The sequence below is a fragment of the Loxodonta africana genome, chromosome 7 (genome assembly GCF_030014295.1).
Source record: "Loxodonta africana isolate mLoxAfr1 chromosome 7, mLoxAfr1.hap2, whole genome shotgun sequence".
Taxonomy (NCBI): domain Eukaryota; kingdom Metazoa; phylum Chordata; class Mammalia; order Proboscidea; family Elephantidae; genus Loxodonta; species Loxodonta africana.
In genome coordinates this window covers 84,474,166-84,546,254 of record NC_087348.1, presented here as the reverse complement: position 1 = coordinate 84,546,254, position 72,089 = coordinate 84,474,166, and the positions used below count along the sequence as shown (strand labels likewise).

The 72,089-nt window shown below is 37.1% G+C and overlaps 3 protein-coding genes and 2 pseudogenes across 3 annotated transcripts; all 5 read left to right on the top strand.

Annotated features, from left to right (window-relative positions):
- The first annotated feature begins 22,042 nt into the window (after positions 1-22,042).
- Positions 22,043-23,001, top strand: LOC100672095 (olfactory receptor 51A4). Its single transcript, XM_003421538.3, has one exon. The coding sequence runs from the start codon at positions 22,051-22,053 to the stop codon at positions 22,990-22,992; it is 942 nt and encodes a 313-aa protein (XP_003421586.2). The 5' UTR covers positions 22,043-22,050; the 3' UTR covers positions 22,993-23,001.
- Positions 23,002-40,623: 17,622 nt separating this feature from the next.
- On the top strand, positions 40,624-41,830 carry LOC100672383 (olfactory receptor 51A7-like). Its single transcript, XM_003421539.3, has one exon. The coding sequence runs from the start codon at positions 40,624-40,626 to the stop codon at positions 41,563-41,565; it is 942 nt and encodes a 313-aa protein (XP_003421587.2). The 3' UTR covers positions 41,566-41,830.
- A 4,402-nt stretch (positions 41,831-46,232) lies between these two features.
- Positions 46,233-47,616, top strand: LOC100654834 (olfactory receptor 51A4-like; annotated as a pseudogene).
- Positions 47,617-54,869: 7,253 nt separating this feature from the next.
- LOC100672956 (olfactory receptor 52J3) lies at positions 54,870-56,395 on the top strand. Its single transcript, XM_003421541.3, has one exon. It carries the CDS (start codon positions 55,460-55,462, stop codon positions 56,393-56,395), a length of 936 nt encoding a protein of 311 aa, XP_003421589.2. The 5' UTR covers positions 54,870-55,459.
- An 8,091-nt stretch (positions 56,396-64,486) lies between these two features.
- On the top strand, positions 64,487-65,423 carry LOC100655119 (olfactory receptor 52J3-like; annotated as a pseudogene).
- Positions 65,424-72,089: the final 6,666 nt, after the last annotated feature.

Here is a 72,089-nt window from a genome sequence, read left to right as displayed (position 1 = left end):
TTGTTATGTGACCCTAGTTGCTCTCCCTATAATGTGACAGCACAGTCCTCCTCTTCACTCTGTATTTCCCAAGTCCATTTAACCAGGTCCTAGCCCCCTCTGCCTACTCATCTCACCTCCGGATAGGAGCTGCTCCCTTAGTCTCATGTGTCTACTCAAGCTAAGAAACACATTCCTCACCAGTATCATTTAAAAAAAATTTTTTTTTGTACTTTAAGTGAAAATTTACAAGTCAGTCTCTCATACAAAAATTTAAATACATCTTGCTATATACTCCTAGTTGCCCTCCCCTTAATGAGACAGCCCACTCCTTCCCTCCACTCTCTCTTTTTGTGTCCATTCCACCAGCTTTTAACCTCCTCTACCCTCTCATCTCCCCTCCAGATAGGAGATGCCAACATAGTCTCAAGAGTGTACATGATCCAAGAAGCTCATTCTTCACCAGCATCTTTTTCTATCCCATTGTCCAGTCCAATCCCTGTCTGAAGAGTTGGCTTCGGGAATGGTTCCTGTCCTGGGTTGACAGAAATTCTGGGGGCCCTGACCACCGAGGTCCTTCTAGTCTCAGTCAGACCATTAAGTCTGGTCTTCATATGAGAATTTGGGGTCTGCATCCCACTGCTCTTCTGCTCCCTCAGGGGTTCTCTGTTGTGTTGCCTGTCAGGGCAGTTATCGATTGTAGCCAGGCACCATCTAGTTCTTCTGGTCTCAGGCTGATGTAGTCTCTGGTTTATGTGGCCCTTTTTGTCTCTTGGGCTCATAATTACCTTGAGTCCTTGGTGTTCTTCATTCTTCTTTGGTCCAGGTGAGTTGAGACCAATTGATGTATCTTAGATGGCTGCTTGCTAGCGTTTAAAACCCCAGATGCTCCTCTCCAAAGTGAGATGCAGGATGTTTTCTTAATAGATTTTATTATGCCAATTGACTTGGATGTTCCCTGAAACCATGGTCCCCAAACTCCTGCCCTTGCTACTCTGGCCTTCGAAGCATTCAGTTTCTTCGGGAAACTTCTTTGCTTTTGGTTTAGTCCAGTTGTGCTGACCTTGCCTATATGTATGTTGTCTTTCCCTTCACCTGAAGTAGTTCTTATCTACTATCTAATTAGAGAATACCCCTGTCCCTCCCTCCCTCCCTCCCCCCCATAACCATCGAAGAATATTTTCTTCTCTGTTTAAACTATTTCTTGAGTTCTTATAATAGTGGTCTTATACAATATTTGTCCTTTTGCAACTGACTAATTTCACTCAGCATAGTGCCTTCCAGATTCCTCCATGTTATGAAGTGTTTCACAGATTCATCACTGTTCTTTATCGATGCATAGTATTCCATTGTGTGAATATAAATGAATATACCATAATTTATTTATCCATTCATCCACTGAGGGATACGTTGGTTGCTTCCATCTTTTTGCTATTATAAACAGTGCTTCAATGAAAATGGGTGTACATATATCTGCTTGTCTAAAGGCTCTTATTTCTCTAGGATATATTCCAAGGAGTGGGATTGCTGGATCGTATGGTAGCCTATTTCTAGCTTTTTAAGGAAGCACCAAATCGATTTCCAAAGTGGTTGTACCATTTTACATTCCCACCAATAGTGTGTAAGTGTCCCAGTCTCTCCACAACCTCTCTAACATTTATTATTTTGTGTTTTTGGATTAATGCCAGCATTGTTGGAGTGAGATGGAATCTGATCGTAGTTTTGATTTGCATTTCTCTAAGGGCTAATGATTGTGCACATTTCCTCATATATCTGTTAGCTACCCGAATGTCTTTAGTGAAGTGCCTGTTCTTATCTTTTGTCCATTTTTTAATTGGGTTGTCTTTTTGTAGCTGAGTTTTGGCAGTATCATGTAGATTTTAGAGGTCAGGTGCTGATTGCAAATGTCATAGATAAAAACTTTTTCCCAGTCTGTAAGTAATCTTTTTACTCTTTTGGTGAAGTCTTTGGATGAGCATAAGTGTTTGATTTTTAGGAGCTCATCGCTATCTACTTTTTCTTCTGCATTGCTAGTAATGTTTTGTATACTGTTTATTCCATGTATTAGGGCTCCTAACGTTGTCCCTATTTTTTCTTCCATGATCTTTATCGTTTAAGATTTTATATTTAGGTCTTCAATCCATTTTGAGTTCTATTTTGTGCATGGTGTGAGGTGTGGGTCTTGTTTCATTTTTTTGCAGAAGGTTATCCAGTTATGCCAGCACCATTTTTTAAAAAGACTGTCTTTTCCCCATTTAACAGACTTTGGGCCTTTGTCAAATATTAGCTGTTCATATGTGGATGGATTTATGACTGGATTCTCAATTCTGTTCCATTGGTCTACGTATCTGTTGTGCCAGTACCAGGCTGTTTCAACTACTGCAGAGGTATAAAAGGTTCTAAAATCAGGTAAAGCAAGGCCTCCCACTTTGTTCTTCCTTTATACTAATGCTTTACTTATTCGGACCCTCTTTCACTTCCATATGAAGTTGGTACTTTGTTTCTCCATCTCATTAAAAAAAGAATTGCATTAAATCTATAGATAGCTTTTGGTAGAACAGACATTTTTACAATGTTAAATCTTCCTATCCATGAGCAAGATATGTTTTTCCACTTATATAGGTCTCTTTTGGTTTCTTGCAGAAGTGTTTTGCAGTTTTCTTTGTATAAGTCTTTTACACCTCTGGTAAGATTTATTCCTAAGTATTTTGTCTTCTTGGGGGCTACCGTGAATGGTATTGATTTGGTGATTTCTTCTTCAATGTTCTTTTTGTTGCTGTAGAGGAATCCAACTGATTTTTGTATGTTTATCTTTTATCCTGATACTCTGCTGAACCCTTCTATTAGTTCAAATAGTTTTCTTCTGGATTTTTTGGGGGGGGGGTTTCTGTGTATAAGCTCAAGTTATCTGCAGATAGAGGTTTGTATTGTAGCTTCTTGCTTTGCTTCATTTTGATATATCCAAATGGGTTGCTTGAGTGAGCTAGCTTGATTATTTTCACATTTGGAGCTCTGATGTCCTGTCCCTAGATGGCTAGAGCTGTCACCAGGTATATCAATTTAGGAGTCCATTCACTTTTCTTGTATGAATTCAGCTCAGGTGTCCAGGTCATTGATCATCAAGGGTGTGGTACAGGCTCTGTCCTACATTTTTAGAGTGGCAGGGGCGATTGGTGTAGGTACCGGTATCTAATTACAGCGGGACTTGTGCTCTGCACAAGCAGGGTGCTGAGAATTGACCCCCAAGTGTCTCTGAGAAAAGTGTGTTCCTGTTCCCTAGAGCATACAGATGGGTGGATTCTGCCCACAGACCATGGACACCCAATGTTTTAAGTTGTAAGGACTGGGAGGTACCAGTTATCCTTGGACCCCTATCATGAGTGGCTGAGTGACCTGAGTGGAACCACTAGTCCTTAGGCCCCTGATGTCAGTAGGTGAGGATCCTGTTTAATAGGCAAAGCGGTGCCAAACTTTAAACATCACCTCTCTACTGCACAGCTGAAACAGTTGTTGTCTGCTATCAGGGGCCTATTCTCCTGGAACAGGCCCACACAGGGCCATGCACAGTGGAAAAGTACTCAAAGTCCACAGACCATTTATGCCTGGGCAGAAGCCACTTCTGTCCTGAGCTCCCCCGTTAGTGTAGCTGGCAAATTATCTTTTCCCCCAATTTCAAATTTTATTCCTTCTTCAGGGCCTGGAGGATATCTTTAACACCTCAGCAGGGCCTATCTCAGCCCAGGGAAATCAACAGCTCCTGAAGCCAGCTTGGGGGCCGGGGGCACGGTAAAATATACACCAAGTACTTAGCTTTTGCAGAGAGCGCTTTTCTTCTCTGGTTCCGGAGGTGTGAATAGGCTGTGTGGCTGGGCGCTTCTCCTTGAGGAAACTGCGTCAAAACACTAGTACCAGCCCAGTGCAGCCACTCCTGGGAGTGGTGCCTAAGGGCTCCTTGTGATTTAGGTCTGGTAACTTCTCTCCTCTTCTGAACCGTCTCTTTCTCCCCCTGTTCCTCAGTTCATTTTCTAACCTTGCCTTTGATGTTCAGATCTCCTAGCTCATAATAAATAAATTCATTTCACTTGTTTTTTTTTGGCCTTTGTTGTAAGGGAGCTTGCCAGAGGCATCTGTATGTTCTTCCATTTTGGCTTTGCCTCCCTCACCAGTATCATTTTATATGTTATAGTCCAGTCTAATTTTTTTCTGAAGAGTTGGTGTTCTGGAATGGTTTTAGTTTTGGGCTAACAGAGAGTCTGGGGGCCATTGAGACAATTAAGTCTGATCTATTTACTAAAATTTGAGGTCTGCATTCAACTTTTCTCCTGCCCCATCAGGGATTCTTTGCTGTGTTCCCTGTCAGGGCTGTCATTTGTTGTAGCTGGGTACCATCTAGTTCTTCTGGTCTCAGGCTGATGGAGTCTTTGACTTATGTGGCCCTTTCTGTCTCTGGGGCTCAATTTCCTGATGTCTTTGGTGTTCTTCATTCTCCTTTGCTCCAGGTGGGTTGAGATCAATTGATGCATATTAGATGGCTGATTGCTAGCATTTAAGACCCCAGATGCCGCTCACCAATGTGGGATGTAGAATGTTCTGTTAATACCCTTTGTTATGCCAATTGACCTAGATGTCCCCTGAAACCATGGTCCCAGATCCCTGCTCCAGCTACTCTATCCCTCAAAGTGTTTGGATGTGTGCAAGAAACTTCTTAGCTTTTGTATTAGCCAATTGTGCTGACTTCCCTCAATTTTGTGTTGTCCTTCTCTTCACCTAAAATCATTCTAATCAGTAAGTACCCCTCTCCCTCCCTCCCCACCCTTGTAACCCTCAAAGAAATGTTTTCTTCTGTGTTTGAACCTTTCTTCAGTTCTTACAATAGTGGTCTTATACAATATTTGTCCTTTTGGAACTGACTAATTTCATTCAGCACAACGCCTTCTAGATTCCTCCATGTTCTGCGATGTTTCACGGATTCATCATTGTTCTTTATTGTTGCATAGTATTCCATTGTGTGAGTGTACCATAATTTGTTTATCCATTCATCTGTTCATGGGTACCTTGGTTATATCCATCTTTTTTGCTATTGTAAACAGTGCTGCAATGAACACAGGTGTACATATATCTATTTGTGTAAGGGCTCCTATTTCATTAGGATATACACCAAGGAGTGGATTTCTGGATCCTATGGTAGTTTTATTTTTAGCTTTTTAAGGAAGAGCCAAATTTATTTCCAAAGTGATTACACTGTTTTACATTCTCACCAGCAGTGTATAAGTGTTCCAGTCTCCCCACAATCTCTCTAACATGCATTATTTTGTGTTTTTTGGATTAATGCCAGCCTTGTTGGCATTGCAGTTTTGATTTGCATCTCTCTAATAGCTAAAGATAGTAAACATTTCCTCATGTATCTGTTAGCCACATGAATATCTTCTTTGGTGAAATGCCTGTTCATATCCTTTGCTTGTTTTTTAATTGGGTTATTTGTCTTTTTGCTGTTGAAATTTTGCAGTATTTGGTAGATTTTAGAAATTAGACACTGATCTGATTTGTCATAGCCCAAATTTTTTTTTTCCCAGTCTGTAAACCTACTCTTTTGGTGAAGTCTTTGGTCAAGCATAAGTGTTTGATTTTTAGTTTCTCTTCTTGTGTTTGTGCATTATTAGATTTTATATTTAGGTCTTCGATCCATTTTGAGTTAGTTTTTGTGCATGATGTGAGGTATGGTCTTGTTTCATTTTTTTGCAGCTGGATATACAGTTATGCCGGCACCATTTGTTAAAAAGGCCGTCTTTTCCCCATTTAACTGACTTTGGGCCTTTCTCAAATATCAACTGCTCATAGGTGGATGGATTTATGCCTGAATTCTCAAGTCTGTTCCATTGGTCTATGTATCTATTTTTGTACCAGTACCAGGCTGTTTTGACCACTGTGGCGGTATAACAGTTTCTAAAATCAGGTAGCGCAAGGCCTCCCACTTTGTTCTTCTTTTTCACTAATGCTTTTTTTTTTTTTTTTTACTTATCTGGGGCATCTTCCCTTTCCATATGAAGTTGACAGTTTGTTTCTTCATCTCCTAAAAAATGCCATTGGAATTTGGATTTGGATTACATTGTATCTGTAGACAGCTTTTGGTGGAATAGACATTTTCAGAATGTTGAGTCATCCTATCCATAAGCAAAGTATGTTTTTCCACTTATGTAGGTCTCCTTTGTTTTCTTGCAGTAGTGTCTTATAGTTTTCTTTGAATAGGTCTTTTACATCTCTGGTTAGATTTATTCCTATGTATTTTATCTTTCTGGGGGCTACTATAAATGGTATTGATTTGGTGATTTCCTCTTCATCGTTCCCTTTGTTGGTGTAGAGGAATCCAACTGATTTTTTTATGTTTATCTTGTATCATGACAAACTCTTCTATTAGTTCCAGTAGTTTTCTTGAGGATTCCTTAGGGTTTTCTGTGTATAAGGTTATATCATCTGCAAACAGAGATATTTTGACTTCTTCTTTACCAATCTGGTTGCCCTTTCTTTTTTTATGTAGCCTAATTGCTCTGGCTAGGACCTCCAGCACAATGTTGAATAAGAATGGTGATAAAGGGCATCCTTTTCTGGTTCCTGATCTCAAGGGGAATGCTTTAAGACTCTCTCCATTTAGAATGATATTGGCTATCAGCTTTGTATAAATGCTTTTTATGTTGAGGAATTTTCCTTCTATCCCTATTTTGCTGAGAGTTTTTATCATGAATCGTTGTTGAACTTTGTCAAATGCCTTTTCTGCATCAATTGATAAAATCATGTGATTCTTGTCTTTTATTTATATGATGGATTACATTAATTGTTTTTCTAATGTTGAACCATCCCTGCATACCTGGTATGAATCCCACTTGGTCATGGTGAATTATTTTTTTGATCTGTTGTTGAATTCTATTGGCTAGAATTTTGTTGAGGGTTTTTGAGTCTATATTCATTAGGGATATTGTTCTGTTGTTTTCTTTCTTTGTGGTGTCTACCTGGTTTTGATATCAGGGATTTGCTGGCTTCATAGAATGAGTCTGGGAGTATTCTATCCTTTTCTATACTCTGAAATACCTTTAGTAGTAGTGGTGTTTTCTCTGAAAGTTTGGTAGAGTTCTCCAGTGAAGCCATCTGGGCCAGGGCTTTTGTTGTTGGGAATTTTTAAAATTATCTTTTCAATCTCTTCTTTTGTTATAGGTTTATTTAGTTGTTCTATCTTTGTGTTAGTTTAGGTAGGTAGTGTGTTTCTAGAAATTTGTTCATTTCCTCTTCATTTTCAAATTTATTAGAGTACAATTTTTCATGGTATTCTGTTATGATTCTGTCAGTTTCAGCTCAGTGTCTTGTGATATCGCCCATGTCATTTCTTATTCAGGTTTTTTCCTTCCTCTCCTGTTTTTCTTTAGTCAGTTTGGCCAGTGGTTTATCGATTTTGTTGATCTTTTCAAAGAACCAGTTTTTGGTCTTATTAACACTTTCAATTGTTTTTCTGTTCTCTATTTCATTTTGCTCTAATTTTTATTATTTGCTTTCTTCTGGTGCCCAAGAGCTTCTTTTGCTGCTCTCTTTCTATTTATTCGAGTTGTAGGGATAATTCTTTGCTTTTGACCTTTTCTTCATTTTGGATATGTGTGTTTTTATTGATACAAATTGATCTCTGAGCACTACTTTTACTGTGACCCAAAGGTTCTGGTAGGAAGTGTTTTCATTTTCATTTGATTCTATAAAAATTTTTTTTTCTGTCCTTAATTTGTTCTAAATCCAGTAGTTTTTGAACAAGGTGCTGTTCAGCTTCCATGTGTTTGATTTTTTTTTCCTCACTTTTTCTGTTATTGATTTCTACTTTTATGGCTTTATTATCAGAAAAGATGCTTTGTAATAGTTCAATGTTTTGAATTCTGTTAGGCTTGCTTTGTGACCTAATATGTGGTTTATTCTGGAGAATGGTCCACGTATGTTGGATGAGAAAATATATTTCGCTGCTGTTGAGTGCAATGTTCTGTATATGTCTGTGAGGTCAAGTTGGCTGATTGTGGCATTTAAATCATCTGTGTCTTTGTTGAGTTTCTTTCTGGATGTTCTGTTTTTCACCGAAAGTGGTGTGTTGAAGTGTCCTACTATTATTGTGGGGCTGTCTACGTCTTTTTTCAATGCTTTTAGAGTTTGTTTTATGTATCTTGAAGCCCTGTCTTTGGGTGTGTAAATATTTATTATTGTTATATCTTCCTGGTATATTGACCCTTTAATCATTATATAGTGTCCTTCCTTACCCTTTGTGGTGGATTTAACTGTAAAACCCATTCTGTGAGAAATTAATATTGCCACTCCAGCTCTTTTTTGATTGTTGTTTGCTTAATATATTTATTTCCATCCTTTGAGTTTTAGTTTTTATGTGTCTTTGAGTCTAAAGTGTGTCTCTTGTAGGCAGCATACAGATGGATCATGTTTTTTGATCCGCTCTGCAGCTCTCTGTCTCTCTATTGGTGCATTTAGTCCATTTACATTCAGTTTAATTGATAGGTATGACTTTAGTTTTGTCATTTAGATGTCTTTTTTTTGTGTGCATTGTTAACAGTTTCTTTTTTCCACTCAATTTTCTGTACCAAGTAGTTTTTCTTTTCTTCTTTTTCATTGTTGTAGCATTTCTTTTCTTGAGTCCTTATGTTTTTCTTGTTTTTATTTTGATGTGTAGGATTGTTAGTTTCCTTTGTGGTTACCTTAATATTTATCCCTATTTTTCTAAGTTTAAACCAAAATTTTATTTCCTTATATCACCTTAACTTACTCTCCATATGAAAGATGTATGACATTTTTGTTCCTTCTTTTTTTTTTTTTATTTCATAATATCACCTTTTACATAGTGGCATCTCTTTTTCCCTGTTTTGAGTGTTTTAGCTTTGATTTCCCTATTTGAGTTGATATTTTGTTGCTCTGTCCTGTGTTCTAGTCTTGGATTGTTACTGATTTTCTAATTAGAGGACTCCCTTTAGTATGTCTTGTAATTTTGGCTTTTTTTTTTGCAAATTTTCTAAACTTCTCTTCATCTAGAAATGTCCTAATTTTGCCTTCATATTTGAGAGACAGTTTTGCTGGGTATATGATTCTTGGCTGGCAATTTTTTCCTTCAACATTTTATGTATGTCATTCCATTGCCTTTTTGCCTGCATGGTTTCTTCTGAGTAGTCCGAGCTTATTCTTATTGACTATCCTTTGTAGGTGACTTTTTGTTTATCCCTAGCAGCTGTTAAAATTCTCTTTTTATCTTTGATTTTAGCAAGTTTGATTATAATGTGCCTTGGTGACTTTCTTTTGAGATCTACCTTGTGTGGGGTTCAATGAGCATCTCGGATGGATGTCTTTTCATCTTTCATTATATCAGGAAAGTTTTCTGCCAACATGCCTTCAACAATTCTTTCTGTATTTTCTGTTAACCCCCCTGTTCTGGTACTTCAAACACTCATAGGTTATTTCTGTAGATACAGTCCCACATAATTCTTAGGATTTCTTCATTTTTTAAAATTCTTTTATCTGATTTCACCTCAAATATATTGATGTCAAGTGCTTTATCTTCAGTCTCACTAATTCTGACTCCATTTCCTTAATTTTTCTCCTATGACTTTCTACTGAGCTAATTCTGAAATTTTGCTGTTAATCTTCTGAATTTCTGATTGCTGTCTCTCTGTGGATTCTTGTTGCCTATTAAATTTGTCATTAAGCTTTTCTTTAATCTTTCTAAGTTCCTGTAATGTTATGTCTGCCTGTTCCTTGGCTTGTTCTGCATTTTGCCTGATCTCTTGAAGAGTTCTGTATATCAATCTTTTGTGTTCTACCTCTGGTAGGTCCATGAAGTTATCTTCATCTGGAAGATTTCTTGATTCTTTTGGGAGCTTGCTGAAGACATCATATTCTTTCTCTATGTGATTTGATTTTGACTATTGTCTCCAAGCCATCAATAAGTTATTGTATTTATTTATTTTATATTTGCTTACTGTGTCCTAGCTTGTTGATTTGTTTTGTTTGAGTATGCCAGAATAGGGTGCTTCAGTGAGCTAGTCTGATTACTGGTGCCTTTGAATCTCTAACCTCCTGTTGCCAGGTGGTTAGAACTGTTACTAGGTATATGAGCCCAGGAATCCATTTACTTTTCTTGTACGGATTCAGCTGAGCTGTCCAGGTAGTTGGTCACCAAGTGTGTGGTGCAGGTTCTCACCTACAGTCTTACACGAGCAGGGGTGATTGGTGTAGGCACAGGTGTTTGGCTGCAGTAGGTGGTCATGAGCTGAGCAAGGCAGGGGACTGAGTGTCTGTGAGGAAAATCCCTGTTCTCTAGAGTGCCTAGGTGGTTGGGTTTTGCATCCTGAATGTGAGCACCTAGTGCTGTTGAGTGTAAGAACTGGGAGGCGTCACTTATCTTTGGACTCCTGTCAAGGGTGGCTAGGTGGCCTGGGTGAAACCAACAGTCCTCAGGCCCCTGATGTTGGTAGGTGAGTACCCTGCTTTATAGACAGGGTGCTGTCAAACATCACAAACCTGGCTCTCCACTATATAGCTGAAACAGTTGAAGTTATACTTCAGCTACATACTCTGTTGTTCTATGCTAATGAAGGCCTACACTGTTGAAATGGGCCACTCATGCCTGTGCAAGGGTGAAAGGTATTCAAAGTCCATGGACCACTTATGCCCATGCCTAGGCAAAAGAGCTGTTTCTGCCCTGAGTTCCCAGTTTAGGGGAACCCACAGATTATTTTTTTTTTCCACATTTGTTAATTCGTTCCTTCTGCATGGCTGGGAGAATTACTCGGGATGCATGAGAGGTCTTACTTCTAGCCCAGGGAAAGTGACTATCATTGAAGCTGGTTTGGGACCTGGTGCAGAACAGGCAGGGGTTAGTTAAACAGGGAGAGATTTTGTTTCCAAAGTGGTGTTTTTTGGCTCACGCAGTAGATTAGACTCAAGTACTTATGCTGAATGCACCACTCTTCACTGATCCTGGAGGAATGAGTGAACTCTCCACTGCTCAGTCTCTCCCAATGTGAGAAACATGGCCCAGATGCTACTACTTGTCTCACTGCACTTGTGCCATGCCAGTGGATCCAGCCTGTGTTGTGCTGGTTCCTGTCAAGTCAGGTCTGGCAACTCTTCACTGCTTCTGAACCATCTCTACCTCCCTCTGCCATTCAGTCTGATTCCTCAAATTTGCTTTGGTGTTCAGGGCTCCTAGATTGTCGTGTGTAATTGATTCACTTGTTTTTTCAGGGCTTTGTTGTAAGAGGGACCACCAGAAGCATCTGACTACTCTGCTGTCTTGGCCCCAACTCCTGGATTTTTTTCCTTTATGTTGAGGTGTAATCCATACTGAAGGTTGTAGTTTTGATCTTCATCAGTAAGTGCTTCAAGTCTCTTAGTTTTCACCAAGCAAGCTTGTGTCATCTGCATATCACAGGTTGTTAACTAGCCTTCCACCAAGCCTGATGCTGCATTCTTTTTCATATAGTCCTGATTCTTGGATTATTTGCTCAGCATACAGATTGAATAAGTATAGTGAAAAGATGAAACCATGACACACACCTCTACTGATTTTAAATCATGCAGTATCCCCCTGCTCTATTTGAAAGACTGCCCTTTGGTCTATGTATGGTTTCCATAAGCACAATTAAATGCTCTGAAATTCCCCTTCTTTGCAATATTATTCATAATTTGTTAAGATCTACACAGTTGAATGCCTTTGCCTAGTCAATAAAACACAGGTAAACATCTTTCTGGCATTCTCTGCTTTCAGCCAAGATCCATCTGACATCAGCAATGATATCTCTAGTTCCACGGCCTCTTCTGAATCCGGCTTGAATTTCTGGCAGTTCCCTGTCTATGTACTGCTACAACCACTTTTGAAAGATCTTCAGTAAAATTTTACTTCTGTGTGATATTAATCATATTGTTCAATAACTTCCACACTCTGTTGGGTCACTCTTGGAATGGGCACAAATATGGACCTCTTCCAGTCAGTTGGCCAGGTGGCTGTCTTCCAAATATTTCTAGTGACCTACTTTTTATGAAATTTCACATTCACTTCTCGCTTTAACCCTGTACATCGTTTAACATTATGAACCACTTCTTTTGAAAATACACTTAATTTCTGCACAAATTTTCTTAAGCCTAAAAACCACTCTAAAATATAAAGTCTCTTAAAATAATTGTAAGACAATATTTAAAAATACACTGTACTTAATAATGCTAGTGACAGATGGAGGTGGCTGTGGCCAGAAACTCCAGCAAGATGTGTGTGAGCAAGCACTGCTAGAGTGCACATATTATTTTTTAATGTTCAGATAATTAACATCAAAAGCAAGCTCATTTTTTTAAAAAGTGCTTTAATGTACACTGATGTATTTTATTTGAATTATTTTAGAAATAAATTTCATTATTTAAAAATACACTTTATATTTAATTGTTTTAGATTTACAGAAAAAAAAATTATAGTACAAATATAAATATAGCACATATAAAAAAAGACCGATAAATTTCTTCTCCATCTCAGTAAAATGTTGCAGTCAAATTCTATGGGTTGTTGTTTTCTAGATAAAACATTACTGGAACCAGTTTAAATATCAAAGTTCACACATATTAACCAGGTATAAGAAGCTCCATATTTACTCTTACATCTCATTACTCACCTTTTTTCATAGATTTATGTTACTGAAGCCTCATTTCAAATATTGGATTTCTACCTATGTCACTTTAAGTGGTTTACTAATCACCTCTATGCCTAAATCTCCTCAACTAGAAAGCTAGGTATAACGATAGTACAACCAGAATAGGGTTGTTGTGAGGCACCCATTACCTATCAAATACAAGGCATTTAGTACAACACCTGGCACATTTTAAATGGCCAATTATAATTAGTATTTATTACTTTTTATTATCATAGACTTCATCTCACAACACCATCTTCATGTACCTTGGACCTATAAAACCAGATTGAAAAATGTCTCATATTACCAATTCAATAACATTTGGCCCAGACCTTCATTTATCTTAAACATTATGTCCTCATGCTTGAGTCATAGTCACACATATTTCTGACTCTTCCTAGAATAAAATCATTTTGAGTGAAATAATGAAATCTTTTTACTACACACTTGAGCAGACATCTTAGACAACACTGAAGTAAAGTCATCATCAGGCTTAATATATAAAGCATGAAATATAAATCATGAAGTTAAATCCTTGTTCTGATTCCTCTGTCTTTCCAGTTATATCACACAAATCTTAAACTGGGATGTAGAAAAAAAAATCATACTTTCATACACATCTCTATCTGTAGATGCCATTTTCTTAGAGATTTTGGACATATAAATGAGAAGTTCAGTCAGTTAATTTTAGGATATGGGCTAAGAAATATTATGAGTGTGAAGAAATATTAGGCAAACTTTATCCCTTTTTCAGCTGGTTGGGAATTATGAACAATCTATACCAGAGAGCTGCTGCGATAAATCTTGGAATCATGATAGGAGCCAGCCTTAGGATCAAGACGAGTCACAGAATGTCAACTCTGAAATACTGAACTTCCTTGGTGACGAAGAATCAGACCAACTTCTTGAAGACAAGAAACTCAGACCAATGATTATCTTATTTTAATTTGAAACATAATTTCCTTTAATGTTTAAATCAGTTAAATCAAGTTTTATTTCATTTATAATCTAAAATGTCCTAGAGATACATATTTAACTTTTTTTTCCCCCTGTGAGACCATAACGCCCTCCAGGTTGATCCACGTTGCAAGATAATTTGAGAACTCATTTTTCTTTATGGTTGCATGCTATTCCATTTTACGTATATAGCAAAATTTGTTTATCCATTCATCCATTGATGGGCACTCCTGCCTAGTTTTGATGGCACATAGACAAATTAAAAAATCTGTCTGAGAAGTTAATACTGATCAAGGATAAGTGTTAGCCCAGGGTGACAGAAATATAAAATAAGTTGGTGTATAATCATTTCAGGTGACAGCATATGATCAAGAACTGATGCTTATGAAGGAAGAAGACCAAGCTGGAATGAAAGCATTGGCAAAAAACAAGACTCCAGGAATTGACTGAATAACAATTGAGATGTTTCAAAAAAAGGATGCAGCATTGGAGGTGCTCACTTGCCTATGTCAAGAAATTTGGAGAACAGCTGTCTGGTCAAGCAACAGGAAGAGATCCATATTTGTGCTCATTCCAAAGAAAGATGATCCAATGGAAGTGGACATTATTGAACAATATCATTAATATCACACACACGTAAAATTTTGTAGAAGATCATTCAAAAGTGATTACAGCAGTACACTGTTAAGGAACTGTCGGAAATTTAAACTGGTTTCAGGAGAGGATGTAGAATGAGGGATATCATTGCTGATATCAGACAGATCTTAGCTGAAAGCAAAGGATACCAGAAAGATGTGTTTTATTCACTATGCAAAGGCACTTGACTGTGTGGATCATAAGAAATTGTGGACAACATTGAGAAGAATGGGAATTCTGGAACAGTTAATTGTACTCATGAGGAAGCTGTACGTAGACCAAGAGGCACTTGTTCAAACATAACAAGGTGATTCTGCAAAATAATCTGAGAAGCTGGACCACATGAAAACGAATGCAGCATCAGGATTGGAGGAAGACTCATTAACAACCTGTGATATTCAAATGACACAATCTTCCTTGTTGAAAGCTAAGAGGACTTGAAGCACTTACAGATGATCAAAGACTACAGCCTTCAGTGTGGATTACACCTCAACATAACGAAAGCAAAAATCCTCACAACTGGACCAATAAGCAACATCATGATAAATGGAGAAAATACTGAGGTTGTCAAGGATTTCATTTTAGTTAGATCCACAGTCAAAGTCCATGAAAGCAGCAGTCAAAAAATCAAATGACATATTGCACTGGGCAAATCTTGTGCAAAAGACCTCTTTAAAGTGTTAAAAAAAAACACACAAATATGTCACTTCGAGGACTAAGGTGTGCCTTACCCAAGTCATGCTATTTTCAATCACCTCATAGGATTGTGAAAGTTGGATGATGAATAAGAAAGACCAAAGAAGAATTGAAACCTTTGAATTATGGCTTTGGCAAAGAATACTGAATACATCATGGACTGACAGAAGAAAGAATAAATCTGTCTTGGAAGAAATACAGCCAGAATGATCCTTGGAAGCAAGGATGGTGAAACTTTGTCTCACTTACTGTGGACTTTTTATCAGGAGGGACCAGTCCCTGGAGGAGAACATCATGCTTGGTAAAATAGAGGGTCAGTGAAAAAGAGGAAAACCCTGAATGAGATGGATCGGCACAGTAGCTGAAACAATGGGCTCAAGCATAGCAAGGGTTGCAAAGACGGTACAAGACTGGCCAGTGTTTTGTTTTGTAGTACATGGAGTCCCTATGAGTCGGAACTGACTCAATGACACCTAACAACATAGCAGTTGCATCCTTGAGACCAGTTCCAGTGTAAGGGGCTGTGGATCATTTCACTAACTTTTCTCTTGTATTTACTAATGAAAAGAGGATCACCTATTCCTTGAGAAAACATCTTCAGTGTTTATTACTGTGCAAGGGGTGAACTGTTGTGGATATTATGGTGTGTCCCCAGATACCTGCTTCTGCCATGCTTGGAGTACCCATTCAGAATTTCAGCATCTGACAGATTCTTTGAGTCCTTCTTGGGAATTGCCCTCAGCTGAAGGGAACCAAGTCCCCCAATGTCATTTCCCCTCCTTATGGGCAGACGACATCCAATGAACACTCATTGGTGGTTGAAAGACTAGGCTTTTCCTTCAATTTGGGACAATTCTGAAGCATTATCCTAGCCCCAGAGATCTCTGCAGGATTGAATGTAGCCTTTGTTACAACTGCATTGAATTTATCTTCTTTCACTAGTTCTAATTCTTTCCTTCCCCCAAGTATTGAACTTGAAAGTACTGTTCCAATCAACTTCCTACACACGAATTTCCAACTCACAGTTTGATTCAAAGGGAATCCAACTTGGACACCACCGTTAGCAAGGACAAATAGAAACAACACAAGAGGGAAAATTATTTGCAAGCCACATCATGAAAAGGGCTAATTTCTTTAATATAGAAAGCCTTCCCATAAGCTAATAAATAAAATAAAAATGGACAAAGGGTGTTCCTAGACTAATCTCAAAAAAACAAAAACAAAAAAAAACAAATGTCCTCGAATTAACATCACTCATTTCAGAAATTATAAATAACATTTATTAGCAAGTAGCAAAAGTGTTCTCTGTGGTTTGACAGGAGATGGGCACTCAATCAGTAAGTTTTAATGAAACAATATCAGAAGAATGAATGGATGAATAAAGGTCAGGATAGATTGATAAGTGATTGGAAACATCAGTTCTGTGTTTGTCAGTGTATGAGATCAACACTTAAAAGTTAAATATATTATGGAATACTTATCATAAAATTGAAGAGAATAATGTATATGCATATATAGTAAAAATACTCTATATTCATTGAGAGCAGTACATATAGAATAATTTCTTTTCTGCAAAAATGTGTGCATATACACATATACATACATAGTGTGTGTATATATATATGTACATATATATATATGTGTGTGTATGTATGTATATATATTGTTATTAGGTGCTGTCGACTCAGTTCTGACTCATAGCAGCCTCATATATAACAGAAGAAAACATTGCCCAGTTCTGTGCCACCCTCACAATCTACCAAATTGAGGGTCTTCCTCTTTTTCACTTACCCTCTACTTTACCAAGAATGATGTCCTTCTCCAGAGATTGGTCCCTCCTGATAATGTGTCCAAATTAAGTAAGACAAAGTCTCTCTGTCCTTGCTCCTAAGGAGCATTCTGGCTGTACTTCTTCAAAGACAGATTTGTTTATTCTTCTGGCAGTCCATGGTTTATTTGATATTCTTCATCAACACCATAATTCAAATGCACCAATTCTTTTTCTGTCTTCCTTTTTCACTGTTCAACTTTTGCACACATGTGAGGTGATGGAAAAAACCATGGCTTGGATCAGGCGCATATTAGTCATCAAAGTGACATCTTTGCTTTTTAACATTCAGAAGATAAAATTTTAAAAAGGAACCCTGGTGGTACAGTGGTTAAGCTTTCAGCTGCTAAACAAATGATCAGCATTTCGAACGCACCCAGTGGCTCCAAAGGAGAAAGATATGTCAGTCTGCTTCTGTAAAGATTTTATAGCCTTGGAAACCCTATGAGGCAGTTTTACTCTGTCCTATAGGTTCACTGTGAGCTGGAATAGAGTTGAGGGCAATAGAGAGAGAGAGACAGAGAGAGCTGACTATGGGATGAGTCACTGCAAATGGTCAGTAGCGATTATGCTTGGTCATGACTATACAAATAAAAAAGGAATGGACATTCACTTTTTACATTAAACATGTCATTATTATTTATTTATTTTAAATGAGCAGTTTTTATTAATCTTTCAAATAAATACTATCTCCTCATTATTAAAAGAAATAAACAGTTCCTTCAAGAATTTGAAAATGCAATTGTACGACCACAAATACAATGACGTAGAAAACGTTTGGCAACTGTTGAAGAAGAGTGAAATACAAGGTACTGTGAAATCACAGGTGAGAGAGCAATTAATTCAACTTATTGAAACAGAGGAGGCCTCAGAGGGCTTTCTCCACAAATGGCTAATTCATATGCATTATGGGAATTTAGTTGACTCTCCTCGAATCCAATCACATTTAAGAATTTACCTGCGGGCCTTTTATTTCTTCTGGGTACAAACTCCTGCATTGTCATTCCAGAGGACTTTTTTTTTTCACTAAAAAGTCATCAGAGTGGAAGGACTAGAATCAAAATGTTATGATCAACCATATGTGTAACAGCAGGGGTTGGGGTGACTTCATCCTGGGTTCATCTCCTTTTGAGTCTGAAGTGTAAACCCAGTGTCCCTAACCTTGGTAAGTACCTGAATCCTGATGTTCCAATTATGGATTCCATTAATCAAGAACATTAAATGAGTATTGCTGTCCTCGATAAGTAGTTATGATTTTACTGTTTAATACCTGATTCATTCTCCGGATATGATCAGGACATGAAATAATCTTGACCATACTGCCCTGACAACAAAGCAGCGTAACTTCATTAACATAAATTAAAGATGATAAACTACCTCATTTAACAACTTCCGTATAAGTAGTGTATTTTATCCTGGCACCATCTTCCAATAACCCATACACTCTGTATCTGTTGGTTAAACTGAATTTTTTTCTTTTTAAATTTTGAGAATTTACTTGGGAATGCCCTTGTAAGCTGGAAACAGACGAACAGGCTACTGGTAAACCTTCTGTGCATTATTTTGCTTTCCTCTAAACTGTCTAAAAATGCTGTCCTTTAATTCAAAATAAATTAGATGTCTCCAGACATATAGCATTTTCTAAAGAAAAATTTTGCATGTTTTCTGTAGTTCAGGAGAAGTAGTGGTTGACAACAATAAGTACGTAATGTGCACGTTCAAAATGTTCCAATTATCCCACACTTCTTAACTGGTCAGTACACAAGTGAAGTTTTATTCTATTAAGAGACCTGGAATGTACTCCTTGTTATTACTAGTAGTCTGTAGGGAGGAATTTAGAACTCAGATCTCAGACTGTACATCGATGTAAAAGATTCTGACCTGTTGAACAGTTTGCTATATATCAAAAACAATATCAACTTCTTGGAAGAATATTTCCTAGACACCTTCTGGGAGGAAATCAAAAGATGCATCAGAGTCTCTGTAAATTCAAGGGAGGCAATGCTTGAAGAGAAGTGACTGGCACTGAGCAGGGTAGACACAGGTTCAAGAAGGCTGAAGAAGAGAAACCTGAACTTGTGAATTCAACGGGTAAGTCAAGCAAAAGAGAGCCTCAGGGCAGAAAAGCAGCATATTCTTCCCAAACATTTCACTTTGTTTACTAATTTTATCTCAGACTAATCAATTCAGAAGGCAATGAAAGTTCAGGAAGCAGCAGCAGCATTTGAGAACGCAACTGAGGCAGGAATGCAGTCATTGGAGTTTGAGATTGCAGGAAAATAAAACTAGAGAAAGGAAATACTTAAGTCACATCAGAAAAAAGGGAAACGAGCTTTTTAAGAATTCTGAAGTTAAGGTAACAGACCGTAGTAACAGAATAATTTAATAAGTAAAGAATAGAAGTACTAAGAAACTGTCCTCATTACTTCGGGTCTGAGAAATAGTATCAAACCCATTATGACAAAGATTCCTGATGAAACCTGTAATTAGCTCTAGTGTAAATTAATAAATTATTTCAGTATTTTAGAAAGAGAACATGATCAAATAAGTCTCAACAAAATTGATTTCCTGAACATAAGATCTAACTGGTTGCATTTCTAAAGTTATATCTAAATTTTAGGTGAAGGATTTATTCAATATGTTGTAGTGAGCCAAGTCAGATATATTAATCAATACTCCACGCCAAATATGTAGCAGTAATAGATAAAACATAAAATGTGACAAAAGACATTGTCATACTATTTAGACAAATAAATAGAAGTAGAGATGATCAGTAGATATGATGAGATGTAATGTAAGAATACATAACCATATGTTGGCTTTGAATTCACAGACCCACTTGCCTCTGAGTCTAGAAACACTTTGGTAATTTGAAGGTCTACACTGGCATGGGACTGGACTTGATAATGCTCCATGTTTGACATGGAACAAGTCTACGATACCCTGCTTGGGACATGTAGACATTACACTCCATTGAAAATAACTATTGTCAAAGCTCTAGTTTACCTCCTGTACAAAGCTAGGAATTGGAGTAGCTGAAAGAAAAATTTGGCGGAACTGTACTCAGCTTCCTTTTGAAACAAGGTCCTTAAACCATTATGAAAGACCTAGTGCTGATGGTCAACCTCAAGAAATGAGAAAGAGCCAATCACCACGTGTAATCATGGGGGTGTGAACAAAACCATCAAATAAACAAGGACATTTCCAATCAAGATATTAAAAATACAATTCAAAACAGACACTAACACCAATAAAGAGGCTACAATTTCAATAATAACAGTATTTACTCATGAGTAAAAGGTAAAAAAAATAAAGCAACCAAAAATGAATTTTGAAATAGCCATGCATAAGATCCTCAACTATTAAAGAAAGCATAATAATAAAAGGAATGTAGAGACATGATGGAATTGGTATATAAACTGAAATTCATAACCATTTAAAATATACTTCATTAAAAAAGAAAAATACAATTGAAATAAAACTCAATAATTAAAATAAATTTGAGACCAGACACAACTGCATACAGAGTTAGTAAATTAGAAGATAGTACTAAAGGATGCACCTGAAACACAACACAAAGAAATGAAGAGTTTGAACATAAGCAATCTAACTAGAAAATTAAGTTGAGAAGCTTCAACTTTTTCACACAGATAGTCAATATTAAACATAATAATGACTGATAATATCCAAATTTGAAGAAATGACTGGTCAGACTGGAAATGCTCACAGTGCCAAACAAAATAAATCAATAATAAATCCCCACTGAATGCTACATTTTGAAATGTAGAACATCAGTGATAAAGAGAACATCTTAAAGGCTAACAGAGTAAAAGAAAGCCTTAACTAAAAGGAATGATAGACCATATATCAATCAGGGTACAAGCAAGAAAATGCACAATAAAAGTCAATTGTGGAGTGTTTATTGAAGGATCTCTATACAGAAGTGTCAAAAAAACAAAACAAAACAAAAAACCTATTGCTATCGAATCTACTGTAATTCACAGTGACCCTATAAAGCAGAGTAGAACTGCCCTATAGGGTTTCCAAGGCTGTAATCTGTATGGAGAAGCCCTGGTGGCACAGTGGTTAAGAACTCGACTGCTAACCAAGGAATCCACCAGCTGCTCCTTGGAAACTCTATGGAGGCAGTTCTACTCTGTCCTATATCATCGTGATGAGTCAGAATCTATTCCATGACAACGGGAATCTTTCTGCAAGCAGAGTGCCACATGTTTCTCCCATGGAGTAGCTGATGGGTTCAAATAGCTGATCTTCTGATTAGCAGCAGAGTGCTTTAACTATTGTGCCATCAAGCCTCCTTATATAGAGGTGTAGACAAGGTTAAACAGACAGAGTTGCAGAGAATGGTCAGCACGGAAGAGTGATAGCAGATTTTGACAACAAAAATCTATAGTGCTTCTCTACATAATTAGTAATCATTTAAAAATATAATTGAGAATAAACAATTCTACCAAAAAAGGGTTGTAAAAACAAATCTTACAAAAAAAGATGTAAAATTTTCTATGAAGAAAATAATAAAACATTTTTGCGAGGCATACAAAAGATCTGAAGAAAGACAGATAAATTAAAAACAAAAGGAAACGAAAAACCAACATTGCCTTTGAGTCGATTACAACTCACGGTGACTCTGTGATACAGAGTAAAACCGCCTAGACTGGTTTTCTTGGCTACAATTTTAACAGAAGCATGTTGCTAGGGTTTTCCTCCATAACACCGTTGGGTGGGTTTCACCAGTCCAGCACACACTGGTTGCACCACCCAGACACAAAAGTAAATAAAATCCATATTTAAATTAAAAGAATCAGCATAAAAATAAGTCGTATTTCTTCAGATTTTATGTAAACTCATAGAGATTTTAAGCAAATTCTTAAGGCTTATCTTCTAATATTTACATAAAAAGCAAAAATATATGTTTTTTTAAATTAGAAAATAGGCACCTGTATATTGATCTTAGTTGACCTATCAGTCTTTTATCTGTGGTATCTAACTTGTATCTAAGATTTGGATATCAATCGTTTTCCTTATCTTTCCATACTTGTTTTAGTTGGATATTGATGTCTACTTATCTATTTTCCCCTATTTAGCTTAGTTTCTATAAAGTACATCTAAAATACTTGGATTCATAAGATCTCAATAAATTTAATGGGATTGAATCAGGCATTCAAGCCAACCTATTTCAATCATTTCACGGAGCCTCTATTGAGCTACTCTTCTTGATGTCCTCGCATACCTGACATGTCCATCGTCAACACCTCTGAAATTGAAATCTCTACCTTCTTCTTGGTTGGCTTCCCAGGGATGGAGACTGCCCACGTTTTGATCTCCATCCCCATATGCCTTATGTACTTTGTCGCCATCTTGGGGAACTGCATCATCCTCTTTTTCATAAAAACAGAGCCTTCTCTACATGAACCCATGTACTATTTTCTCTCCATGCTGGCAATTTCTGACCTCGGACTATCTGTTTCCTCTCTTCCTACCATGCTAAGGATTTTCTTGTTCAATGCCCCCGGCATTTCCCCTGATGCCTGTATTGCCCAAGAATTCTTCATCCACGGCTTCTCTGCTATGGAGTCATCGGTACTTCTCATCATGTCTTGTGACCGTTTTCTTGCCATCTACAACCCTCTCAGATATACCACTATCCTTACCAGTACCAGAGTCACCAAAATTGGGTTTGCTTTCTCTCTCAAAAATGTGCTATTGGTCCTCCCTTTCCCTTTCACTCTAAAACATCTAAGATACTGTAAGAAGAATCTCCTGTCCCATTCCTACTGCCTCCATCAGGATGTCATGAAGCTGGCCTGCTCTGACAACAAGGTCAATGTCATTTATGGCTTATTTGTGGCCTTCACAGGAATCCTAGACTTAATATTTATTTTCACGTCCTACATGCTGATACTGAAAACAGTGCTGAGCATAGCATCACAAAGGGAAAGGGTCAAGGTCCTCAATACCTGTGTTTCCCACATCTGTGCTGTGCTCATCTTTTACGTGCCCATTCTTTCTCTAGCTGTTATCTATCGCTTTGCCAAATGTAGTTCCCCAATCATTAGGATCCTTATGGCTGATGTTTTCCTCCTCATGCCTCCATTGATGAACCCCATTGTATACTGTGTGAAGAGCCAGCAGATAAGAAATCTGGTCTTAGGGAAACTGTGTCAGAAGCAAAGTTGACAGGCATGCTTAACCACAATCAAAACCCAGTTAGTAAACGACAGCAGAACAAGGAGAGAATTAAGAGGTAAAGAACCATAAGTTGTATGAACTGCTTCATAATATTTTCTCTCAGTAGGCTTATGACAATGGGAGAATCAGCCTTGCTAATTTGTTGGTTAGGATTTAGGCATAGGGACTGATGTAAACATAAAATACATTCCCAGTTTCCACTTTTACCCAGTTTTCTTTACTAGCCTCAGAAACACAAGACATGCTTACCATTTTCATCACGTTTAAAGGAAAATTCTCTGTGTTCATTTGAAACTTAACAATATGCATTTATCTGAAAAATGTAGTAGTGATCGGAAGTAACTGAAGATTGCCTCTTAGTTTAAAATATCCATCTTCAGCACATAGTTTTGACCTATACAAGATATGCCTCCATGCTGAGAGGCTGAAAAAGAGTTGGGGAAATGTCATAAACACACAAGTAGCAATAAAAATGAAATAAAACATGAAGAGGCTACAAAAATTAAGAAGCATGTTATTCATTCCTTTGTTTCAATGTTTTATTCTGGAACGTTCAAATACAATCTACTAAGCTATGTAGAGTAAGCCAGCTTCCTGTCTTCCAGGTTTCTTTAGGATATACTGACATACTTCATCATACTGTACTTAGTTTATTTGTCTCTCTCTCATAGAAGAATGTAAGTCATGTTAAAGAATAATTAAAAAAAAAATAAAACCGTGGCTCTCACAAATTTTCAAAAAAAAAAATTAAACCATGGCTCTCACAAGATAAACATAAATTTAAAAGTTTGTTTATTAATTTTTAATGCAGGAACAAGGCAAATGTTACAACTGATTCAAAGGAGAGTTCAGAGAACAGACATTTGTAGATCGAAAATATTGAAATAAATTTGTGAATGAGTATAGGTATGTCTTCTCCAGTGGGGAAAAGGAAGGCAATTGAAACTATCACACAGAATTTATTTGCACTTCTACTAACTGAATTATATTTACTGCTCTTAGTATGTTCAATTTACAGAGTTATAAAACAGCTCAAAGTCAACGACATGCAAAAAAGTCCCCATACAGTCACAAAGACACAGAAGGTTGTGCTGTAAACGAGGCATAGCTTTGCATTGAAATAAGCATTTTTCACTAGTCTTCCAACTTTTAATAAAAAATAGTCTCAAAGGAATATTATTCTTTGCCATAAAACTCTATCGGAAACTCTATGGGGCAGTTCTACTCTGTCCTATAGGGTCACTATGAGTTGGAATCGGCTGGACGGCACTAGGTTATCATAAAATATGCCTGGCCTTGTTAGATTTGGCCTGATTATTTACGTAAGTACAGCAAGAATGCTAATTTAATGTAGAAACATTCCTAAGTTTGTGAAACTGAATGTTTTCATAAGAAAATCTCAGGTTAAACTTTTAAAAAGCTTCTATTATTTGTATGAGGCCAGTGTGTGGTGCAAAGAGTTCGGTGTTCCACTACTAGAAGTGCCTCGGAAGAGAGGACTGCAATCTGCTTCCAAAATGTCACAGTCATGAAAAACTATAAGGAGCAGTTCTGTTCTGCCACACATAGAGTCTTCATGAGCCTGAATCAACTTTAGACAACTGGTATTACCTACATGAAGGCTCTGAAGCCCAGCCCAAGAAACCCTCTTCATTAGATTTCTTCTGTCATACATATACATTTGGAATTTTTTTTTTCTTTGAGATCTCCAAATATTCCAAGGCCCCTGGGCAGCAATAGAAGTGACCTTCTTTACTAACTGCAAGGCTGGACTGTATAAGTTAGGTACTGGTTTGGTTTTCCTGGGAGGTCTTTGTCAGCATTGGCTCTACAAAGTCAACTTTAATTTCTTAAAAGTGGCATACATATGAGCAACATTGAACATACAATGAGTAAAAACTGGTTTGGTTTTCCTGGGAGGTCTTTGTCAGCATTGGCTCTACAAAGTCAACTTTAATTTCTTAAAAGTGGCATACATATGAGCAACATTGAACATACAATGAGTAAAAACTGGTTTGGTTTTCCTGGGAGGTCTTTGTCAGCATTGGCTCTACAAAGTCAACTTTAATTTCTTAAAAGTGGCATACTTATGAGCAACATTGAACATACAATGAGTACCATTCTTAAACATGACATTCTGAGCTCTTGGAGCATAATCCATTTTTCCAATTATATTCTGGTAAAAGAAGGATAGATTCTTATGGCACCTTTGCAAATAACCAAAAAAAAAAGAAAAACCAACCCACTGCCATCGAGTCTATTTCCAACTCATAGTGACCCTATATGACAGCATAGAACTGCCCTACAAAGTTTCCAAGGGGTGCTTGGCAGATTTGAACTGCTGACCTCTTGGTTAGCAGCCATAGCACTTAACAACTATGCCACCATGGTTTCCCCTTTGCAAATAACTAAGCCAAAAAACCCTCTGCCATAGAGTCAATTCGACTCACAGCAACCCTGTAAAAAAACAAAACCATACCATATTCGTTTCAGTAGTGACCCTATAGGACAGAGCAGAATTGCCCAAAGGGTTTCCAACAAGTGTCTGATGGATTTGAACTGCCGACCTTTTGGTTAGCAACCATAGCTCTTAACCACTGCATCACCAGTGCTCCAGCAACCTTATACCAAAACTGAACCAAACCTGTTACTGTCAAGTTGATTCTGACTCATAGGACAGAGTGAAACTGTCCCATAGGGTTTCTAAAGCTGTAAATCTTTACAGGATCAGACAGCCCCATCTTTCCCCTGTGGAGCGCCTGGTAGGTTGGAACCATGGACATTTTGGTGAGCATCTGAGCACTTAGCCACTGTGCCACCAGGGCTCCTTATGCAAATAACTACAATGTCATAAAAAGCAAAGATACTCAGTAAGAGTTTCTGAAGTTTAAGGAGTCAGTGAAAATCAGATATCATTTCAAAATGTTGTATTTCAGTTTACAGCAGTCTATTGCATTATTATGGGTTGTTCGTAGGTGAAGAAGAAAGAGAAAGAGCCTGCTTATAGATGCAGGAAATAGAACATTAAAACGACATCAAGAGTATTCAAACACACAGAATTAAATGTCTCTCAGAATTCATTCAGCCCTGTGTGATTCATTGTTGTTAAAACAGACATGTGCTAGCAGTCCATGAAGCTATCTGCATCTTGACTAAAAAATGTCCCGAAAGTTCTCGCTCAGGCCACTGCAAAGGTCTGGAAGTTACTCAAGAATTGACGCTTTGAGTTTTGAAGTACCTGGCGCATGCAAGGGTCCTTTTTCATTGAAAACATGCAACTCTGTCCTATTACTGATTTCGGAGCTTTCAGGCAAACGTCAGAGTAAAATAAAAAACCACATATGGTTTTAAGATAGTTAAACTATCCTAAGATAGTTCAACCTGTTTTAAAGTAGTTATGATGAATTTATTACTGGTTCAGTGGTTGAACTCTCAGTTTCATGCAGAAGACCAGGGTTCGGTTCCCAGCAAATGCACCTCAAAGCATAGCCACCATCTGTGTATCAGTGGTAGTTTGCGTGTTACCTGATGCTGAACAGGTTTCAGTGGCGTTCCCAGGCTAAGACTAGGAAAAGAGGTTTGGCAACCTACTTCTGAAAATCAGCCAGTGAACACCCTACAGATCACAGCAGTCTGATCCCATTGTGCATAATTTGAATGAGGTTATCATGAGTTGGGGACAGACTCAATGGCAACTTACAACAATTTCTTACTAATATTTTCAAATATTAAAGTTCTAATGGAAATTCATAACAGGAATAATGTAACTGACAAGGATTTTTCTAAGTCAAAAAATGGATAAAGCTGTTTAAAAAAAGTTTCAGAAAACAGTGTCTCTAAGGATAATGATGAAGTCTATTTTCAAGGACAGTGAATATTACTTCTGAAATATAAAAAGGGATAAGCATAATCTTTACAAAGGAAATATCTTCATATATAACATATAAAACTAATCAATAATATGCATAATCTATCTGGAATATACCAAGAGTATACCAAGAATATCAAATAAAGGAATTAAGTGCTTCAGGTGTAGGTCCTAGACATCAGTATTTTAATAAAACCCCATAGTAAAGTCTGATGTGCTTCCCTGGTTGAAAACCACCGGCCTAGAAGATGTTAGATTAAATTTTCAAAACCTTCTCAGTTTGTAAAAGGAAAAACCTGTAACTTTAAAGAAGTTTAATCCAGCAGAAAAGACAGTTATGTTAAGGTATAACCCATTGCCATCCAGTCGATTCCGACTCATGGCGATAGTTATTAAAAAAGTTATTACAAACTGACAAAGAGCTCTAGGATTATTGACATGATGCTCTGGGATCATGTAGGTGATAACCATAATTGTGCAAGAGGGGTCAGAGTGTGTTTTCCATAAATAGTTAATTCTTAAACCTTATAGTGAGTTAGATGACTCTGTCTCCAATCCCATTTGAGGGTTCACCTGCAGGGCTATATTTTTCCCTCTGATTACAGCCTAGTGAGGTGAAATCTCCAGAGATTTCTGAGCCACTGAGAAAGCATTAGGGAGGTAGCACTAGACTCAGCAGATCAGGATAAACAGGCGGACCTATACACCAGTGAAACTCCGCTTATTGCAGGCCACTTCCATTACCACCTTACTCTGACGTATGGGTCCAAGACCTATCCACTTCCTGGTAAGTTTCCTGATGTTCACGGCACTTATTTATCGTTTCATCTTCTCAAACAAGAAATTCACATAGTTTCTTTTGACTGTGGTTGCACAGCCCTTCCGATAGTTATCAATAGTCCTACCCTAAAGAGTTCATGAAAGTTCATGGTCCTGCAAACCCCCTGGAAAAGAACTAGGTGCCAGTCTATAATCACAGGCTGAGCACAGAAAGCAACTCAAAGCCGGAAGCCCAGATCTGGATTGTGGACCACTTGGCTTGCTCAGTGGTAAAGTTATTGCCTTGCTTGTCAGTATAAGACGTTTCTGGGTGCTGATATGCAAGACCACTGAACTTTCTTTCAATAGGCATACCTGAGAAAACAATGATGACCAGTAGAAGTTTCTTATAAAGTTTACAATCTTTGCTTTACATTTTAACTCTTTTGAAAAACAAGAAAGCAACCTTTTGATTAAAAAAAAAAAAACAAAAAAAAATTATCCTTTATTTCATAGCCTTTAAGAAATCTTGTAGTGGTTTTGCACTAATTCCATGTAATCACTTAATTTAAAGATCCAAAAAACCAAACCCATTGCCGTCGAGTCGATTCCTACTCATAGCAACCCTACAGGACAGGGTAGAACTGCCTCATAGAGTTTCCAAGGGGCACCTGGTGGGTTCGAACTGCTGACCTTTAGGTTAGCAGCTGTAGCACTTAACCACTGCGCCACCATGGTTTCCAATTTAAAGATAGAGGCCATCAAATGGGTGTATAACTTTTTGTTCATCCAGTGTATTTCAAAATGGTATTTGCTTACTTGGGAGCTAAAGGGAGATGGCAAATTAGCAATATTACCAAGGAGAGCACAGTAACACTAAGCAACTGTTACTCTTTCAACCCAGCTACTCCTGAACCCAGGATTTGAGTATTAATTACCATTCATTAGGTAGGCAGGGATTAAACAAACAAACAAAAAAGGCAAGCAGCAGAAATAACAGAAACTGCTTGTAATATAATACTGCAAATGTCAAATTCAGTCATATTAACTGTGTCATTTAAAACTATTTAAGATAAGTTTACCCATTTTAAAAGAAAATGATATATATATACTATTATATAAAAATGTGTCCCCTTTAAAGAGGGTCTCTTCTGCAATCCGCCCCTGTAATCCATACTGAAGGCTGGAGTCTTTTTTTTTTTTTTTCCTGCTCTCACAGGGCTCCCTTTTTTTTAAATTGTATTTTACTTGAAAGTTTCCAGCTCAAGTTAATTTCTCACACAAACATTTATACACATATCGTTGTGTGACCCTAGTTGCAATCCCCATAACGTGACAGCATACTCCTCCTTTCTGCTCTGGGTTTTCCCTGTCCACTCAACCAGCTCCTATCCCTTTCTGGATTTTCAGCCTGCTCTGGACAGGAAGTGCCCGTTTAGTCTCGTGTATCTACTTGAACTAAGACGCACACTCTTCACGAGTATTATTTTATGTTTTATAGTCCAGTCTAATCTTTGCCTGAAGAGTTGGCTTTGGGAATGGTTTTAGTTCTGGGTTAACAGAAGTCTGGGAGCCACGTCTTCTGGGATTCGTCTAACCTCAGTCAGATCATTCAGCCTGGTCTTTTTACATGAATTTGAGTTCTGCCCAATTTTTTCCTACTCCATCAGGGATTCTCTGTCATGTTCCCTCTCTGGATGGTCATTGGAGGTAGCTGAGCACCATTTAGTTCTTCTGGTCTCAGGCTGATGAAGTCTCTGGTTTATGTGGCCCTTTTGTTTCTTGGGCTAATACTTCCTTTGTGTCTTTGGTGTTCTTCATTCTCCTTTGCTCCAGAGGAGTTGCGACCAATTGGTGCATCTTAGATGGCTCTTGTAAGCTCTTAAGACCCGAGATGCCACTCACCAAAATGGGATGCAGAACATTTTCTTAAAAAATTTTTTCATGCCAATTGACCTAGATGACCCCTGAAACCATGGTCCCTGGATACCCACTCCCACTCTGTCTCTTCAAGTGTTTTGTTGTGTTCAGAAAACTTCCTAGCTTTTGGTTTAGTCCATTTGTGCTGACTTCCCCTGTATTGTGTGTTGTTCTTCCCTTCACCTAAGATAATTCTTGTCTACTATCTAGTTGGTGAGTTCCCATCTCTCTCCCTCCCCGCCCTTGTAAGCATCAAAGAATGTTTTCTTCCGTTTAAGCTTTTTTGTGAGTTCTTTTAATAGTGGTCTTACACAATATTTATCCTTTTGTGACTGACTAATTTCACTCATCATAAAGCCTTCCAGATTTACCCACGCTGTGAGATGTTTCTCAGATTCCTTATTATTCTTTATTGTTGAATAGTGTTTCATTGTGTGTATATACCATGGAAACCCTGGTGGCGTAGTGGTTAAGTGCTGCGGCTGCTAAGCAAAAGGTCAGCAGTTGAGTCCGCCAGGCGCACCTTAGAAACTCTACAGAGTAATTCTACTCTGTCCTATAGGATCTCTATGAGTCGGAATCAACTCGACGACAGTGGGTTTGGTTTTTGGTTTGTTATATACCATAGTTTGTTTATCCATTTGTCTGTTGAAGGGCACCTAGGTTGTTACCATCTTTTTGCTCATATGAATAGTACTGCAATGAACATGGGTGTGCGTACGTCTATTCATGTGATGGCTCTTATTTCTCTAGGATATATTCCAAAGACTGGGATCACTGAATCATATGGTACTTCTATTTCTAGCTCTTTGAGGAAATGCCAAATCAATTTCCAAAGTGGTTGTACCGTTTTATGTTCCCGCCAGAAGTGTATAAGTGTTCCCGTCTCCCCACAACCTCTCCAGCATTTATTATTTTGTATTTTTTGGATTAATTCTAGCCTTGTTGGGGTGAGATGGCATCTCATTGTAGTTTTCATTTGCATTTCTCTAATGGCTGATGATCTTGAACATTTCCTCATGTATCTGTTAGCACCTGAATGTCTTCTTTGGTGAAGTGCCTGTTCATACACTTCGCCATTTTTTAATTGGCTTATTTGTCTTCTTGTGATTGAGGTTAAACCCTGATTGGATATGTCATAGCCAAATTATTTTTCCGAGTCTGTATTGTCTTTTCACTCTTCTGGTGAAGTCTTTTGCTGAGCATTCGTGTTTGATTTTTAGAAGCTCCCAGTTATCTAGTTTCTCTCCTGGTGTTTGTACATTGTTAGTAAGGTTTTGTGTACTATTTATGCCATGTATTAGGTCTCCTAGCTTTGTCCCTATTTTTTTCTTCCAGATCTGTATCGTTTTAGGTTTTGTATTTAAATATTTGATCCATTTGTATTAGTTTTTGTGCATGGTATGAGGTATGTGCCTTGTTTCTTTTTATTGCAAATGGATACCCATTTACGCCAGCACCATTTATTAAAGAGACTTTCTTTTCCCCATATAATTGACTTTGGGCCTTTGTCAAATATGAGCTGCTCACAGGTGGATGAATTTACATCTGGATTCTCAAGTCTGTTCCCTTGGCCTATGTACCTGCTGTTGTATCACTACCAAGCTGTTTGACTACTGTGGTGGTATAACAGGTTCTAAAATCAGGCAGTGCGAGGCCTCCCAGTTTGTTCTTTTTCAGTAATGCTTTACTTATCCTGGGCCTCTTCCCTTTCCATATGAAGTTAGTGATTTGTTTCTCCATCTCCTTAAAAAATGTTGTTGGAATTTGGATTGGAATTGTGTTGTATCTATAGATTGCTTTGGGTAGAATAGACATTTTCACAATGTTGACTCTTTTTGTTTCTTGCAATAGTGTCTTATAGTTTTCTTTGTATAGATAGGTCTTTTATGTCTCTGGTTAGATTTATTCCTAAGTATTTTATCTTCTTGGGGACTATTGTATATGATATTGATTTGGTGATTTCCTCTTTGAAGTTCTCTTCGTTGGTGTAGAGGAATCCTACTGATTTTTGTATGTTTATCTCGTATCCTGATACTTTGCTGAACTCTTCTATTAATTCAAATAGTTTTGTGGATTTCTTTGGGGTTTTCTGTGTATGAGATTGTATTATCTGCAAATAGAGATACTTTTACTTCATCCTTACCAACTTGGTTGCCCTTTATTTATTTTTCTAGCCAAATTGTTCTGGCTAGGACCTCCAGCACAATGTTGAACAAGCATGGTGATAAAAGGCAACCTTGTTTGGTTCCTGTTATCAAGGGGAATGCTTTCAGACTCTTTCTGTTTAGGTTGAGGATGGCTGTTGGCTTTGTACAAATGTCCTTTATTTTGTTGAGGAATTTCCCTTCTTTTATTATTTTGCTGAGAGTTTTTATCATGAATTGGTGTTGAATTTTGTCAAATGCCTTTTCTGCATCAATTGATAAGTTCATGTAGTTCTTGTCTTTTGTTTTATGTGATGGATTACATTGATTGTTTTTCTAATGTTGAACCATGCCTGTATATGTAGTGTGAATTCCACTTGGTCATGGTGATTTATTTTTTTGGTATGTTGTTGAATTCTATTGGCTAGAATTTTGTTGAGGATTTTCATGTCTATGTTCATGAGGGATATTATTCTATAATTTTTTCTTTTTCTTTTTTTTTGTCGTGTCTTTACCTGGTTTTGGTATCAGGGTTATGCTGTGTTCATAGAATGAGTTCAGGAATATTTCATCCTTTTCTATGCCCTGAAATACCTTTAGTAGTAGTGGTGTTAACTCTTCTCTGAAAGTTTGGTAGAATCCTCCAGTGAAGCTGTCAGGTCCAGGGCTTTTGTTGTTGTTGTTGTTGCTGGGAGTTTTTTAATTACCTCTTCAATCTCTTCTTTTGTTATAGGATTATTTAGTTTTTCTATTTTGGTTTGTGTTAGTTTAGGTACGTAGTGTGTTTCTAGAAATTTGTCCATTTCCTTTAGATTTTCAAAGTTGTTAGAGTATAATTTTTCATAGTATTCTGTTATTATTCTTTTACTTTCAGTTGGGTCTGTGTGATATTGCCCATCCCCTTTCTTATTCAGGTTATTTGCTTCCTCTCCTGTTTTTCTTTTGTCAGTTTGGTCAATGGTTTATCAATTTTGTTGATCTTTTCAAAGAATGCTTTTGGTCTTAACACTTTCAATCATTTTTATATTCTCCGTTTAATTTAATTCTACTCTAATTTTTATTATCTGCTTTCTTCTGGTTTCCGAGGGCTTCTTTTGCTGCTCTATTTCCATTTGTTCGAGTTGTGGGTTTAATGTTTTGCTTTTGGCCCTTTCTTCTTTTTGGATATGTGCATTTAATTTTATAAATTGACCTCTGAGCACTGCTTCTGCTTTGTCCCAAAAATTCTGGTAGGATGTGTTTTCATTCTCATTTGATTCTGTGAATTTCTTTATCCCATCCTCAATTTCTTCTATAACCCAGTAGTTTTTGAGCAAGGTGTTGGTCAGTTTCCATTGGTTTGATTTTTTTTCTTTGCTGTTTCTGTTATTGATTTCTGCTTTTATGGCTTTACGGTCAGAGAAGATGCTTTGTAATATCTTGATGTTTTAGATTCTTTTAAGACTTGCTTAGTGACATAACATGTGGTCTGTTCTGGAGAATGTTCCATGTGCATTGGAAAAGAAAGTATACTTGGCTGCCATTGGTTGAAGTGTTCTGAATATATCTATGAGATCGAGTTTGTTGATTGTAGCTTTTAGATCTTTCCTGTCTTTACTGAGCTTCTTTCTGGATGTTCTGTCCTTCACCGAAAGTGGTGTGTTGAAGTCTCCTACTATAATTGTGGAGCTCTTTTCCATACTGTTAGAGTTTATGTATTTTGAAGCCCTATCATTGGGTACATAAACATGCATTATGGTTATGTCCTCCTGGTGTATTGACACTTTAATCATTATATAGTGTCCTTCCTTATCCTTTGTGATGGATTTTGCTTTAAAGTCTATTTTGTCAGAGATTAATATTGCCACTCCTGCTCTTTTTTGATTGTTGTTTGTTTGATATATTTATTTCTATCCTTTGAGTTTTAGTTTGTTTGTGTCTTTGAGTCTAAGGTGTGTCCCTCATAGGCAGCATATAGGTGGAGCATTTTTTTTTTTTATCTATTCTGCCACTTTCTGTCTGTTTATTGGTGCATTTAGTCCATTTACATTGAGTGTAATTATTGAAAGGTATGACTTTTTTTATGACTTTAGTGCTGTCATTTGATGTATTTTATTTTTGAGTGTGTGTTGTTGACAGTTTCTTTGCACCACTTAATGTTCTGTGCTGAGTTTTCTTTATGTATTTTCATCTTTTTCACTGTTGTTAATTTTGTATTTTCTGAGTCTTCATGTTTTTCTTGATATATATATGTGTGTGTGTGTATATATATATATATATTTTGGTGTGTACTATTGTTAGTTTCCTTGTGGTTACCTTAATATTTAGTTCTATTTTTCTAAGTTTAAACCAATCTTTTATTTCTTGATATCGCCTTGGTTTCCTCTCCATATACAAGATCTATGACTACCTTTTTTAGTCCCTCTTTTTTGTTCTAGTGTTGTTTTCTCTTATATATTGGTGTCTGTTTCCCTATTTTCAGTTTTTCAGCTTTGATTTATTTTTGCGACTTCCCTATCTGGGTTGATATCTGGTTGTTCTGTCCTGTGTTCTAGTGTTGGGTTGTTATCTGATGTTATTGATTTTCCAATTGGAAGACTCCCTTGAGTATTTCTTGTAATTTTGGTTTGGTTTTTACAAATTCCCTTAACTTATGTTTATCTGGAAATGTCCCGATTTCACCTTCATATTGGAGAGGCAGTTTTGATGGATATATAATTCCTGGTTGGCAATTTATTTTCCTTCAGGGCATCAATGTCATCTCATTGTCTTCTTGCCTGCATGGTTTATCCTGAGTAGTCAGAGCTTAGTCTTGTTGACTCTCCTTTGTAGCTGACTTTTCGTTTATCTCTAGCCACTCTTAAAATTCTCTCTTTATCTTTGGTTTTGACAAGTGTGATTATAATATGTCTTGGTGATTTCCTTTTGGTACCTACCCTGTGTGGGGTTCAATGAGCTTCTTGTATAGATATCTTCTTGTCTTTCATGATATCAGGGATGTTTTCTGCCAATAAAGCTTCAACAATTTTCTCTTATCCCCCCCCCCACCCCCATTCTGGTACTCCAATCATTCATAGATTATTCCTCTTGGGGAAAAAAAAAAAAAAAAAGCCAAACCAGCTGGAGTCAAGTTAACTCCAACTCATAGCAACCCTATAGGGCAGAGTAGAACTGCCCCACAGGGTTTCCAAGGAGCACCTGATGGATTTGAACTGCTGACCTTTAGGATAGCAGCCATAGCACTTAACCACTATGCCACCAGTGCTGTTGGTTATAAGGACTGGGAGGCACTACTTATTCTCTGACCCTTGTCATGGGTGGCTAGATGGAGTGGTTGGAGCCACCAGTCTTAAGGTCCCTAATGAGGGTAGGTGAGGATCCTGCTTAATTGGCTGGGCAGTGTCAAATGTCAGGAATCTGTCACTCCCCCTTACAGGGTATATAAGCTTCAGATATATACCCTGTTGTTCTGTGCTAATGAGGGCTTACACTGTTGAAATGGCCCCATATACTTCTAGGCAGGAGTGATATAATTTCAAAATCCATAGATCCCTTATTCCTGTGCCTAGGCAAAGGGGCTGCACCTGCCCCAAGTTATAGGCTTAGGAGATCATTCAGATTATTTTTTCCTGTTTGTTGTTTGTTAATTTGTTCCCTTCCCAAACCTTGGAGAACAGCTTGGGGGTACACTTTTGGCTCAGTAGCCAAACCCACTTTTGGCTCCGTAGCACAGGAATCCCTTAAGCCAGCCTGGGACGGGAGCAAAGCAGGGAGGGAGTGGGTGAATGGGAGAGAGGTACTTCTCAGAGAGGAAAGGGTTTTTTTGATCCTGAGCGGTAGGTTAGACCCTTGTACTTGAGTTTTGCAAATCTAGCACCACTTTCTCATGGTTCCACAGGCTTGTGCAGACTCTCCACCACTTGGTTTCTCCTGGTGTTGAAAATGTGTGCCAAGTGCTAGTGCTTGCCTCAACTGGTGAGTGTCGTCTGACCCTGCATGCAGTTTGCTGGCCAGGTTTGGTCTGGCAAATACTTGCTGCTTCTGAACTGTCTCTTCCTCTCCCTGCTGCTTGGTCCCACTCTTCAACTTTGTCTTTGATGTTCAGGACTCCTAGATAGTCATATATAATACATTCACTTGTTTTTTGGGGGGTCTTCATTGTGAGAAGGACCACAGGAAGCATCTGACTACTCCTCCATCTTGGCCCTGCCTACCTGAAGGATGTAGTCCTTGATCTTCTTCCGTAAGTGCTTCAAATCCTCTTCACTTTCAGCAAGTCAGGTTGTGTTATCTGCATATCACAGGTTGTTAGAAAGTTTCCTTTCAATCCTGATGTTGGGTTCTTCTTCATACAGTCCAGCTTCTCAGATTATTTGCTCAGCATACAGATTGAATAAGTATGGTGAAAGGACGAAATTCTGACTTCTGCCTTTCTGGATTTTAAATCACGCAGTATCTCCTTGCTCTGTTCAAAAGATTGCCTCTTGGTCTATGTACAGGCTCAGCATTAGCACAATTAAGTGTTTTGGAATCTCCATTCTTCATAATATTGTCCATAATTTGTTATGATCCGCACAGTGCAATGCCTTTACATAGTCCATAATGCACAGGTAAACACCTTTCTGATATTGTCTGCTCTCGTTGCTCTCAGCAATGATATCCCTTGTTCCACATCTTCTTCTGAGTCTGGCTTGAATTTCTGACAGTTCCCTGTCAATGTAATGCTGCAATCACTTTTGAATGAACTTCTACAAAATTTTACTTGTATGTAATATTAATGATATTGTTTGAAAATGATACTGATCATTTTGAATTAGACAATCATACAGTCTACTACACTGGGAATGAAAATTGAGGAGGGAAAAGGTTGCGTTCATCATCAAAAATAACATCTCAAAATCTATCCTGAAGCACAGCACTGCCCATGATAGGATAATATCCATATGCTTACAAGGAAGACCAGTTAATATGGCTATTAATCAAACTCATGCACCAACCACAAATGCCAAAGATGAAACTGAAGATTTTTACCGAATTCTACAGTCTGAAATTGATCAAACATGAATCAAAATGCATTGATAATTACTACTGATTGGGATGTGAAAATTTGAAACAAAGAAGGATGTGTAGTTGCAAAACGTGACCTTGATAATGGAAATGACACAGGAGATACCATGAGAGAATTTTGAAAGACCAATGACTTATTCATTGCAAATACCTTTTTTCAACAATATAAATGATGATTATACACATGGACCTTGCCTATGGAATATACAGGAATAAAATCGACTACATCTGTGGAAAGAGACAATGGAGAAGTTCAATATCATCCGTCACAAAAAGGTCAGTGGCTGACTGTGAAACATACTATCAATTGCTCATATGCAAATTTAAGCTGAAACTGAAGAAAATTAAAACAAGTCCATGTTATCCAAAGGATGGCCTTGAGTATACACTGCCTGAAATAAGAGAGTATCTCAAGAATAGATCTGATGTATTGAACACTAATGACCAAAGACCAGACAAATCGTGGAATGACATCAAGGACATCATCCATGAAGAAAGCAAAATGCCATTAAAAAGACAAGAAAGAAAGAAAATACCAAAATGGATGTCAGAAGAGACTCTGAAACTTGCTCTTAAACTTTGAGTATCTGTAGTGAATGGAAAAATGATGAAGTAAAAGAGCTGAACAGAAGACTTCAAAGGGCAGCTCAAGTAGATGAAGTATAGTATTATAATGAAATGCCCAACAACCTAGAGTTAGAAAACCAAGAGAGAAGAACATGTTCAGAATTTCTCCAGCTGAAAGAAAAAAATCAAACTTTGAGTTGCAATTTTGAAGGATTGTATGGGTAAGATATTGAACGGTGCAGGAAGCATAAAAGAAATATAGAAGCAATATACAGATATACTGTACCAAAAAGAATTGGTTGATGTTAAACCATTTTAGGAGGTAGAAAAAGATCAAGAACCAATGGTATTGAAGGAAAAAGTCCAAGCTGCACTGAAGTCATTGGCAAAAAACGAGGCTCCAGGAACTGACAGAATACCAGTGGAGATGTTTCAACAAACAGGTGCAAAGGTGGAAGTGCTCGCTCATCTACGCCAAGAAATTTAGAGACAGCTACCTGGCCAATTGACTGGAAGAAATCCATATTTGTGCCCATTCCCAACTAAGATGATCCAACAGAATGTGGACATTAACAATATCATTAATATCACATGCAAGCAAAGTTTTGCTGAAGCTAATTAAAAACAGTTGTAACGGTACAATAGAGAGGGAACTGCCAGAAAATTTAAGCCAGATTCAGAAGAGGACATGGAACAGGGGACGTCATTACTGCTGTCAGATGGATCTTGGCTAAAAGCACAGAATACCAGAAAGGTGTTTACTTGTGTTTTATCAACAATGCAAAGACTGACTCTGTGGATCATAATAAATTATGGATAACATTGCTAAGAATGGGAATTCCAGAACAGTTAATTGCGTTCCTGAGGAACCTGTACGTAAAGCAAGATGCAGTTTTTCTAACAGAACAAGCGGATATTGGGTGGTTTAAAATCGGGAAAGGTAGGCATCGGAACTGTATCCTTTCACCACACTTATTCAATCTGTATCCTGGTCAAATAACCTGAGAAGCTGTGCCACATGAAGAAGAAAGCAGCATCAGGATTGTAGGAAGACTCATTAAAAATCTGTGATACAGATGACATAACCTTACTTGCTGATAGTGAAGATGACTTGAAGAACTTACTGCTGAAAATCAAGGACTACAGCCTTCAGTATGGATTACACCTCAACATGCAGAAAACAAAAAATCCTCACAAATGGACCAATAAGTAACAAACATCGTGATAAGTGGAGAAAATACTGAAATTGTCAAGAATTTCATTTTACTTTGATCCACAATCAGAAGCCCTGGTGGTGTAGTCGTTAAGTGCTACAGCTGCTAGCCAAAGGATCGGCAGTTCGAATCCACCAGACACTCCTTGGAAACTCTATGGGGCAGTTCTACTCTGTCCTACAGGGTCACTATGAGTCGGAATGGACTTGAGGGCACTGGGTTTGTTTTTTTTTTTTTTTTTGGTTTTGATCCACAATCAATGCCTATGGACGAAGCAGTCAAGAAATTAAATGACATGTTGTATGGGCAAATCTGCTGCAATAGACCTCTTTAATGTGTTAAAAAGCAAAGGTGTAACTTTGAGGACTAACATGTCCCTAACCCAAGTAATTTTATTTTCAATCACCTCGTGTGCATTTGAAAGCTATTCAATGAATAAGGAAGACCGAAGAGGAACTGATGCCTTTGGATTATGGTGTTGGTGAATAATATTGAATATACCATGAAGTGTCAGTAGAACGATCAAATCGGTCTTGGAAGAAGTACAGCCAGAATATGCCTTCAAAGTGAGAATGGTGTGACTTCATCTCACATACTTTGGGCAGGTTATCAGGAGAGACCAGTCCCTGGAGAAGGACATCATGCTTGGTAATATAGGGGGTCAGTGAAAAAGAGGAAGGCCCTTAATGAGATGGATTGACACAATGGCTGCTACAATGGGATCAAGCACAGCAAAGATTGTGAGAGTGGTGCCGGACTGGGCAGTATTTTGTTTTTTTGTACGTAAGGTTGCTATGGGTTAAAACCGACTTGGCATCACCTAACAACAACATGTTAACTCTACATTTAACATATACAGGAAGTGCCAAGCTGTTTTCCAAATTGGCTGCACCATTTTACAGTTCCACCACCAATGAAGGAGTCTTCAAATTTCTACCCATGTTTACCAATATTTGTTTTTGTCTGTCTTTATTGTTAATTTCCCTGTTTTTTTGCTTTAATTTCAGCCTATCCTATACTGTGAAATGGGATCCTAATGGCACAGTGGTTAAGAACTTGCCTGCTAACCAAACGGTCAGCTGTTCGAATCCTATGGGCATTTCTACTCTGTCCTATAAGGTCGCTATGAGTTGGAATCAACTGAAGGTCAACAGGTTTATATTGTGAAATGACTTTTCATTACTTGCATTTCCGTAATGACTAACGATGTTCAAAATCTCTTTATGTGCATTGTTGACTTTTAAAGTTCTTTATATATTTTGAATGCAAATTCAGATATCTGATTTGTGAATATTTTTCTCTCATTCAATATGTTGACCTTTTACTTTCTTGATGGTGTTCTTTTGAAATACAAGTTTTTAATTTTGATGAAGAACAGTTTATATATTTTTTCTTCTCTTGCTTGAGTATTTGGTGCCATATCTAAAAATACATTGTTTAATTCTATATCATGAATATTTAATCACATTTTCTTCTCAAAGCTCTACTGTTTAGCTCTTACATTAGCCCGACGGTGTATTTTGAGGTGATTTTTGTATACGGTATGAGGAAGAGGTCCAACTTCATTCTTTTGCATGTGAATATTCAGTTAAGCCAGCACCAGTTTTTGAAAAGAATGCAGTTTTGTAAAGTTTAAAATTCTTCAATAACTACAACAGTATTGTAATAAGTGATGATCTTAATTTGATTTCATACTAATCCATACAATTTACAAATTTATGTACCATTTCTATCTTTAAAAAGAAATGCTATCAAAAATAGAAGCTGAGAAATTTGCTCCTTCCTTTCTATATGCTGTGAGCAAGTAAAGGATCTGGAGTATTTATATCTGTGTGTTGTTTTTTACATGTGGAAATTAATATATTCTCATGTTTTTCTTTGTATCCTGTTTTCCTATTTATATAGGTCATGATATTACTCCTGACCAAAATTTATAAAGCATTTTATTTTACTCTTAAGAATTATTAAGGATTATAGCTGGAATCTCAATATTTCCAAAAACCAAACCGCTAAAACATACTTATTTAAGACAATGCATTTTTGCCATTGCAGGAAGTGTCTTCAGAGGCCTCCACCCTGATTCCCTCACATTTCTGACATGTCAGTCTTCAACACCTCTGAAGTAGAAATCTCTACATTCTTCCTGATTGGGATCCCAGGAATGGAACAAGCCCACATTTGGGTCGCTTTCCCCATTTGCCTCATTTACCTCTTTGCCATCCTGGGGAACTGCATCATCCTCTTTTACATAAAGACAGAGACCTCTCTGCATGAACCTATGTATTATTTCCTTTCCATGCTGGCATTTTCTGACCTAGGACAGTCCATTTCCTCCATCCCAACTATGCTGAGAATATTCTTGTTCAATGCCACAGGGATTTCCATAAATTCTTGCATTGCCCAAGAGTTTTTCATTCATGGATTCTCAGCTACGGAGTCATCTGTACTTTTCGTCATGTCTGTTGACCGCTTTAGAGCTATAGATAACCCTTTGAGATACACCTCTATACTTACAGGTGCCAGGGTCATTAAAATTGGCCTTGTGATCGCTGTATTATGTATTGTCCTTATTCTTCCTTTCCCCTTTACTCTAAAGCAGCTGACGTTCTGTAAGAAAAGTGTTCTTTCCCACTCCTACTGCCTCCACCAGGATGTCATGAAGCTGGCCTGTTCTGACAACAAGGTCAATATCATTTATGTTTTTTTCATGGCTCTTATGGCTATGTTAGAGTTGGCATGCATTTCTGTGTCTTACATGCTGATCCTGAAAATTGTTCTGGGCATTGCTTCACACAAGGGTCGCCTCAAGGTTCTTAACACTTGCATTTCCCATGTCTGTGCTGTGCGTATCTTCTATGTGCCTATCATCACCTTAGCTGTCCTTCATCGGTTTGGCAAAAAAAATTCCCCGGTTATTAGGATCATTATAGCTGATGTCTTCCTTCTGGTTCCACCTCTAATGAATCCCGTTGTATATGCTGTGAAGAGCCAGCAGATTAGAAATGTGATCCTGGGTAAACTATGCAAGAAACAGGTATGATGAGAAATTTCAGCAGCAATGACAGCCTGATTCACTTGGCAACTTCTGAACAAATATAGAGATCTAAGATGGACAGTGAACGAATAGAGGTTGAACACCAAAATATACTGCATATGATGGAATGCCTATCAAATTTCGAGTTATTGATTTAACTAAGCAGAACTACCATGATATATTAGATACCTTGGGAAGTAGACTGGTGGCTAATGTACTTGTTTCCCACTTCCTTTCTTAGTTTTACCTCTCTTCACAGCCAGTTCTATAAATATATCAAAATCAGCCACAGCAGCACAATTCTAATTATGATTAGAGAAATTTCTAATGCATCATTCTGAAAACAAGAGGAAAGAAATAAAAGAAACAGAACCTTTTTAATCAGGAAAAAGCCATAATGGCTCTAATGAACTTAGCCATGATACGGTGACTGGGGTGTGATGCAATATTAAACATACACATGCACACAGAGTCAGCATCTCCTAAACAGCTTCTGTGTATATGTTTGTCTGTGTGTGCATGGATGTCAATATTTCCAATAAGACATTAAAAAGACCTCTGTCCTCAAGTACTGTGAAACATGTTTGGAAATATGAGGCTCATGTACATAAAACAATGAAAATTGAATTGAAAACCCATAGACAAGCAAGTATGTTATCTGTTTATCTTTTCTATCATCTGCAATACGCTTCAGTAATTGCCTTCTTTGGTGTAGATAATGGGTTAGCTGCTACCTATCTAAGTCTTTACTACAGTCTCTTTTTGCAACTGTTAGAACCCTAAAGGACAGTATTATTTCTTTATTGTCTCTCTCCTGTGCTAACATGTATATAATTTAAGATGTTGTTTTTAACTTCCATCATTGTCAGTGCCTAGCAAAGTGCCTTGAACATAACAGTTATCACACGTTTGTTTAAAACATTGTGATCTTAAGGAATACTGAGTATCTAAATAAAACCTATGTAAGAAAGTAAAAGCATTCATTAGATGATGTCTGGAAAATCTATTCATAGAAAGTTCATTTGCTCTATAAATTAATTACTCAGGAGTAAAAAAATAAAAGGATGAGCCTCAACAAGATGGATTGACATAGTGGCTGCAACAACAGGCTCAAACATAGCAATGATTAGAGTGTGAGGCAGGACCTGGTACTGTTTCATTCCGTTGTACATAAGATTGCTATGACTCGAAACCAACTCCATGGCACCTAGCAACAACAATGAGTAGTAATATCTTTAACTCACTCTCACCTCTTGGGGGGAGAAAAAAAAACTGTATCAATAAGATAGACCCTGCATTTTAGTGACATAAAACTAAACATATTATTTTAATTAAACTTAACATTCATAGGTAGGATATTATAATGGCTTACACAAAACCCAGTGCCGTCGAGTCGATTCCGACTCATAGCGACCCTATAGGACAGATGTGAAATAAACACTGCAAGAACCTGGGGAGCTTCAGCACCCTAACCTTCTGGCAGAGACAGACACTTAATGGCAAAGTTGTCATTCATTATCAGAGTGCTCTAAGATTATTCACATGCTCTTCTGGGATCTTGCAGGTGACAATCACAATTCTGCCAAGAGAACAAGGGAGGCTTAAGGTGTGTTCTCCAGAAATGGTTAATTACTACCGTTTATAGGGTGTTGGATGATTCTCTTTGACTTCATTTTCCTTTGAGGGTTTACCTGCAGAACTTTTTAATTTCCCCTGATTGCAGTCTGATGAACTGAAATCCCCAGAGTTTTCTGGGCCACTGGGAAAGCATCAGGGAGATAGGAGTAGACTCTATGTCAGGATATATTGGTGGGCTACATATCAGCAAAACTCTGGTGACTGTATACCACCTCCATGACCTCCTTCCTCTGAGGTGTGAGCCTAAAGACCCATCCACTTACTGGTAAGTTTCCTGATGTTCACAGATGAACGTTGCCTTTTTATCAACTCAAACAAGAAACAATTTCTTTTGACTGTTGGTGCACAGCAATTAGGAAGTAGACCCGTTACTCAACCCAGTAAAATGTTCAACAATATCTGTAAATGCAAGGGTGGAAGCCCATGGTCTTCCAACCCATGCAAATCAACTAGGTGCTAGAATCACAGGCCAATCACAGAATGAATTCCAAAGCCAGGAGGTTAGACCAGGATAATGGGTGGAATGTCTTCTGAGTTGTAGAGTTATTGCCTTATATAATAGTATAAGTTATTTTGAGATGATCATATGGAAGACCACTAAGCTTCCAGTGGGCATTTGTGACAAAACAAGTGGTGCCCAGTAGATAGGTAGTTCTTTCAATATGATCTGTCCTAACTCAGCATGTCACTGCTTAGATGTAAATTGTTGCTTTACATCTTCCCTCTCTTGACAAATAAGAAAAAGTCATGTCTAAGTTCGTAGTTTTTAAGAAATCTTGCACGAGTTGGGTTTGTACGTATTTCATTAAATGTAAATATGGTGGCCCCCAAGTTGGTGGTATGACTTTTCACCCCTTCAAATGTATGTCAATGTATTTTGAGATAATGTTTGCATATATGGGACATTATGAAGCTAGACAGAGGAAGCAACGTGGCAAATTATCAGTGGGAAAGCGCTGTGCACTGAATTGCTGTTAATCGTTGAATAAGAATTTGAGGATTCATTTGTGTTCATGAGATTGGTGGGGGAAACAAACAAAACAAAAAATAAATCCCGAGTAGCAGGAACAACACATGTTGCTCAAGTTTTGTAGTATTAGAAATGTCATTTCCTGTGCTAGCTTCCACTATTTTAAAGGATAATAATTTATAATATTAGGTATAATATTATAGCATTATGCATTATATGTTCTTAAAATGTAATTAAGAGCTTGGCAGCTAACAAAAAGGTCGGCAGTTTGAATACACCCACTGCTCCTTGGAAGCCCTATGGGGGAGTTCTACTCTATCCTCTAAGGTCACTATGAGTTGGAATCAACTTGACAGCAATAGGTTACTGGTTAAAAATACTATTAATACTTTCCATTAATCCTGAAACCATTCATTTTCTGTTACCTTCTGAAGCAATACCGTAGAAGCAGAAAACTTTACGGTGTTTGTTTATGGGCTAATAGACTATTGGCAGAAACAGAGGACTTAAGTAAGCCAGTAAGTCTATTTGAGAGGCTAGAGGTACATATAGCCTGACACAGGAAGGGACAGGGCTTTGCATGTCAGTCCACCTGTTTGACAGTGGAGGAGTTTTCTGAAAATTCTTAAAGAAGGCAAAATAACAAAACAAACATTATGGAGAGACAAATCTGTCCCCTGGCATAATAGCATTTCGTAAAAACTGTACCCACATATGAACTCTTTTGATATTGTAGTTAGTGCCATCCAAACTGTAGTGTAATAGCCATTCAGTCAATTGCTTGTAAGGATTTTATTTTTGTTTGTTAAATGCATCCAGAAAGTGCCCTGTGTTCTTCACTAGTTATATTCTTAATTCCTGTCCATCTACTTCAAATCTTTATTTGCTGTGGATATGATTATCACTAAACTGTATATAGGCAACCTAAAGACAGAAATCACATTAAGCAAGGAATTCAACTCATGGAGATGGACTTCAACCCAGAGAAAGCAGCTCAAAAGAACAAGAAAAATGACTAAAGGAGTAGCAGCTCAGAAACATAGCACGCTTATGCCACATTTAATGAGTAAATGTTACAGGGGAGAGAGAATGTAGACAAAAATATGTGCAGGAAAAAGGAAGAAAGAGAAAGGCATTTTGAGAGTGTAAGAATGCTTAGAACAGAGAGAGCGTCAATAAGAGAAAAGCTCTGTGCTAATTATACACAAATGGATTCTATAAGACGCTTGTAACATATTAGAGGACAAGAGAGTACAAGAAAAGACAGCCAGGTAGTACAGAAAAAAATTTACTTAGATGCAAGCTCATGCAAGAATAACAATTACCTAGTGATTCAGCGGTAGAGTTCTTGTCTCTCATGAGGGAGACCAGGGTTTGATTCCCATTCAATGCAACTAATGCGCAGTCTCCAGGTGGGTTTTCTTAATCAAAATGGTCATTTCTACTTTTGCAATTTTGATATATATGAGAAGTATAAAGGTAAGTATTGTGGGATATAGTTTCTTCTTTAATGTGTAATACCCTTAAACAACAACAAAAAATTATGTATAATACCCTTATTATGGTATCATTCATATAAAATTCAGCCTCTTAAAGTGCACAGTTAACTGGTTTCTAGTATATTCACAGTTGTAAATATACTTCACAAATTCCAGATACAAATTCCTTATCCAGTACAAAATTTACAAATATTTTCTCCCATTGTGTGGGTTGTATTCTCACTGTATTTATGGTGGCATTTGGAGCACAAATGTTTTAATTTTGATAAACCCAAACTTATGTATTTTGTTACGTCTATTAAAAAAATTTTTTTTTTTTTATTGCTTATGCTTTTATGTCATATCTACAAAACCACTGCCAAATTCAGGTCATGAGGATTTACTCTTGTATTGCCTTCTACCAACTGTACAGATTTAACTCTTACATTTAGGTCTATAATACATTCTAAAAAGATTTTTTTATATGGTATAAGGACAGGGATCCAACTGTATTTCATTATTTATTCATTTCGTCATGTGCATATCCAGTCACTGCAGTACCATATTTTGAAAAGGATGCAGTTCTTTAAAGGTTATTATTCTTCAAGAACTGAAATTATAATTGTAGTAAGCAATGTTTCCAGTATGAGCTTATACAATGTCATACAGTTTCCAATCTTACAGAGTTTCGCTGATCTAACAACAGGATAGAGTCTTAGAAATGTGCTGCTTCTTTCCTATCTGCTGCAACCAGGGAAGTATTTTGAATATTTATATCTGTCTGTTGAGGTTTACATGTGGAAATTAATATATTTCCAGATTTCTCTTGGTATCCTGTTTAAATAGGTCATAACATTACTCCTGTTTGTATTTTATATTTTGTTTTAGTCCTAAGAATTTATAAAATATTTTGTTGAGGAATATCTGGAATCGCAGTATTTCCACCAACCAAATAACTAAAGCACAAACTTTGAGTAATATGTTTTTCACATTGCAGGAAGCCTCTTCTGAGCCCACCATCTTCACAATCCTCCCATGTCAGTCTACAACACCTCTGAAGTGGAAATCTTTACATTCTTCTTGACTGGGATCCCAGGAATGGAACAAGCCCACATTTGGGTCTCAATCCCCATTTGCTTCATTTACCTCATTGCTATCCTAGGGAATTGCACCATCCTCTTTTTCATAAAAGCAGATGCCTCTCTGCATGAGTCTATGTGTTATTTCCTCTCCATGTTGGCATTTTCTGACCTGGGATTGTCTATCTCCTCCCTTTCAACCTGCTAAGAATCTTTTTGTTCGATGCCACAGAAATTTCCTCAGATGCCTGCTTTGCTCAAAAGTTTTTCATTCATGGATTCTCAGTCATGGAGTCATCAGTACTTCTCATCATGTCTGTCGATCGCTTTATAGCCATCTACAACACTTTGAGATACACTTCTATCCTTACCAGTGCAGGGGCATTGCAACTGGCCTTGTGTTTGCTGGGAAAAATATTTTGTTGGTCTTCCCTTTCCCCTTTATTCTAAAGAGGCTGAAAGTCTTCAATAAAAGCCTTTTATCCCACTCCTATTGCCTCCACCAGGATGTCATGAAACTGGCCTGTTCTGACAAGGTCAATTATATACACAGTTTTTTTTTGTGGCTCTTACAACTATCTTAGATTTGGTATGCATTTCTGTGTCTCACACCCTCAGTGCTTGTATCTCCCACATCTGTGCTGTGCTCATTTTCTATGTGCTTGTTATTACCTTGGCTGTCATCCATCGCTTCGCCAAAAATGCTTTTCCAGTTATCGGAGTCATTATAGCTGACACTTTCTTTCTGATTCCCCGCCCCCCATGAATCCCATTGTATATTCTGTGAAGAGCCAGCAGATTAGAAATCAGATCATGGGAAAATTACATGAGAAACAGATCTAAAGGGAAATTTCAGCTGCAATGACAGCTTAACTCAGTTTACAATTTCTGAATCAATGTAGGAATCATAGAATGGCAATGCAAGAGTAGAGTTTGAACAAAAAGATACGCTGCATTTGTTCAGGATGCTCATCAAGTTCTTGATTTAACTGAGTGGCAACAGCATGCCAGATTAGATATTTGGAAGTTAGTCTACTTCTCATTTCCTCTTCCATTTTTACTTCACTACACAACCTGTCCACCACCTATATCAATGTGTCAATATCAGCCACAGCAGCACCATTTTAATTATGATTAGAGAACCTTCAATGTTCTGTTTTTTTTTTTTAAAAAAGGAATGTGTTCATTAAAGGAAAAAGTAATCATGACTCTGATTAAATCCAACACATTCAACAGTGACTGAGATGTAATGAAAGATTAAGCACATGCACATACTCCCACTTACAGGTCACCATCTCCTACACACTTATTGCGTGTGTGGATGTCATTACCAATTCAAATAAACCATTATACTGTGCCTGCTCTCAAGTACTGTGAAACATGTTTGGATAGATGAGGCTCAAATACATAAAATAATTAAAACTAAATGCAAAAATAATTGACAACAAATATACTATATGAATTATTTGAGAAGATTTTAACTTTTATCTTTGTCAGTGCCCAGCAAAGTGGTCTAAACATACTAGTTGTTTATTTTGTATTAGTTAAAAGCATCATGATTTTAGCTAATTTTATGATATGAATAAAATGTGTGAAAAAAATCATTTAGGCCATGTCTAAAAAAAAATCAATTAATATAGAGCTCACTTGTTCTGTTCCAACTTCTTGGCATAGAAGTTAAAATAAAAGCAAGCAATAGTAGTATTCAAATTAAAAAGAATGGAGTAATCTCATGCATATAGCATCTACACAGGCCCTCATGAATGTTTTCTAACTGAATTTGGACCTAATTCTAACAGAAATTAATATCATTAATTAACACTCAACTCAGAAAACCACAAAAACCTGTGTTAGTAAGATAGACCCTCCATTTCAAGAGACATAAAACCAAACCATATTATTTTAAGCAAAGAAAACCTTCTCAGGCTATTATAAGAGCTCACAGATTTGAGTTAAAAGTTGTAAGAACCTGGGGAGCTACAGCATCCTACAACTCTGGAGAGATGTTGTTGGCACCAACAACTGTCACTCTTCATCTTCTCTGCTTCTCTCAGTACTCTGAATGAAGTTAATCCTCATGGTGGCAGAAATGGTAGCTGCAGGAGGATTTCTTATATCTCAATTAGAGAAGACAGAGACCTTTCACTATCAGTTCCATTTAAAGATCTAGTGATAGGACTGAGCAGTGCAGCTTACTTAGTGTTCTTAAACCAGAAAGTATGATATCACCCCTGATGGAGATTTAATCAGTTCGCAAAAAATGGATAAAGTGCCAATCCTTATGACACTACCCCAATTACTGCCACAATCAAATGTGACTAGAATACACAAAAGAAAGCACTTATCTTCCTAGAAATGTTAGAGAAATGGTATTAGCTAGAAATAAACCTAACAAAATGAAATTAATGTAAAGAAAACAAAACAAAGCCAATAGTTGTCTATACAATTCCAGAAGTGGCAGAACGACATCAGTGAGTAGCAGTAATATCGAAAACTTTACGAAAAGAAATAATTGTTAAAGCATTCATAAGAAATCAACCTACATAGTAGCCTACAGAAATTTTATGTGGAGTTCTTAGGAAGTGCCAAACCCAGAACCCAGTGACATCGAGTCGATTCCGACTCATAGTGACCCTGTAGGACAGAGTAGAACTGCCCCATAGGAAGTGCAGACATCACTACATTACAGAAAAGATTAGGAATCAACATATTAGTGGTGATTATGGATCCTGATGGAAATATTAAATCATCTTTAGAATACTATGATTAATAAGACAGACAGCTTTTCATGCATACATCATCCTTATCCATATTGTTGCTGTTGATTCCGACTCATAGTGATCTTTACTGATAGCACATATATAAGAGCTTTGCAAGGCATTCTAAAGGGCTGTCTCATCTTTGCAAGGAATTAGAATCATCTGAAGATCTCCGAAAACTCTTAATATAAAGGCAGCATCATACCCACTACCTACTGTCATCAAGTCAATTCTGACTCATAGCGACTTTATAGAACAGGGTAGAATTGCCCCAAGGGTTTCCAAGGCTGTAAATCTTTACTGAAGAAGACTGCCACATCTTTCTCCTACACAGCACCTGGTGGGTTGAACTGCTGACCTTTTGGTTAAAGCCAAGTGCTTTAACCACTGTGCAACCAAGTTGATTTAAATCAGAATACCAAGTGGATGTGACATAGCTAATTTCTCTAGAAATAGGATTTTGGGGTTATAGGGTAGGCATATATTTAGCTTTGGTAGATTATGCCCAACAGTTTTTCACCAAAGTAGTTGTATCAATTTACACTTCTACCAGCAAAGTATAGATCTTTCAGTTGCTCCATACTTTCATATATATGTAATATATATAATATTCTCCATGTATTCAAGAAGGTATAGGAAAATAGGAAAGCAGAACATATTAAGGAGAGATATGACATTAATAAGAAAAAGAAAAGATCCAAATCAAATTGTAAGGATGAAAATTATGTCTGAAATTCAATACGTACTGGATGGGATTAATAGCAGAATCGACACTACAGAAAGAAAAGCTAGTAAACTTGAAGATAGAGCCTTAAAAAATATCCACAACTCTATTGACTATTATGAAAATGATTCTAGCCTAGGATATAAAACAAGAAATTAAAATCTAAAAATACTGTTTTCAAAGAAAAGAGTAAAACTACTCAAATTTCAAGGCTTACCTTAAAATCACAGTAATGAAGACAGTGCATAACATATAACATGTCATAAACATAGATATATAGATCAATGGAATAGAATAGTGTCTAGAAATAGATCTACGAATACATCGTCAATTGATTTAAGACACATGCGCAAAAAAAAAAAAAAAAATGCTGCAAAGTTGATCCTGACTCATAGATAGATGTGCCAAGACCATTAAATGTCGAAAAGTTACTTTTTTCAGCAAATCACGCTGGAATAGTTGGATAATCATTATAAAAAGAAATTGTACTTGGACCTAGATCAAATATCATATACAAAAAATTAACACAAAATGGATAGTACAACTTTAATGTACAAGCTAAATCTTCAAGAAGAAAACATAGGAGAAAATAACTATTGAACTTGAGTTTGGCAAATGTCATAAGTATTGGAAAAGTGCACACACACAAACAATTATCAGTTATACATAATCAAAATTAAAAACAATTGATCTTCAAGAGACACAGTAATGAAAACAAAGGCATGCTAGAGACTGGGAGAAAATGCTAGCAAAAATTTTATGTCAAAGTACCTGAATATAAATATATAAAAACCCTTTCAAATCAATAATGAGGTTGAAAATCAAGTAACTCAATAAAAAATGGACAAAGTATTTGAGTAGAGACTTCCTCTCATGTACTGTGGACATGTTATCAGGAAGGACCAGTAGCTGAAGAAGGACATCAAGCTTGGTAAGGTGGAGTGTCAGGGAAAAAGAGGAAGACCATGGATGAGATGGCTGAAATAATGGGCTCAGACATAGCAGTGATTGTGAGGATGGTGCAGGACAGGGCAGTGTTTCATTCTGTTGTACATATGTTCACTATGAGTCAGAACGAACTCAACAGCGCCTAACAACAGTGGTTTCTGTTTATGTGTCACGGTTGGGAAACAATTGCAAAGACCACGAGGCTCTGCTTAAGATTAAAAAAATTAGGCAACTTCAAACATCAGTCACCTTCACTGATGTCAAAAGTCTCTGATGTCTTATCTTACTTATGTCTATAAATGAGGTCCCTGGTAAAATGCTCTTGTTTACCTATCATTACTTACTTTGCTCTTGCAAAATCATAAACAATTAGTCAAGCAAGCATCACAATGTTGCCTTTGCTGCTGCTCTTAAGCAATAATTGCCCATTAATTCCTACCGTATTTTATATCTAACATATTTCTTATTACTAAAGATCATCCTGTTGTATTTATTCATTTCGTTTCTTATTAATCTGTTATTAGTTTATTCTTTCATATCCTTTCTATATCACTTCTTTCAAGATTGATTGTTCTAACTGAATGTACATTGTTATTGTTTTGTTTTTTTGCTGTCCAGTTGATTCCGACTCACAGTGACCCCGTAGGGTTTCCCAGGGTATAATCTTTACAGGAGCAGATTGCCAGGTGCTTTCTTCCACAGTGTAGAAGGTGGATTTAAACCACCGACCTTTTGGTTGGTAGCCAAGCATTTAACCATTCTGTCACCAGAACTCCTTGAATGTACACAAGATACAGAAATAATTGCTGAGTACATTTTACATAAGCACTTCTCTGTTTCATTTGACGGTAAGAAACATGGATAACACAGATTCTCCAGGCCTTGACTTTTCTCTCCCTGATTCATAATACCGAGAGTCAGAACTCTTCAGTGAGTTATTTTGTTACATTTTCGATAGGCTATACCTTTGTCCAATTTATCTCTCTAGTGTAAAAAATACTTTCCAAAGATAAGGTACATTTAGTCCTAAAGTTTACCCTAAAATTAACCATTTTCCCTGGTACAAAAAGGGAAAGAGATCCCTTTCGGGAAGAGAAAGCTTAGGGGAAAAAAAGTAAGTATAGGATTGTACTATAAGTGATTTCTCAATCTGTTTTGAATAACTTATTTCTACAGAGTGCTTCTTGTGAGTAGGGAGGTAAAATAATAAAAATTAACTATAATTAATTCCATACTATGTACCATTTGGAAACCCTGGTGACATAGTGGTTAAGAGCCAACCGCTGCTAACCAAAATGTTGGCAATTCAAGTCCTCCAGGCAAGTGCTCCTTGGAAACCCTATGGGGCAGACCTACTCTGTCCTTTAGGGTCATTATGAGTCGGAATTGGCTTGATGGCAATGGGTTTTTTTTTTTTTTTTTTTTTGATGTACCATTTAGACATTGTTCTAAATGGCTTCTAGATATTTAATTTATATATTAAATTTATCCAGTGAGGAGGTACTACTATTGCCCCCATTGTATAATTGAGGCACAGAAATGACAAGTAGTCATACAAGGTCACATAGCTGGTATGTGGTAGAGCCAAGATTTCGATACTGACAGTCTGACTCCAGGATTGGAAATTTTAGACACTTCTCTATAGGACTTTAAAATTTTCTGCATGTAAAGTTGTGGTGATGAAGAATTCATGTACAGGAAACAGTGTGGATGTGGATCAGGGATCTGTTTCCTTAGAGCTAATCAGGGAAACACAAAGCAGTTAGATTAGGCTGGAAGGGGAATAGTGAGATTTAAAGACAGAATAAAAACCTTCCATTCTAGTGAAAATATTTGAAATTCAATTAGCCAGTTCCTTCTTTATGTGAAGTCATGCTCTTGACTGATGCAGATTCCAGCATACGCAGAGGCATCTGGGAAGAAAGTCCTGTTGACCTACTTCCAAAAAATTAGCCATTGAAAACTCTACAGAATATAATTCTAATATGATACAGTTGGGGCTGCCGTGAATCCAAACTACTTGAAGGGAATTGCGTTTGGTTTGGTTTCTTTATGCAGAAGGTCAGCGATCCATAGAAATGAGTGACAGGTTCACTCTCATATAGAGGTTAAATGTACTGGCCTTTATGTGTTGAGTATAAATTACCATAATTTTGTGTTTTAATGTTCTTTGTTAACTTTATTCACATATACTTTAGCTTGCTTCTCTATTCCTTGAGTTTTTCTAGTTCTGGAGCAGAATCTAGGAGTTTGCCAGTAGTCTCTGTGGACTCAATCCCAAGGCTCTGTCCAAAATTGGAATTAAAATGTAATTTATTCTTAGAACTCTCTTAAGTGCTAGAAGCTTAATATATAAACAAGTCCCCTATGCACTGGTTATAAACAGGACTCAGTGCTCTGCTACACACTGTTTTCCGTACATCCGTTTTCTTGTGAAAGAATGAGATGAATTAGTTGTTGATTTATGGTGAGTGGGTGTTGCTGTCAATGGAGAGAGACATGAGATGAGCAGACTGGTCACTGAACAACATAGCCAAATTGTACCAAGCAGAAAAGTAATCATGTTTTTAAATGGAGTTGAGAATGTCTTTAAAACCTTCTCTGGAAGTTCCCTGGCATTTAATATTTCCCTGTTGAGCACTGCATTGGATGAAACAAACTATGGCAATAGGAAGGAATGAGGCCAGAGGAGACCTACTCTTGACAGTGGGCACATATATTTAACTCCAATGTAAGCAACAAAGATTCAAGAGCCTTGATCTTGGTCATTATCTTTTTACTAGGCCATGGTATTTTAGTTTTTATTTGGTCACAGGCAAATAAGAGATTCAGTATTCTTTACAGGCATTTGTTCTGTCTTGTTGGACTAAGCTCAGAAGGGAAGGGTAGTTTTTTGTTGTTGTTGTTTGTTTGTTTCTACCTTGATATGCTTCTTACATTAAAAAAAAATATTTAAAAATGGCAAGAGTGTGGAGTTGTGCAAAGGATGAAAGCAGAGATCTCTATGTTTTATTCTAAACTACACTAGCCGTACAACAGACCCAAGAGTAAGACTCTTAACTTCATCTCGAGAGGCTTGGTTCTTTCTCTAGCATTTTGATGGCATTACTTAAATATGTTTCTCCATTCCCTTTAGAATACTGAAGAAGTCAATCCTTTCTATATTGAGACACTGCTTTCCCAGAGGGCTACGAAAAATAACTTCCCTAGTACCAGTATTGTCTGAGACTTTCAGGGTTGTCTTCTACCCATGCTTCCAGTGTTTTGACCTGGTAGGATGAATACCAAGAGCGTACTGGCTCCAAAGCCAGGATACCATTAAAATGTGCTTGCAGAGTATGCGATGTGGTGTGGATATGAGCAGAAGTGTGAAAATGATGTTAGACAATTCTCCTTTTTTCTTTCCCAACTGATACTCTACAGTTTTAAGTCAAGAACAATGACTATGTCTGCTTCTTGCCAAAAATCTCAAGAAGATAGCCCTTGTCCTAGAACACCTGTATGTGTCTCTTACAGTCTGTTTCTGTGTCTGTGAGAGGCTTCTGGGTTTGGGTCAGAGTTTTTACATATTTGTCTCTATGACAATCAATATTACGAGGAGTCATTATAAGATATTATGTATGTTTTGATTGTAGGAGGGCCTATAAATCTAAGCTTGTGATTTATTTTCATTACAGATTACTTACAGATATTTTGTATTGTTTCTGTAGTATATTAACTTAGCCTCATGTGTAGTTTTGATGTTTCCAGTGCCACTCACCAGACAGTAGATTCCCCATGTTGTTGGTGGTTTTGTTGTGTGCCATCGAGTCAGTTCTGACTCATGCCCACGCTGTAGGATAGAGTAGAACTGTCACAAAGAGTTTCCAAGGAGTGGCTGATGGATTTGAACTGCTGAACTTTTGGTTAGCAGCCTGAGGTCTAGATTATAGTGTAAGCAAATCCTGTTCTCTCCCAAAGCAAATAGCAAGCTTTGAATGCTAGAAATCTGAATTAGGTATACTCTAAGCCATCCTTGTTTGAAATTAAAACTCAGTCAACAGGCCGAATGCATACTCTAAATTTGACCATGGTCTGGCCTAATCAAATGGCTGTGGGGAGGGTTCACTATAAGAGCTACAGTAAAGGGCCCGTTCATGTCGCAACTGTGTGTTCTATCCTATGCTGAAACACTAAGCTACAAGTTGACATATCACTCTTCCTCCTCCTATCTTCCTTTTTCTCCTCATCTTCTTCTACTTTCTCTCTCTCTCATTTTTATCCTTACAGGATGAGGAGCTTCACCTCTTTTGACCCGTGACAGGATGATATACCACAACAGCAGCATTTTTCATCCAGCCACGTTTTTCCTTCAAGGAATTCCAGGTCTAGAAGGGATCCATACCTGGATCTCCCTGCCATTTTCCTCTGTTTACCTTGTGGCTTTGTTGGGCAATGCCACGATTCTCCTAGTAATCAAGACAGAGCAGACCCTCCGGGAGCCCATGTTCTACTTTCTGGCTATTCTTTCAACAATTGATTTGGCACTTTCTACAACCTCTGTGCCCCGCATGCTGGGCATCTTCTGGTTTCATGCTCATGAGATTAACTTTGGAGCCTGTGTGACTCAGATGTTTCTGATACATACTTTTACTGGCATGGAAGCTGAGGTTCTACTGGCTATGGCCTTTGACCGTTATGTGGCCATCTGTTCTCCACTCCACTACACAACCATCTTGACAGTCCGTGTACTGGTGAGCATTAGTATGTGCATTATAATTCGTCCAGTCCTACTTACACTTCCCATGGTCTATCTCATCTACCGCCTACCCTTTGGTCAGGCTCGTATAATAGCCCATTCCTACTGTGAGCACATGGGCATTGCAAAATTGTCTTGTGGAAACATCCATGTCAATGGTATCTATGGACTCTTTGTAGTTTCATTCTTTGTTCTGAACTTGGTCCTTATTGGCATCTCCTATGTTTACATTCTCCGTGCTGTCTTCCACCTCCCATCCCAGGATGCTCGGCTGAAAGCCCTAAGTACGTGTGGTTCTCATGTTGGAGTCATCTGTGTTTTCTACATCCCCTCAGTCTTTTCTTTTCTTACGCACCGATTTGGACAAAACGTACCACGCTATATTCACATTCTTATTGCCAACCTCTATTTGGTTATCCCACCCTCACTTAACCCCATCATTTATGGTGTGAGGACCAAGCTGATAAGTGAACGAGTGTTCCATGTTTTTACTAAAAAGTAGTACTCCTACCACTTTCCTTTACTGAGAGTTTTGATCCAGCAAGGTGATTTGTAAGTTGTTAAAAATGTATCTTTTGGTCTTAAATTTATCGTTGTAAGCTGGTGATACAAGTTGGTTTATCCCGGCTGCTGACTAATGGATTCTAAGACTTGAAGGAAGTTCATTGTATCTCAAGTTGAAAGGCTGGCTGACCATTATAGGAAGAAGCTGTGTGACTTCTGTCTGTATGACTTTGCTTAGAGTTCTTGGTAGCATGAACCAAACAAAAAACATCAAACCCATTATTGTCAAGTTGATTCCAACTTATGGCAACCCCATGTGTTACAGACTAGCGTTTATTCATAGGGTTTTCTTGACTGTAATCTTTACAGAAGCAAATCACAAGAACTTTCCTCTGCAGTGCTGCTGGAAAGGTTTGAATTGCTAACCTTGAGGTTAGTAGATAAGTGCAAAGCTTTTGCTCCACCAAGGCATTTTTTAAATTCCATTTTAAATTCCAAGATATTATACTGGGTCTTTTGTGCTCTGTAATGAAAAATATGGCATTGAAGATTTGACCCTAGGTGGGTCCTAATTTGTACATTCATTCATTTGATTATTCATTCAATATGTCTGGAATCAATATAATTGCTGAGGATCAATAAATGAACCAGGCTAATATAAATGTCTTTACTTGTGGAGCTTACATTCTGTTGTGTACATAAAAGCCAAGTTCATAGATTAAAAAAAAAAAGTCACTGCCAATCTTACAGCTTAAAGTTGAATGATCTGTGAAATGCCTAAGACTCAGGGGAATAACAGCCAAAAACAAACATAGAGTTTCAAACTATTTCTCACTAGCACCAATAGAACCCTATGACTGGTCACCACTCTATATTCAGGATCATTGCATAAATGTAAGTATGGTACTGCTGTAATCTAATTAAATATAATATGTATTGATGCATACTGGCCTTTGCCCATCACTTTATCCAGTGTTCTTCTTCAGTCTATATTTGATCTTAAAATACTCTGTCCCCAAATCGAAGGCCTCTCATTCTAGAACAATGATCCATCTTTAATTCCCACATAGAGTTTGATGTAGAAGCTGTCAGACCAAGCTGTGAATATCCACTTTTCAGGCGGCGGACAGACTTCCAATTGGTTTAATAGTAAGATTTCCCAAGGCCCAAGCAATTGTCTTTATCATCATCAACCTTGTCACATTGATTTATATTATTTTTAATTATTTTATCTATTTTCAGAATCTTAAACAAAAAAACACTAAAGTCAAAATATAACACCTATCTTTGTTCCTACCACCCAGAATTAACAACTTTTGACATTGCATTCTTTTCACATACTGTGTTTAATAAATTTATGCAACATTAAAGTTGAAATCAACTTTTAGAAGTGCCTCAACTCAATTTCTCTCCTTTTTTCATGGGTAAAGTCTCGCATGTGTTTTTATGACATCAAAGTATAAATTTGTAGTTTTACATCCACTTACAGCATTTTTGTTTGGTCATTTGTAACTGATCTGTGAAAACACAAATACTTTGAACTTTGTTTTATAATATTGGTTTTATATATGTTTATTTTTGTTGTTAGTTTCCACCCAGTTGGCTCTGACTCATGGCAACCTTATATATAACAGAACAAAACCTGGCCTGGTCCTGTGCCATCCTCTCAATTGTTGGTATGTTTGAGCACATTGTTACAGCTATTGTGCCAATCCTTCTTTCAGAGAGTTTCCCCCATTTTCACTGACCTTCTACCTAACCAAACATGGTGTCCTTTTCTAGCAATTGATCTTTCCTGATGATGTGTCCAAAGTAGGCAAGACGAAATATCACTACTCTCACTTCTAAGGGGCATTCTGGCTGTACTTCCTGCCAGGCTGATTCGTTCATTCTTCTGGCAGTCTTTGGAATATTCAATATTCTTCACCATTTTTTTTATGCATTCATCTATCACCAGATATTCATATCATAATTTTTTTTTAAATTAGAATATATGCTACACGTCTTCGTATGTATTTCTTTGTATATTTTTAGGAAATTTTTTCAGGTTTTATACTCTCATGAAAATTTGTCAAGGAACAGTTGTATAATCATTTGGACTTATTTCTGCTCTCTCAATCTTTGTTTTTGATTCACCATATTTTTTAATACTTTCATTTTCATACTTTCCATTATTTGATTTAGTTCTGTTTTACAATTGCGGCACTCTCTTGTTTGAAAGCTGTACATTCTATACCTATTCTTTTATTAGGTGTTATTAAAATTTTAACTTTTCTAATTCCACCTTATGTTTTCTAAGAAAATGAATTTGTAACTAACCTACTATGAACAAAATAAAAACTTTAGCCCTAGTTTACTTTTTTCTGTTTTTCTTCTATGTACTTTTATTTCATGTCACAATCATCTGGAATTTTATTTCTAGGCTTAAAAAAAAAAACACATTTTTAAATTAGCAATTTTTGTTCTATCACATGCAATTTAAATAATTTATTTTTATAAAAAATCTTCACGAATATCACTTTGCTCTGAGATTCACTAATAATCATGGAGAACATCTTATAGTATTCCCCACTCCAATCCTGCTGCCTATCACAATCCACCTGCTTTAAATAATATTTGTATGCGTAAAAATGTCCTTTGCCCTCATATTTGAATAATAGACTGAAAATTATACATTAATGAACAATCCAAAAATGGAATTAAGAAAACAATTTCAATAGAATCAAAAGGAGTAAAATACTTAGGAATAAATACAACAAAAAAATGCAAAAATTTCATACTGAAAACTATAAAGCATCATTAAAAGAAATTAAAGAATATCTAATGGGAAAAAATATTTGCAAATCATGTATCTGATATGGGAGATGTAGCCAGGATATACAAAGAATACCTATAACTTGACAATTAAAAGACAACTTGATTAAAAGTGTGCCAAGTTTGAATAGAGTCTTTTTAAAGAAGATTTTCACAAATGATCTAAAATAACATGGAAAAATGCTCAACATTATGTCACTAGAGAATTGCAAACCAAGACCATAATGAAATGGTATTTCATACCCTCTAAAACCAAAACCAAACCCGTTGCCATCGAGTGTATGCTGACACACAGCAACCCTCTAGGACAGAGTAGAACTGCCCCATGCGGTTTCCGAGGAGTGCCTGGTGGACTGGAACTACAGACCTTTTGATTAGCAGCTGTAGCTCTTAACTACTACACCACCAGTGTTTCCTCATATCCACTAGGGTGGCTAAAATCAAAGACAAGTTAAATAGCAAGTATTGACCAGGGTGTGTAGAACTGAAACACTTATGCATTGCTGGAGATTGTAAAAAAGTGTAACCACTTTAGAAAACGGTTTGGCAGTTCCTCAAATTGTTAAGTATAGATTTATCATGATCCACCATTTTCACTCTTAGATACATATTACAAGATAATTTAAAACATATGCCCACACACAAATTTTACACAATTGTGCAGAGTAGCATTATTCCTAACAGTCTAAAAGTAGAAACAACCCAATGTCCACCACTGATGAGAAGATAAATGAAAGTCTTATATCTATACAATAGAATATTATTCGGTCATAAAAAGGAATGAATCATTGATACATACCACATGAATGACTTTTGAAACATGATACATAAAATAAGCCAGACATGTATGATTTCATTTATATTAAATGCTCAGAATAGGCAAATTCATAGAGGCAGAATGTAGATTAATGCTTATGGTAGTCCGCATGGATGGGGAATGAGGAGTGACTGCCAAAAGGTAATTGTGTTTCTTTTTGAGGTGATGAAGACATTCTGAAATTAGTGGTAATGGGTTCATAACTCTGTAAATATACTAAAAGTCACAAATTATACACTTTAAAAGGGTAAATTTTATTGTATGTGAATTATATGTCAATAAAGCTGTTATTTTGAAAAATAATGCATACTATATAATTTTATTCATACAAAGCTATAGAAAATTTAAACTAATATATAATGACAGAAAAAAGATGATTATCATGGAAATGTGGTAGAGGTGGACAGGAGGGAAGAATCACAAAGGAATACTAGAATCCATTTGTGAGCGATGGATGTGTACCTCACCTTGATTGTGGCCATGGTTTCACAGGTGTATACATATGTAAAAACTTCTTTCAAGATGTACAATTAAACTTTGCAAAGATTGTTGTATATCAATTATACCTCAAAATAGCAGTTAAAAATTTAAAAATTATAATTAAAAAATAATTCAAAATATAAACGATGCCAGATATGTAACACATGAGATCATTCTATGTTATGTGTGTGTACGTATATATATATATATATATATACACACACACACAAAACAAAAAAACCTGTTGCCATTGAGTTGATTCCAACTTGTAGCGAGCTTATAGGACAGAGTAGAACTGCTCCATAGGGTTTCCAAGGAGTAGCTGGTGGATTCAAACTGCTGACCTTTTGGTTAGCAGGAGTAGCTCTTAACCATTAGGGCACCAGGGTTTCGATGTCCACATATATACATATGTGTGTATATATACAATATACGTACGCATATATACCCACTGCCGTCAAGTCATTTCTGACTCATAGTGACGTCATACAGTTTCCAAGAGTGTAAATCTCTATGGCAGCAGACTGCCACACCTTTCTCCTGAGAAGTCACTGGTAGTTAGCAGTCGATAGACTGCTTTAACCATTGTGCCACTGGGGCTTCTGTATATATATACACATATCCTTAAAAAAAAAAAAAAAAAAAAAAAAAAAAAAACTAGCTTCTAGCCAGTTTTACAACCTAGAAATGTTTCCTCATGGACCTGGGAGCCATCTCTGACATGTAACCATCAAGGAAGATATCACCCCTATATTGCAGTTTCTGTGAGGGTTGTTATTGTTCTTCATAGTTGTCGTGGAGTAGATTCCTACTCATGGTGGTCCCACGTATGCAGAGAAGAACTGCTCCATAGGGTTCTAAATGTGCCTATCTTCTTTCTGAGGCACCTCTGGGTGGAATACGTCTAACCTTTAGCATTACTGTTTGTGTCGTCCAGGGCCTTCTGTGGGAAAGTAGGGGCCTAATTTAGTATGAGTCTTTGCTTTGAGTTACAAAACTACCATAAAGATATGAGAAATACCTTTTTCCTTTGGAAAAAGGCAATTGGCAAACACAGGTTATTACCCAGATTACTAGATAAATTTAGGATGAACTATGTGTTACAAACAGTACTGTTTTGTCCTCTTATATGATTGATGAAAGTGCCTGTGTCCTGGAACAAATATGAAATTGGACTTTATCAGGGACAAAGGCCTTCAAGGATCTGTATTTTCACCTTGTGTTTATTTATAATTTTAAACTTGCATAAGTGTTCATTTCCATCATAAAAATAAAATGCGAGGTAAACTAAGGAGCCAAATAAATAACAGTGAACACGAAATTCAGGAAGTCTGGAAAGGTTAGGAGTTTTAAAAAATTGGAATATCATTCACAGAAACACAGTGTTTGCCTGTGAAACACCATGGTGCCATAGAAAATACCAGTAGTATGGTAAAGTAGATGGTGACCAGTTTGGAGATAGGAGGTATTGTCCAAACTATAGAACAAAAAGTATTTTAAAACCTTTTAAGGCCTTACAACGTATAGACAGAAGCAAATAATTCCATAGTTCCTTCAGAACAATGAAGATTTAATAACTAAGAAAATCAATAACTTTCTTTTCTCGACAAAGGTAATAAAAATATTTAATAACCTACTGCTGCCTAGTTGATTCCAACTCATGGTGATACTATGTGTTAGTGAGTAGAACTGCTCCACAGGGTTTTCTTGATTTATGGAAGTAGATAACCAAGCTTTTCTTCTGCAGTTTCCCTGGGTGGGTTCAAACTGCCAATCTTTAGGTTAGTAGTCAAGCACAAGCTGTTTGTGACACCCAGGGAACTAAAATATTTAATACTTTCTACCAACTTGAGTCAAAATAGTTGTTGCCTCAGAATTTCCTGTAATATAGTTTTATGAGGAATTGTCATTGACCTGTAAGAAATAATGCTTTGATGAATTAGCAGGGATGAGTGTGTGAAGTGAAAACACAGACATGAGAAACATATTGAACTTATTATACAAAATAATTAAGTGTGAATTTCAGAGGTAATGTCTGTCTCTGCCTTCTGTGTATTTCTCTTATGCCTGCTTTTCTTCCTTCCTCCTTGAAGGAGAAACTTAGACCTTTCGAGGAGACTTTGAGGTCATAATCCCAAGGCCCATGGCCAGACAGAGATTATGATTTTCAGTGCTGTCCTTTAGGAGAAAGAGGCCAGTAGTCTCAAACCCCATTCTCTGGGGCAGGTCTAATTGGGCTCTCTAATTCCCATCCCTGCTGGAGATAGATTTTATATTGACCAAGCAGTCTAAGTGAGTCCTAACCATAATTTGTTTGCACAGAGGTGAGAAGAAAGGTTTGAACTGATGTTTTTTGGGAAATACTGTGCAACCCACATGACCTCGCAAAAAACAAAACAGACTACTGATCAAGAGTGAGGTCTTCGATGGACATTTCTTGGGGTTCAAGTTATTCAGTAATCATTGGATAGAAAACTTTCATATTCTTTTGAATATTTAGTAATTCCTATTATTTCTTATAACTGCAAGGTAGTGAAGATAATGGTCTTTCATGGGAGTGAAAAGGTTGAAGTTAGGAGACGACCTCAGCTGAAAATAGACTCACAAAACAGACACCACGGGAGGAAGCAGGGAACTAAGAACACTGGAGAAGTATCTTAGGTATCCTTTTCCTACTGTCAGAGAACTTTTGATAAACAAGCTTCTCAATACTCTTAATGATCTTTCCAAAAACCAAAACCAAACCCATTGTCATTGAGTTGATTTTGACTCATAGTGACTACACAGGACAAAGTAGAAACTGCCCCGTGGAATTTTCAAGGAGCAGATGGAAACTTTTTGTTAGCAGTCCATTCCTTAACCACTGTGCCACCAGGGCTCCTAATGATCTTTAAGTAGATATATTTATCACTATTTGGGGCTTATGCTATTCCCAATTATTCTAAATTCAATGAGGGGCTACACTTTTTTTTTTTTTTAATCATTCCCTCCTTCTTTCCCTCCTTCCAACTTTCCATTCAATCTCCCATGCAGGATAAGGGTAAAATCCTCTGGATATCATTCAACATAAGATTACAGATCATATTATTTCATCCTGACCTGGAAGAGCTAAGTCCATGATCAGCTTACTTCCCTCAAAACCCTTTATTTCAACTCTTCTGTCTACTTTGCATAGTCTCCCTGAATATAGGAAATGGGGTAAAACCTCAAATTCTCTTTGCTCCCTTATGTTTCACCATGATCAGGGTAATAATGGAGGACATACTGTTCTAATATGAAATGTTCTTGCCCTGAGTTTATTCTCTGCTTGTCCAATCTCTCTGTTCCTGTATTGTTTTATGATTTGTTTGATAGGATTTATGTACCTGTTTAATGATTTAATGAAGACTGTCTGTTGGTTTTGGAGGCAAATTTTAAATTTGAATTCATGTGAAAATTACAATCAAATGAAACATACTTAAGAAATTTCGCATACAATGTATATCCTTCATTATATGTATATGACTTTTTTGTGTGTTTCTTCATGACAGTATGGTGGTGTGTAGTTATGTATGTTCGTCTGTCTTCTGCCTCTGACTTGCTGATTTTCTTTTGTGTTTGTCTTCAACATCTTTAATTTGGGAAATCTTAACATTTTAAATTAATCCACTTTTCAGTCTTTATTCATGAAAAACTGAATGGAACGGTGAGTATGTAGAATTGCAGAGAAAGATATATATAATCTCTTGGCATTGGTTATGCTATTAATCTTCATAAAAGATATAACTCCTGGATTACAATTTTACCCAGCATCATAAATCTTTCTTTATTTTTTTCATAGACCTGTATAGAGATAAGAAACAATATCACTGACTTCACTTGCGCTCTACTAAAACATAAGCTAATTGTTTAAAACATTCCTGTGCTTGTGTTTTTCTTTTCCTCTTTTTTTTTTTTTTTTAGGAATGGACCATATCTTCTATTACAGCCAAATTCAGAATGCCTCATCAAAACACAACAATGCTCCATCCATCCACATTTTTTCTTTTAGGGATCCCAGGACTTGAGACTGCCCATGTCTGGATTTCTTTGCCCTTCTGTTTTGTTTACCTTATGGCTCTTATTGGCAACGCCACCATTTTGATAGTCATATGGACTGAGAAAACACTCCTGGGATCCAATGTTCTTCTTCCTGGCTATATTGTCAGCCATAGATGTGGCTCTCTCCACATCCTCAGTGCCCCGAATGTTGGGTATCTTCTGGTTTGATGCTCATGAGATTGACTTTGCAGCTTGTGTGGCTCAGATGTTTCTGATACATACCTTCTCAGGAATGGAGTCTGCAGTCTTACTGGCTATGGCCTTTGACCGCTACGTGGCCATCTGTGAACCACTCCACTATACAACCATTCTGACTGTTTGGGTGCTGACAGGAATTGGTCTGGGTATCATATTGAGTGCAGTTGTGCTCACACTACCCTTTATCTACCTAATCCACCGTTTGCCCTTTTGTAAGGCCCGCATTCTTGCCCATACCTATTGTGAGCACATGGGAATTGCCAAGTTGGCTTGTGCAGACATACGAATCAACACCATTTATGGGCTCTTTGTTGCTTCCTTCCTTGTCTTTGCTCTCATACTGGTTGAGATCTCCTATGGCTATATTATCCAGGCTGTATTCCGCCTCAAATCTCAAGATGCCCGTCTCAAAACACTGAGTACTTGTGGCTCCCATGCTCTAGTCATGTTCGTTTTCTATACCCCTGCCCTCTTCTCCTTCCTCACTCACAGGTTTGGCCAAAACATACCCCCTTACGTTCACATCTTTGTTGCCAACATCTATGTGGTTATCCCACCTGCGCTCAACCCTGTTATTTATGGGGTACGGACCAAGCAAATCAGACAGTATGTGATCCGAGTATTTGCTAGCAAGTAGGGACCATTACACTCATCGATCTTTAGGGATGCGATTCTGTATGTAATGACAATATTTACTCCACCTCCACAGCAATATTTTGACAAGCAGTTGCAAGTTTATTTGACTTTATGAGAAAATACTGACAAGGACTTCAAAATGACATGATCAAATAATTTAAACCCTGGAAAACACTTGCCAATTTAAGTCTTTTAGTTATTTTTCTTTAGTTTTGCCGAGTGGTTGCAGCTTCTGACTGTGATAGTCCATTTTTCCTGAGGAAGAGAAATGCAGTGGATTTGCAGATGGGTTCCTATAATTTAATGTCTTGGAATTTCTCTGATAAGACATGATTCACGCACAATAGAATACTGTATGAAATTCCTATTCATAGGTCTATGTCTATCACAATTCTCATTTGTCAACACTGTAATATCCTTTTCAAAGATCTTTTTCTTTTTTTCCCTCCCAAATCTCAAGGAATGTATACCATCACTTTGCCTCTGTTTTTCCCTGTGAAGATAATTATGGAAAAAAACCTAAAATTTTTCATGAAAAACACCTCTCACCATCCCCCAAAATAGTAACCTGATGATTTAAGAATTAATGCCAGTATATTCCTAGGCAAAACAAGAAATAAAGAGGAGCCAGAAGAGTACAATTTTTTAACCTAAAGAAAAGAAAATTGATGTTATAAGTTCAGATCAGGTAATCGGCTGGCAGAGTTTTAACTTTTGGCAGTCATGTGTACAGCCACCAATGAGCCCAATGTTTTTCCTCCTGGATTCCTTGATTGTGTGTGTGTGTGTGGGTGTTTGGTCTTGTGTGCGTGTTTGAATTATTGGATTTCAAATAGAAGTGCATGTTCCAGACCAAGGTATATAAGAGGCATGAGAAAGAATTTTTCAGAGTTGGCTTTCTCTCCTCTTTTTTTTAATTGTGGTTAGTGTATATATATATATATAATATATATGTATATATGTGTATATATATGTATAAATAAGACACAAAATTTGCCATTTCAACATTTTTACATGTACAATTTACTGACATTAATTATATTTATCATGTTGTGACACAGCCTTGCTTGCTGAAAGCTAGGAGAACTTGAAGAACTTACTGATGAAGATCTAGGCTTAAGCCTTCAGTATGAGTTACACCTCAACATAAAGAAAATAAAAATCTTCAAAACTGGACCAATAAGCAACATCATGATAAACAGAGAAAATAATGACTTTGTCAAGGATTTCATTTTACTGGGATCAACAATCAGTACCATGGGGGCAGTAGTCAAGAAATCAAAGGACATAGTGCATTGGGCAAATCTGCTGCAAAAGACCTCTTTAAAGTGTTAAAAAGCAAAGATACCACTTTGAGGACTAAAGGTGTGCCTGAACAAAGCTATGGTATTTTCTGTCCCCTCATATGCACAGAAAAGTTGGACAACGAATAAAAACTGAAGAAATATTGATGCTTTTGAATTATGATGTTAGGGATGAATATTGACTGCCAGAAAAAGTAACAAATGTGTCTTGGAAGAACAACCAGAACTCTCCTTAGAAGTGAGCAATTTTTTTTTTTTTATAATTTTTAACTGCATTTAAGACAGAGATAGAAATGACCCAGTAGAAAAGCATTAAAATATTCCAAAGCATTGCCCTAAGATTACACCTTTGACGGTATAGAATTCATAAAGCTATGCCAGAGTCCATTTAGGCAGAGGAATAAAAGAAATTAACATCTTCCAGGGGTGGTTGTTCAGGAGAGAATGCTGTCATAAGGCAATGTTTTAAACTATTTGGACCACAGAGTAGAACATAATAATAAAACATATAGGGATATGAGTAAAACTAATTCTCCAAGAAATGTGTTACCAAGCAAAAACTGTATAAAATAAGTCAATATATAGAGGACAAATGAAGCCACTGTATCATACAGCACAGCAATACTTACTACTGGTTGCCAGTGAGTTTACTCCAACTCGTGGTAACCCCACGTGTATCAGAGCAAAACTGTGCTTCACAGGGTTTTCTGTTGGCTGGTTTTTCAGAAGTGGATTGGCAGGACTTTCTTTGGTGGTGCCTCCTGATGGACTCAAACTTACAATCTTTTGGTTAGCAGTGGCACTTATCAGTCATGTGCACCACACAGAGACTCCATAATGATAGGTGATATCTTACGAGATCTTAGAACAAGAAATTTTATGCAAAGACAATTAATAAAATTTGAGTGACTTCTGCTAAGTTTTCTAATCAAACTTGAAAAAATGAAGTTGAAATAATAGCACATATTAATTTCTGTTCCAAATATTTCTTAAAGCATAACACTGTTTGAGAAAATGCAGCACAGAAATAATATAAATATAACCACACAGTACAGCTGAGTAATTGAAAGCCTTGGGTATAAAGTCAGAGAGAACTAGATTTTTCTCTTAGACCAATTAAATTCATAACTGCCATGGCAAACATGCTATGTACCCTTATTTTCTCAAGACTGCCAGGAAGAGGTGGTAGAAACAATAGGCTTTTAACACATATTCACCTGAGGAAGTTGTATGGTATTATTGATGTCCAAGCACAGAAGAAGGTCAATGTTTTGATAAGAAGATCTAAATACAACACCTTTAAGAAACTCCCTGAGTCCATAATGGCACAGAGTCAGAATCTTATAAAACTAAACAATGAACTTTTCAGGCTTTTCATCTATTCTTGCAAGAAATATCTTATCAGTATGTTCAGATACATGATCACTGTCACTTGATTGGCTAGAATCAACTTAAATTGTGAATACATAAACACTGAAAACATAAGGGTAACATTACATTTTGGTGCATGCTATATACTCATATATAACCTAATAACCTCATAATAGTGTACTTTTTAAAGCAATTGATTCAAAATAATTGTAATGTGTATGAGATCATTTGCTCCATGACTTATATTTCTTCGAACCAATAAGCTTACCTTTGCAATTTCTACAATGTTTTATCTTTTTTCAAACTTAGTATAAGATTGCCTAGTAAAATGTTATTAATTTTTGTTGTTGGTCATATTTACAACACTAACAACTATATTAGTGCCTGATACATAATAAACAAATCATTCAATAATATTTGTTAAATAAAGAACTTAAAGAACGTTTCTTGAATGGTCTGAAACATCATTTTTTTCACATAAAGTAATACTCTCTGGTGTTTATGGATGAAGATACATATAGTAACCAGCACAAAAATCATTTGAAATGATACACTTGATATAATTAATCACAGGCAATACAAAATGTTGTTTCATAAAATTTGTCTCCTCATGCATTCAAAGCTTGATATCTGGGAGAGAAGTGCATTCTTTATAGGTTCTTTCATGAGGCATCATATACATATGAAAGGAAAACAAACAAATAAACAAACAAACCCGTTGCCCTCAAGTTGATTCCGACTCATAGTGACCCTATATGACAGAGTAGATCCACTCCATATGGTTTTCAAGGAGCTCCTGGTGGATTTGAACAGCTGACCTCTACGGTTAACAGCCATAGTTCTTAACCACTATGCCAAAAATGAAAGAGTCTTCTGCCTTTTTCATACATTTTGGCATAATTCATTAATGACTTTTTAATTTTAATTCTCACCACATTTACTAAGGAGCCCTGGTAGTATAATGGTTAAGAGATTTGTTGCTAACTGAGAGGTCAGCAATTTGAACTCACCAGCAGCTTCATGGGAGAAAAGACCTGGTGATATGTTCCAGTGAAGATTACCTGGTGTTCATATCCAGTAAACCTTATGGTGCAGTTCTACTTTGTCATATAAGTTCCCTGTGAGTGGGAACTCTGTATACGGCACAAAACAACAAAAACAATAACCACATTACTGTGTGGATTATATCTTTACCAAAATCTTGCCTAAGCACAGCAGATACTACTACTACTATTATTAATAATACAGTTTCTCAAAAGTCCCTATAATGATAAACACTTAATTGTTCCCTAGATTTTCACATATAAATTTAAGCAAAAAAGAGTGGTTAGTCAAGTGTCTTAATCTAAAATCCTCAGAGAACTTAGGTTAGTAAACCAAAACAGTTGCACAAATTTATTTAAAATTCAGAATTTTTTTAAAAAAAGTTGGAATATACCACTGTGTCAGGTGCTTCTTAAGCACCCCTCAGAGCTACTGGACATCTGTTGTCCCTTATCCCAACGGATCTGCTATGACAAATCCTGGCTTGCCTCCACATAAATTCATTTAAGCACAACCTCGTAGTGCTTCACTTCATGCCCACATTCTAAAACTCTTTCCCGGAGTCAAACCTACCAACACTACTAATCTGAAGATATAATAGGGTGACCCTTTGATAAATGACAGATAGAAGCCAGTGAGTAAATTATTTCCTCTTTCTTACCCAACAAGCATTATTCCTGAGACACAAGCATCTAAGAAATGGTCTTGTTAGATAATGTATGTAGTCTCATTTACCACCACCTAGCTACTCTATAATACATTCTTATAAAAGAATTCCTGCTTTACTTGTCCCTCATTGCTCTTCTTTGGGGCAAGAGTCTCTAATAAGGTAATAGCATACATTATCTTCTCCTTGGGCTTTATTTCTTTTGAAAAAGGGCTGTTATGGTAGAAAGGAACACATTAAAGCCTCAATAACTGATCCATCCTCTGAACAAGATTAAATCATAAACAATTACACATAGCAGTAGAATTTAAACATCTAAACTAGCATTATGACTTAGTAAATCACAAAATTTAAAATAATTATGTTGCCTAGAAAAAGAATGAGGAAATAAGTTTGTAGAAACTGAGATAGGACCTAGAATGCCTTAATTATATTTTGATTAGTAGATTTAAATGCAGAATCATGTTCGTATATTACTTGAGCATAAAATAAAACCGGCAAAAGTAATTCCATCAAATCAAAACCGAAACAGACAAGAAATGAAAAAAACAAGCAAAAAAGTGTCTGTAAATTTATGATATGTCTTTATACTCTTTTAATACCCAATGTAGCTCTTTTATAGCTGATGTTGCATGGATTTGGCTAAAAGCAGATAGTACCAGAAACATATTTACCTGTGTTTTATTGACTATGCAAAGGCATTCGACTGCATGGATCATGACAAAGTTTGGAAAAACATTGAGAGGAATGGTTATTTCAGGACACTTAATAGTGCTCCTGAGAAATCTGTACATGGATCAAGAGGCAGTTTTTCAAACAGAACAAAGGGATACTTCTCTGTTTAAAGTGAAGAAAGGTGGGCATTAGGATTGTATTCTTTCATCTCATTTATTCAATCTGTATGATGAGTAAATAATCAGAGTAGCTGGACTATATGAAGAAGAATGTGGCAACGAGTTTGGAGGAAGGCTCATTAACAACCTGCAAAATGCAGATGACACAACCTTGCTTGCTGAAATTGAGGAGGACGTGAAGTACTTACTGATGAAGACGAAAGACTACAACCATCAGTATGGATTGCCTCTCAACATAAAGAAAAAAATCCTGACAACTGAATCAATAAACAACATCATGATAAAGACGGAAAACATTGCAGTTGTCAAGGATTTAATTTTTTTGGATCCACCCAACACCCATGGGATCAGTGGTCTGGAAATCAAATAACACATTGCATTGGGAAAATCTGCTGCAAAGGACCTCTTTAAATTAGTGTTCAAAAACAAAGATATCACTTTGAGGATTAAGGTGTACCTGACCCAAGCCAGTATATTTTCAATGGCCTCATATGAACGCAAAGGCTGGACGATGAATGAGAAAGACTGAAGAATTGATGCCTTTGAATTATGGTGTTGGGAAGAATATTGAATATTCCATATGACAGAGAACAAAAAAAAATCTGTCTTTGAAGAAGTACAGGAGGAGGGACCAGATGCTTCCAATGATCCCTCTTCCAGCAAAGACCCAAAAAAAAACAAGTGAAGTGATTATCTATATGATGTTAGGAGCCCTGTACATCAAAGGCAAAATTAGGAAATGGGGCTGAGTCTCAGAGGGAAGGAAGAGATGCTTCATAAATGCCAAGTAGCTGCTGGACCTGAATTGGCAGGAACTGTAGCCTCTGAAGCAAGATCCCTTGGTGCAACTGCAGTGGGGCTGGTGGCATTCAGGACACGAGTTCCTCAGGGAAAGACAGCAAGCCACACAGTGTACTCATGCCTCTGGAATCAGAGAACTGCACTCTCAGAAAAAAAGCTAAGGACTTGTGTCTAATTTACTGCATTCCAGACCCTACGCCAGCTTCAGTGGATTTCTATTCCTCTGTGCCTGAGATAGGTCCTGCTGTGAACCCTGAGCCATTCTCCCAGCCTTGGAGAAGGAATAAATTAGCAATTGGGGGAAAAGGTAATCTGCCAGCTCTCCTAAGCTAGGAAATCAGGACAGAAAAATCTCCTTTCCGGGTACAGTCGACCAACTTTGAATGCCTTTCACTCCTGCATGGACATATGTGGGCCCATTTCAGGAGCTAAGGCCCTTGTTGACAGGCTGCAATGGTTTATGTGCCTGAGATCTAACTTTAAGTGTTTCAGCTGTGGTGTGAAGAGGTGGGACTTGACATTTGAAACCATTCTACCTATTAAACAGGGTCCTCACCTACCCATGTCAAGGGCCTAAGGAGTGGTGCCTCAACCTATGTCACCTAGCCACCCACAACAGGGGTCCA

Excerpts from the sequence above, each read along its gene's own strand:
- LOC100672095 (XM_003421538.3), top strand. The coding sequence starts at position 22,051 with ATGTCCATCGTCAACACCTCTGAAATTGAAATCTCTACCTTCTTCTTG.
- LOC100672956 (XM_003421541.3), top strand. The coding sequence starts at position 55,460 with ATGATATACCACAACAGCAGCATTTTTCATCCAGCCACGTTTTTCCTT.
- LOC100672383 (XM_003421539.3), top strand. The coding sequence starts at position 40,624 with ATGTCAGTCTTCAACACCTCTGAAGTAGAAATCTCTACATTCTTCCTG.